The 60,863-nt window shown below is 36.3% G+C and overlaps 3 protein-coding genes across 4 annotated transcripts; 2 read left to right on the top strand and 1 right to left on the bottom strand.

The window, feature by feature from the left end:
• The first annotated feature begins 10,041 nt into the window (after positions 1 to 10,041).
• On the top strand, positions 10,042 to 16,478 carry LOC113051047 (feline leukemia virus subgroup C receptor-related protein 1). Its single transcript, XM_026214662.1, has 10 exons — positions 10,042 to 11,072; positions 11,968 to 12,112; positions 12,530 to 12,670; positions 13,104 to 13,171; positions 13,762 to 13,865; positions 14,302 to 14,412; positions 14,963 to 15,068; positions 15,357 to 15,468; positions 15,555 to 15,619; positions 16,299 to 16,478. The coding sequence occupies exons 1-10, from the start codon at positions 10,428 to 10,430 to the stop codon at positions 16,380 to 16,382; spliced, it is 1,581 nt and encodes a 526-aa protein (XP_026070447.1). The 5' UTR covers positions 10,042 to 10,427; the 3' UTR covers positions 16,383 to 16,478.
• A 4,078-nt stretch (positions 16,479 to 20,556) lies between these two features.
• On the top strand, positions 20,557 to 40,785 carry LOC113051046 (vasohibin-2-like). The gene is made up of 7 exons (XM_026214661.1): positions 20,557 to 21,362; positions 26,307 to 26,395; positions 27,246 to 27,302; positions 27,595 to 27,669; positions 31,662 to 32,043; positions 33,540 to 33,664; positions 38,440 to 40,785. Exons 1-7 carry the CDS (start codon positions 21,042 to 21,044, stop codon positions 38,507 to 38,509), a joined length of 1,119 nt encoding a protein of 372 aa, XP_026070446.1. The 5' UTR covers positions 20,557 to 21,041; the 3' UTR covers positions 38,510 to 40,785.
• A 1,448-nt stretch (positions 40,786 to 42,233) lies between these two features.
• Positions 42,234 to 48,123, bottom strand: LOC113051045 (protein angel homolog 2-like). Of its 2 annotated transcripts, none has more exons than XM_026214659.1 (9): positions 47,910 to 48,123; positions 46,987 to 47,471; positions 46,660 to 46,889; positions 46,460 to 46,529; positions 45,606 to 46,027; positions 45,410 to 45,518; positions 43,495 to 43,534; positions 43,003 to 43,169; positions 42,234 to 42,489 (listed from the first exon to the last, which is right to left on the bottom strand). In XM_026214659.1, the coding sequence occupies exons 1-9, from the start codon at positions 47,987 to 47,989 to the stop codon at positions 42,287 to 42,289; spliced, it is 1,806 nt and encodes a 601-aa protein (XP_026070444.1). In that variant the 5' UTR covers positions 47,990 to 48,123; the 3' UTR covers positions 42,234 to 42,286. The 2 variants fall into 2 exon arrangements, with proteins under 2 accessions (XP_026070444.1, XP_026070445.1); XM_026214660.1 differs by having other exon boundaries at positions 42,234 to 42,468; positions 47,910 to 48,122.
• Between the last annotated feature and the right edge of the window lie 12,740 nt (positions 48,124 to 60,863).

Raw genomic sequence — 60,863 nt, 5'->3', positions numbered from 1 at the left:
CCTCATGGCAAGAGGATTCCCAATTCTATTTTATAGCCCTTCCCCTACCCCTACCCCTCCGCCTACCCCTTGCCCTTATAAGTAATTAACTAATTTAGTCACTTGCATTTTCAGTTTCATTTATTATTATTATTATTATTATGGCTGTTTCATCACCTTATTTACATAAGTTATTTAAGCTAGTCCAGAAACATTTACCCCCCCCCCCCCCAAACCATTTCCAGAGAGCAGATGCAAAAAACAATTTCTATTACTTACTATGACTGATTTTTTTAAAAGACAGAAATTGTTGATAAAGACATACTGTTTCATTCACATTCTAACATTTTTGATCTGTCTCCCTTCAGAGACCGAAGCTCCTCTCAAAAGCAGGAGCAAGAAACACCAGGTAACACAGGCTCAAGGAGAGCCTTAGGAGAACGGGAGAAGCAGATGCTGTCTAAAGAGGTATCTGCATTCACTCCTGACCAATGATGTAGACATACTCAAGCGCTGGAACCAAGTGATAGAAAATCACAATCTCTATTTTTACAGTTAGATATAATAATGGATGGCAGTTGTTTTTTTTCTTCACCCATTATTTATCCATTATACTCACAAAGATACAGTATTCTATGGAGGACCAGGATAGTCATTGAAAAAGCACTACATCATTGTGATAAGTAATTAATTGTGAAATAAAAATAAAGATTGTGAAATATAATTTCAAATTCAACAATTAATACAAAAAGAAATCAAATTCGCAAAGCATTTTGTAATTGCACATTTTAAATTGAAATATTAAAGAGGAATTGCAAACTGTGTATTCGTTGAATGCTGCGCTTTTTTTTCAAATCCTGTTTCTAAAATGAGAATTAAATAACACAATTCATAAATTTGATTATAAATACCTTTCCATTTTATAAATTAAACAAAGTTATTCCATTTTCTTTCCCCCCTCGGATTTCCAAATCCTTCTCCAATCGCATTTCCTAAATGGTTTACCCTCTCTATTTCGCAATTGCGTGACCCTCCTGGTCCCTGAGCGCTTTTATAATTTTAACAGATCTGTGACACAATGGGCCATGCCAGAGACAGGTTTTCCAGTTTTCCTTCAACAGCCACCTTGTGAGTGCCGTGCTGCTAGAAAGAGGGTTGTTTAACCAGCACCAGCAAACTTTCCCTGAAGAGGCTCTGAATACCACCGTGAGGGCATACCCCATGCTAACCAAGGAGAAGCTCAGGACTGAACTTTCTCTGATCTATGAAAGTCCAGACTTCAGGGGCTGCTGTGGTGCACTGGCTCTGTACCAGGTTCTACAGAGCTACAACCTACAGGAAACCTTCTCTGAGACTGTGGTGCTGTTGAACATTCTCATAACCACTCCAATGACAACAGCTGAAGCTGAGAGGTGTTTCTCCACCGTAAAGATAATCAAAACGTTCCTGAGAAATACAATGGGACAGGAACATCTGAATGCATTGGCCATGCTTTCAATGGAGAGGGAACTTGTCAGGAACATGCCTGATTTTAATGAGAGGGTAATTGATCACTTTGCCTGCTTAAAAGAGAGGCGAGCCAATTTTAAGTACAAGTGATGTGTGTTATTAAATAGTGCATTGTTTATGTTATATGTTGTATTCTCCAAATGTCGCATTTTAAATAGTTGTATTGATTGCATATTGGCAGCCAAATTTATACTGAATATGTTCTAGAAAGATTTGATTAATTACAGTTTTAATATGAGAAATAAAAAGTCTTTAATCGTAAAGCAGTAAAGCAGTATTGCTTTTTTGTTGTTTTTTACTCTTAGAGGGCAAACTTGAGGCCAATGTGTCACCTGATGGCCAAGGTGGAAGTTTATTTCTCAGTGTATTTGAGACCATTGCGATACATTTAATATAGCTATTCAAAATACTGTACAGTTTGTACAATTCATGCCTGATGTTGCCATCCAGGAACAGGGAAACAAATCAAACAATGCAATGTAATGCTGTAAAGTCTGCTATATGAATTTTATCATAATTTTACCCATAAAAGCGGTTATCTTTGCCATCGGAACAGTTGCCCCCCCAGAGATATGTGTCAGGAGCCGCCACAGATATGCTGGTGTTGTGCATTAGAACCTTTAATTATCGTTCTGTATTAATGTGCTGCTTACAGACACATACCCTTGTCTGAAATCGCGCAGCTCACACATCCAGGAGAAAATAAACTTGTCAACGCTGCCCCACGACTTTATTAAATACTGTGTAAATACTGGATTGCTACATTACTGTATATTCTCCAGAGACGAGAGGATACAATCGCTGTTTTTAAGTAAACTCAAAAGATAAACGCACAGACGCGAATACACATATATACATAAACTTCCATCTCTCTCTCTCTCTCTCTCTCTCTCTCTCTCAATTTCAATTTCAATTTCAATTTAGGTGAGCTTTATTGGCATGACAAAAACTGTACATTTGTATTGCCAAAGCAGTTGCAGCTGGGCTGCTTACAAATAGTGCACATATGTATTTACAGAAAGAAAAAGAGTAATAGTAATAATACAAATATATAAAAAGTATTAACCATGTAGTGCAAAGTGAATTATTGTATGTGAATGTATAAGTTAGAAATAAAATAAAATAGAATATGGTATTAGATTTACAGTGGCAAAATATACATCTAAGTAATACAACACAGTAATATGGCATAACATAATCTACATGTGCTGGAAACATCAGGTCAGGGCAGGTTGAGTGTTTTCTCTAACATCATGACAGGCAGACACATACTGAGCAGCAAATACACAGCAGTTCTTGTGTTCTCCTAACAGATACGGCAGTTTCTCCTGGTACGGAAGAGTTTTAAATGTCTGATGGATCTGTTGTATTTTATCATAGAACCCTGTCCGTATGTCCGTGTATTTGGGGCATTCTGTTAAGAAGTGCAGTTCTGTTTCCATCTGATTCAGATCACAGTGTGAACACAGTCTCTGCTCCGCTGGCAGCCATGTTTTTCTGTGTCTGCCCGTCTTTATCATCAGCTTGTGTCCGCTGAGTCTGTATCTGGTCAGTGTGCTCCTCAGTTTCTGATCTGACACTGTGTACAGATACTCTGCCATACTGTACTCTCTCTTTAGAGTCAGATAGCATCGCATTTTACTCTGTTGATCTGTTTGGGTTTGCCAGTGAGTGATGTAGTTCTGTTTGATTTGTGCAGTAATCTGATTGATTCGGATGTGATTCAGAGCATCAGTAGATGTTAGTGGAGCATCAGTACTGAAGCTCTGGATCAGCTGAGGGAGGGGACTGGTTTCTTTGCTCATCTCTTGGTATTGAAGGGCTTTATAATGATATGATTGGGGGTCACTGAGTTTCAGATGTTTCCAGAATTTAATTGCCCTTTTTTGTATCTTTACGATTAGAGGATATTTGCCTAATTCTGCCCTGCATGCGTTATTTGTTGTGTGCCGGTGCTCTCTCTCTCTCTCTCTCTCTCGAATAGGCAATATTTGAGAAAATGGTTTAGTGATTTCTAAATATTGGGGGGGGGGGGGGGGATTAGCCCCCATCAAAGTCTACAGCAGTTATCGCCCTGATCAGACATGGCACTATCATTCAGTCTGATATGACGTTAGCAAATATTAGCGATTTTTTTTTATTTAAATTAAAACATTAATTCGAGCACATGACCGTTAACATGAACTCAGAAATGAATGTAACATAAAACAAATGATTAATTTTCGTTAAAAAAATCTTTATTTATGCCAAAAAATCACGAAACGGAGGGGTAGGGGAAAGGGGAAGGGCTAAGGGGTAGAATTTGGATTATAGAGCATCACAGTCCCGCCCACAGCCCGAGAGAGCTCTGGTGCCGTAAGTAAATTTCCCATTCATTTCTCCCATTGACTTTCGGGAAAATCCGTAGGCTATCTAAAGAGTTTTAGAGCATGTGTGAGGATAACCAGCTACGGCTGAACTCATAAGCATTTAACATATAATTTCGAGTGAAAAAATTTAGAGAAAATCCAAAAAAAGTCAAAGGTACAAATGACTCAAATGATTCGCGAACCCGCTCTGAAGTCGCGATCTGACTCAAATGACTCAAATGATTCGCGAACCCGCTCTGAAGTCGCGATCTGACTCAAATGACTCAAATGATTCGCGAACCCGCTCTTAAGTCGCGATGATTCGCGAACCCGCTCTTAAGTCGCGATCCGACTCAAATGATTCGCGAACCCGCTCTTAAGTCGCGATCCGACTCAAATGATTCGCGAACCCGCTCTTAAGTCGCGATCCGACTCAAATGATTCGCGAACCCGCTCTTAAGTCGCGATCCGACTCAAATGATTCGCGAACGCGCTCTTAAGTCGCGATCCGACTCAAATGATTCGCGAACACGCTCTGAAGTCGCGATCTGACTCAAATGACGCAAATGATTCAGATGACTCAAATGATTCGCGAACCCGCTCTGAAGTCGCGATATGACTCAAATGATTCGCGAACCCGCTCTGAAGTCGCGATATGACTCAAATGATTCGCGAATCCGCTCTGAAGTAGCGATCTGACTCAAATGATTCAAATGATCTCTGAAGTAGCGATCTGACTCAAATGATTCGCGAACCCCCTCTGAAGTCGCAATCTGACTCAAATGATTCACGAATGAGCTCTTAAGTCGGGATGTGGTATAGTTTCCACATACTTTTCCAAGTCCAATTTGAATAAAGAAAAAATTGTTTTTTAGCCAGTAAACTTTTGTTTATTAATGTGAAATTTAGCTAACAGGAAACATAAATTAATTATGTCATATTTTCCAGTATTCTCTTTTGAATGGTCAAACAATCCAAATGAAAACAAAAAGAGAAGTCACTTACAGAATAACACTGAATAAATGCCAAAGAGTCTGACCAAAATTTTTCAGTGTAGGAGCATTGCCAAAATGAATGAATGAAGACTTCTTCAGAAGAATGACAAAAACAGCAACTCACGTCAATGTCTAACTTTAGTTGGGTAACATTTGTGAATTAACTTAAATGTTATTTCTTTTACTTTGTTGGTAAGCAGATATCTATGAGGCAAGGTCCATACTTTCTCCCAAGGTATATTCTCCACAATGCTATTCCAATTAGGTATTATGTAAGGAATTGGTATTATCTCTCTCTGAAAGAGAGCTCTAATTTCATAGTAATTTTTTTCTTGATCTGCAGAAAAGCAAACATTTCCGATCATTGTGTCAGTTAAATTCAGAGTGTAAGTACATGGCCATGCGACACACTGCAACAAAAATCCATTGAACACTTCAACATGGATTTGACTATGCTTAAAATCACTTTGTTAGCTCAGTTTTGAAGCGTTTCATATTATCATGGTTTTGCGCACTGAAAGATTATTAAAAGGTTATTATATTTTTAGCCTGCACAATACATTTAAAATAAGCATAATTTAATTGTATATTATTTCTGTGTAGTGTAGTGTAAACATTATAAATATATACACTTCTGAATTCTTGAGATTCATAAATATTAAATTGTGAAATGTATGATTTTCGGATTGAATTTTAAAAGAGTACTAATAGTAATTTGTTTTTATTAACATGTTTAGATTGTGTAAAATTACTGTGTAGATTTTTTCAAGAACTACTTTTTGTATTTATTTGCATTACATTTAAATAAAATATGTTGCCATTTTTAATGTGCCCCTCTGGTTAAACACTGGCTCCTACTTGGCCCCCCTACTGAAATATGTGTAGAGCCGCCACTGGGTACAAGACTGTGTACGTATTTTCATTTTGAGCGCAGGAACTACTCATCCCATAAACCACCGCGCCTCATTGAATTCGACTGAAGCCACACAACCGCGAACCATATAACCGTGCAAACTTTTTCTCCAGTGGATTATATTTTATATAGTGAATGTAGTGAATTTACAATCATGTAAATAAATAGTGTTTTATATAGGTATTGTGTATTGATTTTTATATTTATCATCGTGTATTTTATATATTGTGTGCGTGTGTGAAAGTAACGTCAGCAACTTGGTGCAGTACTTTGTACCTGACTGCAATCACCACTCAGTCATCAACACATGTCGTTGGCTATTACACAAATGTTCAGTAAATGCACAAAAAGGTATGCCTAGGCTAAAAATTGTTTTGACAGTGGTATTATAAAATGCTTGATATGACTCATACCATATGAAGGCTACAATAGCCTAGCTAAATTACCAACCTCCCTGCAAAACTCAAATGGCAGCCAAGGAGATCATGATAAGACTGATAAGTCTACCGTGCAAAAACACAACGCAGGTTTTTATTTTATTTTATTTTTTTATTAATGATCTTCAGTCTTCACGGACCTTTGCGGGATTTAACCAGACGGTTACACGAGCTCCACCAATCAGATGCATCACTGTGGGATTGTGGGATTGTTCAGGATTTTGGGTAATGAAGTACTTAGCCAAGACATCGCTAATAAAATACATTTATATCAAAACAAGGTTAGTGCCCCATGATCCTTTTGCGTTCATATGAGCATATACTATCGCTTAGTACAGCCGTAGCTGGTTTTAAGTCTACCATGTACGGTTACATTTTTATGGCTTATACCCCAAATGTCAATGCAAAAATTGCATTGAATTTTTACTTCCGGCACCAGCTGTGGACGGGACTGTGATGCTCTCTCTCTCTCTCTCTCTCTCTCTCTCTCTCTCTCTCTCTCTCTCTCTCTCTCTCTCTCTCTCTCTCTCTCTCTCTCTCTCTCTCTCTCTCTCTATATATATATATATATATATATATATATATATATATATGCAGATAGGGTTTACTGTCACACCAAACAGAAAACACAGTGAATTGTTACATAACCTACAGTAGTATTTACATTCAATTATTTGCATGGTTTTCACTAAGACGTAGATTATGTACTTCTGAGGGCTAGCTTTGGCAAGCCTAAAAAAAAATCCGATAAACAATAAAAGTTGACTCACCCAGAGGTTGCAATGATGACCTCTTCTGTTTCATGAATGCAATTTTAGGCTGGAGTGAAATTTCTTGTGGCAGTTACTGAGGGATCCAGTTTGAGAAAGTTATTCAGCTGTCAAAAATGTAAGTTAAACATAACCTCTCATGTGTCAACAAAATCTTTGGATGAGAAAACTCGCTGCGTTTAGAATAACAGTATTCCAGTTGCACACGCACCACATATGCTTACACAGCAATGGACACATGCAGCTTTACTAATATTAAATGTTTTTGATATAGCTAGCATGGATTTGTGTTCTCTTGTTTTGACATTCATCCCCTTCAAGGATCAGGGCAAGACTTGCATAGTGTCAAGATTCAGGTGAATATAAAATAACAAAATATCTTTTTTGGACAATTTTCAACAGACACTGCTGGGGATTTTTACAATATTATATAATATTATGTAAAATGAAATGACCCAACACAAGTAGAGAAATAATTATAAGGAATGAGAAATGAATTAAACGAAGTGAGAAAACGTAAAGAAGTTCTTAGCAAATTCCCAAGGTAGCATTAGTTGCAACTGTGAAATTTTAAATTTTGAGTCTCACTTGTACTCTATTGTATTCATTTACTTGTTACATAATGTGATCTGTGCCTACAATTTTTTTTTTCTCTCCACAGATTAGTGTTGACTTTTATTTACTGGTTTGCAAATACTATTCAGGAGTGTGATGAACAGATAAAATTATTTATAAAACAACTTGGAATATCTAAAGATCTTAATTTGCCAGTGTGAGTTCTTACTTTTTTCTAGAAAGTTACAAGAAATCATACAAGCAGCTCAGAAATGGTTACATGGTTTGCAAATTAATTTGCATATCAGAATATATTGTACACTGAACTAACTGTTCTTTTTGTAGTTTCTTTTAAGCTCATAACTCAGTCTATTCTTTATCTTAAAGGAGTGTACATTCCCGTGTCAGCAGCCAAGATTGCCATAGCCACAATGAAAGAACTAGGTAAGAGCTAGCAAATCACTGTGTCTGTGTGACCTTTGCAGTCACAGCTGAATTTCTTGCATAATTCCTCTTTTATGTCTTTAGGGATACGACAAGTATTATTGCAAAATTTAGCTGGGAAGCCATCGGTTGCTATGGATGGGGTTCAAGCTTGATTCTACTTCTCCTCTCTGCCTGCTGTCAGCAAAAACGAGCAGGTTGGATAAGGATTCTCATTTAACCTTTGCAGTGTGTTCACAACAGATCATTATGTTTCCCAGGTCATTTATGAAGAAAAACACAGAATGAGCTTCAAAACATCTCAGTCATACAGGAAATCTTACATGTTATTTTCTTATATTATAATATTATAACAGGTTTGGACTTATATGTTTGTCAGTTCCCGAGGCTGGAGACTATGTCTCGAGGCAATTGAATCTGTCTGATTTATTTTGCTCTTTGCATTTAAAATACAGTATCATTATATTAATGAAAACAAAATATATGTTAAACTTCCATGTTTAAATAAAATTTTCAGTTCATTCATAAGTAAAGAATGTGCTAACATAAATGGCATGCGATGTGGAATAGGGTCATTGTCTGTATTACTTATAATTATTTATTACTTTATGATGATAATTAAAGGGATCGTTCACAGAAAATTTTTAAATTTTTGTTTATCTGCTTACCCCCAGGGCATCCAAGATGTAGGTGACTTTGTTTCTTCAGTAAAACACAAACCAAGATTTTTAGCTCAAACTGTTGCAGTCTATATTTTTTAATTGTATTTTTCATAAGACTGATAGACTGCAATGGTTTGAGCTAAAAATCTTGGTTTGTGTTCTACTGAAGAAACAAAGTCACCTACATCCTTGATGTCCTGGGGGTAAGCAGATAAACATAACATTTTCATTTTTGGGTGAACTATCCCTTTAACTATGACAGTGAGAGCACAAAAATATGAAATAATCCACTGTTCTATGGCCAGATTGGTTTATTACTCCACGTGACATCACAACTCTCTCTGCATATTCAACTTGTACAGTTGGTTTTGCTTTGATTTTGACATGTTACTAATCATATGTACCTCTTTAAGTCGAATTAGCATGTGGCCATTTCTGTCCTTAATGTTTAAAAAGCTGTAACTATGCTAACCACACATGTAGCCTGCCATTAATATATGTCACAGGAAGTTTATATAAACTGTAGGCTATATTGCAGGGTTGTCAGCTCTGTGTAACAAAACCATCCCAAAAGCCAATCAAAAATAGCCCATACAAACCCAGTGACCCTATCCAAAGATCAAAATTCAACATATGACACTTCAATACTTAAAATACATGTTTTACAGTCAATGTTCTGCATTATAGACAAATTCAACAAATAGTAGCAAAGTAGTCTTTGGTAGTAATCATAAACAGAAGCTCCAAGGCCGCTCCTTGACAAATGTTATAATTTAGCACAGTATTACCATTGGTAGAATATAAAATATTGACACTAGCCCTAAACAACATATCCTTGAACCATAACTCACATAACTTAAATCAATATCTTTTTTTTTTATGTTTAAACTAGGGTTGTCAGTAAAATTAATTCAAAGTAGGCCTAATTGATCTCACTCTAACACGTCTTTAAAATGTAGCTTTGCTGAAACAGCTTTGTCAATTTCAGTAAATGTGTTTACAAATTACATTAAACGTGTAATCTAGCCTCACATTATCACATTAACTCAGACATAGGATTTTGTAAAAGTCTCCAACATTTCCACCAAGCCCAGACTGAACATATCATACACTGATTTCACCCTGACATATATTATAATATTTTAATAATTTGGAATAAAGAAAAAAAAATATTCAAGAACATGAGTCAGCTACCAGAAAAAGAAAAAAAAAAAGACACATTTTAAGTTTTCAGTGCTTTTTTTGTTTTTAGATTGTTACACAATGTTTATCCTATATATAAAGTGTGTGTATAATTTATAAAATGAAAGATATTTGGTTAAAAAAATTTTTTATTAAAATCCTTTTTCTTATATATGGGGAAAAGAAAAAAAGTGACTGGAGCGCCATTCAACGCAGCTCGCATTGTTCCGAGTCTACTAAGCAGTGTAGACTATTGGAGATGTGCTGTACTGTAGGGCTCGCTCGCACACTTGCCCCGCCCCATCTGCAGTCTCATTGGTCCTTGCCAAGCCTATAAATCCACTTACAGTAGACCTCGACGTAGAGCGGAATAAGCAAATCCGAAGAGGATGTGCACATCACGCCATCATCACTCACATGCTGCTGAAGCCGGTAGTGATCGGGAAAGTGGCCTTAATTCAAACAGATAAATTGCAGTTACAGTGTCTTATTTGCGTTATTAGCCACTGGATCATCACCATCATCTCTTTGTATCATACGCTTACCGCAACCGGAAGAGAATTAGCCTACGCATCTAGTCCAATTTGAACTATTCTCGTATATGTCTAAGTGGCGGGTGTTAATTTAGTCGAAATGGTGGCAGGTGAGTTACTTCAAGAGCAGCATGTTCTGCCTGACAGCACACATGAAGGAAATACAAACGAGGACAGCGCCTACAAGGAGCTTACCAATGGATCGGTCCATATAACGCTGGATCCACAGGTGCTGGAAATGGAGCTTCCACCTCCGGACGAAAAAGATGCAATGTTGCCCGGTGAACAGAAGAACGAAACGCTGGAGACGAAGCTCTACTGGACGCGGTTTGCCGTTATCGCGGTGTTCAGCCTTTATTCGCTCGTCAACGCCTTTCAGTGGATCCAGTACAGCATCATCACCAACATCTTCATGGACTATTATAACGTATCAAGCAGCGATATTGACTGGCTCTCTATTGTCTATATGGTCGCGTATGTACCTTTAATCTTCCCCGCGACGTGGCTGTTGGATAAGAGGGGTCTGAGGATGACTGCGTTGTTGGGGGCCGGTCTGAATGCCCTGGGCGCGTGGGTAAAGTGCGCCAGTGTGGGACCCGGCCTGTTCTGGGTCACCATGACCGCGCAGGTCATATGCTCTGTGGCTCAGGTGTTCATCCTCGGCCTCCCCTCCAGAATCGCCTCGGTTTGGTTCGGCCCGAGAGAAGTTTCCACGGCCTGTGCCACAGCGGTGTTGGGCAACCAGGTGTGACCTGTAAATTACATGCCATTAGCGAAGAATTTGGTTAAATATTACTTTACGTTTGACATATTACGAATGTCACTTGCTTTTGTATTTAAAATTCCGTATAGCTGAAGTCAGGTCAGCATTATGAAATAATTTAACATTATTTTGTTAAGTAGCAATTCCCCTTCAAAAGAAGAAAAAATGCCATGCTTTCGCCATTATTTCATAAAAATATCATAGTTTCCACTAAAATAAAAGCTTGAAAATCCAACTGGATTCAAACAGGTCTTTTGCTCTAAACAGATCTTTTGAGCATTCAGCTGGTTCAAGTTGATAGTCTAGTCAACTATTTTTATTATCATTTATTATTATTTTATAACAAGATATTCTATCATCAATTTTATTAGCAAAATTTTTTTTATTTTAATATAAAATAATTTTATGAGACAGCCAAGATAATCTATCATTAATGTGTAGCATTACAAAATAATTGTATTACTGTAAGAGATAAAGAAGTCTATTAGGAGTTATTTCTTATAAAATAACATTATTATTTTAAAGATATAGCTTACCCAAAAATGCAAATTGCCATTCCAAACCTGTATGACTTTCTTTCATTCTTTTGTGGAACACAATAGAAGATATTTTGAAGAAATTTTGTTACAAAGCAATTTTGGTTTCCATTGACTTCTGTTGTATGTTAATATTTTGGCGGGAACTATGGTGACCATGGTACATTTTTGTAAGGGTGCTAAGCATTTGAATACACAGTAAAATGAACACTATAACTAAAAGTGTGGCCTGAAATTTTTAACAGTTTGCATTTATTATTCTTATAGGGTCTTGTGTTTTATTATTTTATATACTGATATGTTCATGAGACTTTGTGTAATATGGTCTTATTTCCCTTCAGCTTGGTGTAGCCATAGGTTTCCTGCTCCCACCTGTACTGGTTCCCAACACAGCTGGTGACAAAGACCTCATGGGCCACAACATCAGCATAATGTTCTATGGAACAGCTGGAGTTTCAACTCTGTTATTCCTTCTAACAATATTTGGTAATAACTAGTATTTACATTTCACATGGTTACAACTTTTTTTTTCAGCATTTGAAAGCAAGAGGCAGGCCATTAAGATTTAACTGCATCTAATGCATGCATTAATGCTTGGTCTAAACAAATCATCCAGTCTTGTCCATGTTTTAATGCCATTATAGTTCACAATACACAAACAAGTTGTACCAAACACCTTGCACATGATATTTACATTTAAAGATGTAATCGGTCATCAGAATATAGGAAAGAGCTGTTTTATAAACACAAGCAAGATAGTTGTATGCAACATTGATTAATATTTTTCAAAGAGTATCAAAATGAATACAAGTATGTAAATCCTCACAGCAGCAGTAGACATGTTCAGTAGTTTGATTATTAGAATTAGAAGTTCATGTATGTCTCTCTCATTCGTTTTCTCAGTCATCAAGGACAGACCTCCACTCCCACCCAGCAAAGCACAAGCTGTTCTCTCCACCGGTCCAGCTGAAGACTATTCATACAAGAAATCAATCATCAACCTCTTCAAGAACAAGCCCTTTGTTCTGCTCCTCATCAGCTATGGTCAGAAACACAATTATTTAATACAAAATTAAAATTTGGTCTCCTTTCACTCAAACATATGTCGTTGTTAAAATTACTGTGAAATTAAAATCAAAAGTGTTTTTGGACAACTAAAAGTAATTATTTGCATTAGCTTTTGGCAATAATTACAAACCAAATGAGTGATTATTAATATGTTGGGGTTAACTGTTACTTTAATCCAATCTTAATATGTTCCTGTGCTTTCACGCACCATACACTATTCATTATGAGATGATTATTTTGTAATGTATATGAGTTATTAACATTAACTTATCAACAGTGATAATGCAGTATAAACCCAGCTCTAATGCTACAATTTCAATTTTATTATGTAGAAAGTTCTGCACTTCAGCAAACACTGTCAAATCTTTTTTTTCAATATCGTTTATTAAATATTTGATATTGTTTTTAGGAATCATGACCGGATCATTTTACTCTGTATCTACACTTCTCAATCAAATGATGATTACTTATTATCCGGTAAGTGATTTTCGATAAACTTAGCATGAAAATGCCATGTGGATGTGTGTAGGAGTCTATCTCGGGCGCACTTGGGTAATGTTTGCCGGGAATGGACGGCCGGTCAGCGATTTATTGTCCAGACTCTTGCAGTTCATTAGCCGCTTTTCATGCATGCCTGCTACTCACAACAGTCCGAATGAAGAGACAAGCACTCTGTACATTCTCAACAAGTTTGATGTGTCGAATTTTCTGCAGGCTTTCCCACAAGGCTTAAGTTTAGTGATCACACACCATGTGATATTTCTTACCGTGCATAACACTTGTGAGATCCATTTGAAAGAGGTGTCCCTGACAAAAGAATGAACGTTAATCAAAAGTGTTGTAGAGCAAGGTCAGAACACATTCTGGGCTTGGTTGCAACAAATCCCTTATATGAATACCCTTAGTTGTAATTATAAACAAATGATCGCGAAGGGTTTTCTTGACGTTCTTTGAACTTGCTTTTGTGAGCTTTTAATCCTAAAATCCTGAAACCAAAGCTCACTTGAGGACAGCATTACTAGCATGTTTAAATATGACTGAAATGCTAATTTAAACTCTTTCTTTAGGGTGAGGAGCTAAACACAGGGAGAATCGGCTTGACTTTGGTGGTGGCTGGAATGTTTGGCTCCATACTGTGTGGAATCTGGTTGGATCGTACTAAAACCTATAAGTATGTATATCTGCCAAACCGTATACGTATATTATTATCCTCAAATATTTTGATTTTAATTTAATTGAAATGGCTTAAAAGTATTTAACTCCGGCAGTCATATTAGTGTCGGATTTTGATGATTAGCTGCTAATGAGGTTGAGTATATTTATTTTATTACCAAACACTTTCAAACCAAGCAGCTTTCTGTTGGTCAAACTGGTGAATTTGCGTGACCAGCTAGAACTCTTTGTGAAGTGCCCATCCTCCTGTGAAGTTCCAGATTCTTTTGGATTCTTATTGAAAGAACGACTGATAAATGTGACCAAACCTTTACTCAGATTTAATACGCTTGATTAACCCTTATCACTTAATTTGATTCATTTACTGTTTTTTATTGATCAGATCTGGGAAAAGCAGCTTGTAAAAGTTTAGCATTTTTCCTTGTATCATTTAGATTGACTACACTGATCGTCTACATCCTATCCTTCGTTGGAATGGTGGTGTTCACATTCACGCTGAACTTGAACAATCTGCTTGTTATCTTTTTTACTGCTGGTGCCCTAGGGTAAATATATATACTCACACACACACATTTTTCTGATTTTCTGAATATATTTAAAGTAATATATATAAATTAAATAAAAAATATATACATAAATTACATACACATTAAAGTTTTTTTTAATGAAATAAATACTTTTATTCAGCAATGATGCATTAATTTGATCAATTCAGTGACAGTAAAGACATTTATAATGTTAAAGTTACAAAACTTATATTTCAAGTACATTTAAAACAATCTATTTCAAATAAATCTCATTCTTTTGAATTTTCTGTTTATCAAGTATATACAAATGCACCCACACTTTTATTTACGCATATGTATTTATTTTGTATTGATCAAAAGCATGGGTTTTAAGACTCTTGTGAACAGCCCAATGGCACAGTTCTTTGTGTAAAAACAAAAGTGGTCACTGGTCAGGTTTTGCTTCTCCATTGTTGTTTGGTTCACTTAATCCTGTTTGTGCATGCCGTACATTAGCTCCACACATTAAAATAGTTTTCATTGCCAGGTAGGTGTATATGACTCATGTAACTACAATTCTTTTCGAAAGTTTTTTTATGACTGGTTACCTTCCCATTGGCTTCGAATTTGGTGTTGAAATCACATACCCTGAGTCGGAAGGCACGTCATCTGGTCTTCTGAATGCATTTGCACAGGTATGTATGACCTGCTCATTCCTGACTTGTTTCGTTGTTATAGCTGTCAGGTGAACATTTCCAAACAGCCTGCCTGGAAAGTTGAAATTGAAATTGAAAGCTGTGACATTTATCCCATACTCGGAATTGGTGCTCTGCATTTAACCAATCCAAGTGCACACACACAGCCTCTAACCATAATATTTTTTTCTCTATGTATCCAATATTTTGAAGAATAGGTTTAGATTTTTCTTGAAAAGTCATTGTTCCTTGCATATTTCTGTCTCACACTGCTGTCTTTAATCTTAGGTGTTCGGCATCATTTTTACTCTCATCCAAGGGCACCTTACCGCAGAATATAGCCCACTCAGTGGAAACATTTTCTTGTGTGCTTGGATCCTCATTGGCATCGTTCTAACAGGTTCATATTCCTATTTACAGGCATTTCTCTCATTAATCAGTATTGTTAGTGAAGAGCATTAAGAAACTTCTGTGTTGTTTCTACAGCTCTGATTAAATCAGACCTCAAAAGAAATGACGTCAATGTGAGCAATATAAACAAAGGACTAGCAGTAAGTCCACCTCATTTTTATTTCCAGAGTTGCTTTTCGTCACTTTTGTGAACTAAATATGCCAAACACAACGAGGCTCAACCATGCAAATCTTGATAATGTGAAGTAGAAGATTATCTCAGTGCAATTGTAATCAGTTTAGTGCAAGATCCAAGTCAAAAAGGACAAAAGTCATGCTGTGTGCCTGAGAAAACAGGCCAAAATAATCTGTTAAAAATGTGAACATTGGTACAGGAAAACTGGCATTTTGCCTTGCAATATTAAAATGTAATGTCAAGAATTTTGATTTCTTTCTGAAGGATTGTATGACACTGAAGACTGGAGTTTATAAAGGCTGCTTAAAAAAAAAATCAGCTTTATCGTCACAGGAATAAATGACCTTTTAAAATATATTACTATAGAAAACAGTTATATTAAATTATATTCCAAATTCCAAATATAATAGTTTTGATTATATTTTGCTCAAATAAATGCAGCCTCAGTGAGCACTGGAGACTTCTTTCAAAAACATTAATAAATCTCACCAACCCCAAACCTTTGAACGGTATTTTATTTGGATTTCGGTAGCCTGTTGTTCAAGATTATTGTTTTTGTCAATTTATTGCTGTCTTTAGGGAAACGCAAAAAGTTCCAGGTCTTAATGAGATCTTAACTGAACATGTGTTTGTCTCTCTTGAAGGTTCCCACTGAGCTGCCTTCTGAAAAAGTGTCCAGTAACGTCAAGTTAGAGTCTTCTAGCTTACATCGTGAGACTTCAATTTAAAGGGGTCATATGATGCTGCTAAAAAGAACATTATTTTGTGTATTTGGTGTAATGCAATGTGTTTATGCGGTTTAAGGTTAAAAAAAAAACCATTTGTTTCTATATTATGTACTGTACATTGTTGTTTCTCCTCTATGCCCTGCCTTCTAAAACGCTTTGATTTTACAAAGCTCATTATTCTAAAAAAATCAATGTGTGCTCTGATTGGCCAGCTATCCAGTGCATTGTGATTGGCCGAATGCCCCAAGCGTCTGACGGAAATGTTACGCCCCTTAACATACTGACATACTGACTTAACAGAATCAGTCCAGCTGCTATGATCGTACACATCCTATCATCGGTTCTCTTTTAGCAGTTCAATCAATGTACTGTCAGGAGTAACTGAATAACTTGGGATATTGGTATATTTCACGCCAGAGGGAGTGTAAGGCACGTTTATAAGACGAATATCTCATTAACTCGCGTTTGAATAATCATTCGTATTAATTTAAATATAAAATATGTGCTTACAGGCTGTGAATCGCCAACTTTATAGAAATAGCCTTTTTGCCACAGATGCATTGTAGGCTACTGGTTCAGGACACAGTCATTGTCCTCCATAAAATGCGCAGCACACATCTGATTTGAGCTGGATTGTTCTGTAACAGTGTTGAAATTCCACTCAACTGATTTCTAGTCTTGTCTTCTATTCGAAGGCCAAACAAAGTAGTTTCGCTTCCACAAGGAATCACACAGCGACATTTGGCCAGCGCTATGCATATCTTCCCACATAGAGATGTGGGGGCGTGTTAGAACAAGCCGTTTTAGGGGTGTGTGGACGAGCCTTTTAAAAATAATAACTCTTTGGATCTGACACTTTAGTCACAAGAGCTTTTTGACACAAGAGCTTGTGACACTCCAAAGAGAAAGGAAAAATTTAAATCGCATCATATGACACCTTTAAGACTTAAACATCTCCAAAAGCACAGCAGACGTCACAACATGATCACAGACTCTCCTGAGATGACTTGAAAACTCCTTATTTTGCTTTAATGATGTTATAAAAACAAATTCAGTGACAACTGATAATGATGTGTTCACAAATATGCTGTGAATTAATTTCTCCGAATGAAGGCTGAAACGTGTGCATACGTGTCTGTCTGTAAATTATACATGCATTGTACTTTTGTATTTATTTCAAGAATTGTGGACCAAATGTTAGGGCTTGTAGAGGCTTGTAATGCCCATATGCACAATCCTGTTAGTGTGATTGGAACAGCATGTTTGTTTGCTTTTTCTCAAAGGACCATTCTGTTTCAAAGGACCTTTCCGACTGTGTGCTATTGTGAAACATTGTTGTTCATTTCTCACATTGGCTGTTGCATTGCAGATCTTCAACATGCAATAATTCCACAAAGGCTATAAATTCCCATTTTATTAATTCACGTTGATTAGGATTATCCATGCATTAAATGAAGAGTGTTCTGTAAACTAAAATGGTCTATTATGAAAAATGCAGTGCATGGGTAAAACATAAGTGAGTGCTTCAGAAAAATCACTTACCCTGAAGAGAATGACGTCAGTTCAAGAGCTAATGCAGTCATTGGGAGTTAAAAACAAATGTGTAGTGCTTTTTTTGACCTGAAAAACATAAAATAACATTACATTTGTTTAGTCTTTTTCCAGAGAGCACAAATCAATCTGTCAGCATGTGTACCACTTTAAGAATGTTTCGTTCAAAAAGGAATGTGATACATTTACAAGAGTGTGTCGCTGACCGGTCTAGTGAGGTTTAATGAAAATATCACACCTCAGACGTGTGGTAGAAAGAAGCACTATTATTTTATAAGCCTAGGTTTGCCTTTTATGAATTATTTTTTTGTGCTTTAGAAGCATATTTATTGAAAAGATTGCTTTATCAGGATATTTTTTGTATTAAGTTTTGGTTTCGATTTGTACTGTTTCTACTTAGTATAATTGTTGGTTAAAGAAGACAGCTGTGCAAACTTGAGTTTTACATGATTGTCACATGATGCTGGGAAATTCACTGTAAAGTAAGAAGTAATGTGTCATGTTTTTTTTATCACTGCTGTCGTAAAATAAATAAAAAGATTCTTGCTCAAATTAAGTTATGCTGTTTGGTGATTAAAAAACAAACAACAACAAAAAAAAAACATGTTCAATAAAATGTGGAATAATACAGACGCAAATATATTGCAAGAGTTGTATGTGATCATTATGATCATTCTCATGCAGAGAACTTTCATCCTAAAATGTGCAATGGCACCTATGTAGTTTCTTATTTAGATAAATCATTTATACTGAGAAATTAATATCATGATTGCATAAAATATTCTGCCAATTTTTAGTTTTAGTATATAGATAGATAGATAGATAGATAGATAGATATAGATATATAGATAGATATATAGATATAGATTTTTTCTTTCTGAATTTTTCATTGGCCCACTACAACACTTTTGCGGGCACTTGAAAAACGGAATATATAATAAGATTTATTGAATGACGTTTTAGAAAGTAACTAAATATGTATTAAAATATCATGATGACGTCGAACATACAGTTTGTGATTAGTAGGCCTATAAAGTTTACACGAAAAACAACTATAGATAACTATAGCACACGTAAAGTTGAGGTTATCTACAAAACAGCATGGAATTTGCGAATGAAATCCCAAATACCTAGCCTTTGATGAAATGCAAACTTTTAGAAGGGTTGGAGTGCCCTCTAGTTATCATACATGACAGTTGTCATTTGTCACTCATGACTAAAAGGCCTTTCGGTTGGAAGTAAATGAGTTTTATCCACTGATCTATATAGATAAGTGGATAAAACTCATTTACTTCCAACCGAAAGGCGTTTTAGTCCTGATCTATATATATATATATATATATATATATATATATATATATATATATATATATATATACATATATATATATATATATATATATATATGTATATATATATATAGATCAGTGGATAAAATTCATTTAATTCCAAATGAAAGGTTTTATCTCGCTTGGGTCTTTTGAACTTCACCTTGAAGGGAGAGCAGAAGCTAGAAGCATTCCGAAATGGTTTGGTAAGAAATATCTTTTGCACAATCTCTTATTTCAGACACCTAGAGGATATAGAAATGACAGTTGAAATAAAATATAGAAATATACAAAATATATTTAAACAACAAAATGTTTTATCTATAAATAATAAAATATATGATCACAACTAATGGAATAAGCACAAATAACATTTCTTTAAAATATAAAATAATCATTTGTCAACCTAGTTCAAGCCTCGAAACCTCTACTAATGAACCAATGAATGGGTTCATGTGCTATAGGAGAAACATTCAAAATATACATTTAATGTTAATTTAATGTTATTTTATTATGAAATTGTAATTCATATTTAATTAAAAAGTTAATTGAATATAATTCCATTCCATCCATATGTTTTAGACACTGGTATTTCTTCTTGGTAGAAGACACTCTGAGTAGTAAGCTAAAACTAAAACCTTAAAAAATGCATTACTGCCAGAATGTTTATTTTAATAAAAACGAAATAAATAATAACATCTTTTTTTTAAGCTAGTTTTCAAGGGGAAATTTTTTTTTCATTTAGTATAACTTTAATATAGTAAAATTGCTAAAACTGAAGTAAAAATATCTAAAACCTTTATAGACATACAATAGCCTACTAAAATTTAAACTAAACTTTAAACTAAAAATTTAAAATAATAGTAAAAAAAGAGAAGCAAAAAACATAAACTAATTCAAAATAATAATAAAAACCAAAATAAAATAACACTCCTGTGAGTTTTCGCTTTCATCTGTTCTGGGTCATTTTTAACGGAAAGAATGAAAAGGTGCAGTACAATTTTTTATTTATTGAAAAAAGAAAACCGTAGCGACAGCTAAATGGTTAATGCCCTCAACGTACATTTTTTTTAAAATATTGTTTATATATATAAAATATATTTTTATGGTATGAAACTATGGTTAAAAACCTGCTGGATACCCAACGAAGGTTCACGCCCATTTCCGCCACTTTGGCCAATCACGTGCGGATCTATTCTCCTTATATGGAATTGAACCTGCCTCACTTTATTGCTTCATCCAATGAAAAGCCACTATAACGTGGTTGGCTGTAGCTTATGGTGACACAATAACAGTATCAAAAACGCTAGAGTGACCATTTGTTGAGACCGTCAGTGAAAGCAGTTACACGCCTACTCAGGAAATCAGATAATTCATTACTACTCTACAGTCAGATGTTAAATTATTCCACCGTGGATTATTTAGCCCGCGGACGCCTCATCAGTGTTTTTAGCGAAATGAAGTCGTTTGTGTGGCACCCTGAGATCCGGAGCTGATGGCCAACTACAGTATGCGGTTTACTGGGAACATATATGACCATTTCTGATCGGAGGCACACTCAGCCATAGTTTGCTCCAGATATGGTATCGTTGACCATTTTTTCTGCCTCTGGATCTTTGTCAAACCTTCTGAATTTTTACACTTGAGCAGGACCGAGTGGGTTTTGGCACATTAGTATGCGTGCTCGAGGCGCAACATGTCTTTGTGCATGAGTGCTGGGCATTCATAACTGATCTGGGGGAAAACAAGGGGAAACTCCCCCTCTGAAGACTTCTGAACAATGACCGGACCAAACACCACCAGCAGCGGCTCAACGGCCAAGATCAGCAGACACGGTCGGTCCAAGAGCACCAGTACTCACTGTCACAATAACGTTACCGGTCCGGCTGCTGAATCCTCCTCATCCACTGCCGCGAACAACACCGGTAGATCCTCCGGTGAGGAGGACGAGAAAGACGGCGGTGTCCCGTTTTTCGTGAACAGGACGGGCTTTCCCATAGACACCATCACCTGGGAGAGAATGTGGTCACACGTCACTAGAGTTCATCCTGATGGAAAGGACATGGTGGATAGAATAAGAAATGCAACACACATCCCTAAAGTAAGTCGAAAGTAGTGGATTATTTAGGTCGACAGAACCCAATGAACTGCATGCCTAGACAATATTGTGGGTGTCATAAAGATGTCAAAAATGCTGTCTAGATAAATATGATAATTTCCCAAAAAATGTAGTACCGCAAAATATCTGAAAATGCGGTCTATCTATGGCAACGTATTTATATATAATGTCCAAAAAAGCTGTTATGTTTGTAAAGTTACTAGGTTTTGTTTAACAGCCACCATGTGTGTGTTTGTACAGATGTACAGTTAAAAACATGGATGGAATGGATAAAAAAAGTACAATTGTCATACAATCGTTTTAAATATTTCTAGACATCTTTGAAATACAATGGTACATGAATATAATATTTTTTTTAAACTTGGTATATATTAAAGTTTTCAGACATAATAACATTTGATACATTCAAAGTAATATTTCACATAGTAACGTCCAAAAGTTTGGGGTCAGTATTAATTTTTTTTTTTTTTTTGAAAGCAAATTTAATACTTTTATTCAGCAAGGATGCGTATAATCGATTGTAAGTGTCACTAAAGGCATTTGGGATGAAAAAAGTATCACATTTACCACAAAATATTAATAATAAGAAGAAATGTTTGTTGCACACCAAATCAGCATATTAGAATGATTTCTGAAGGATCATCTGACACTGAAGACTGAAGTAATGGCTGCTTAATATTTAGCTTTTCCATCACAGGAATAAATGACATTTTAAAATATACTGAAATAGAAAATTGATGTTTTAAATTGTTATAACATTTCAAAACATTACTGTATTTTCAAATAAATGCAAGCTGTGTTGAAATGTGTCACTGTGTTCAAATAAATGCATAAGATATTGCTTTCAAAACCACACAACAGTTTGACCTCAAAACCGGCCTATATATGAAACCTTGGAATCATTTACCAGAACAGTGTTATTATATATAAATAGCATCTCACAAACTGCCATTTGTGTGACCCAGTTTCCACCAAGAGGAAGTGCAGACTATGTGACATGTGAGTGGATTTACTCATCCCTGTGTTTTCCAACACTGTGCCACATTGTCTCTTTTTTATAATTACATTACAAACCAGACAAATGAGAGATCTGATCCAACCAATGACATCTATTCAGAAACATTCCTCTATTAATGCACATCAAATGAGGAATGATGCCATGTGACATAGGACTTTTACTAGGATTAAGGTTGCTGCCATGTCCCTTTGTCACAGTGTTGTTTTAACCTCCAAACATAAACCGATCGGACTTGATCAGGATTCATAGAGCATGCAGATCAAGGGCCTCGGAGGGGATAAAGTGAGTCTTAATCACAGACTAAGTAATGCTCATTGCTCAGACGAACAGCATTTACAGGGTCAAACAGTGTTTTTATTCTAGCGCTTTTGTTTTAATTAACATTATTGTGCATTCTTGCATGCCCTTATATGCTGATGTGTGCAGAGCAAAGGCGTCTGATTGGTCAAAAGTGTTAGAGTTAGAGTCAGATCCCTTGATGTTAATGTGATTTGTTAAGGGACATTCCCCACCAGCAAGTGTTAAACAGGTGTGTGGAGTGAATCCATCAGATCAGCCAGATTAAGAGTCACTTGAACGGCTGTGACACTAGCCAGACATGTTCGAGCCATTACACAGAGAGTGATAGTCCTTGGGAAAGAGGGGAAGAACTCACGTGAACCTGTGAATGATCACACTGATGGAGAATCAGAGTCTCCAGGACCTTGGATCCAAGGACACTGCAGTTATTCTGTAAACAAACCACATACCGGTACAGCGGTGTCCATGCTGGTGCAGTTTAACAATATTCAAAAGCTAAATAGAGGATTAATTATTATTTATAGCACAGATGCATTCCTAAAACCATCTTTTGGGTTTGGTTTTTGATACAGTCCATTTGCTAGAGTGCCATTACAGATAATCCACATAATTTCTGTTGTTTTGTCTTGGTAAATATGTATCACATCTTCCACAGAATTATAAAACATGCGGCACAGCAGTTTTCAACATTGATATTAATAAGAAATGTTTCTTGACCACCAAATCAGCAAATGAGAATAATTTATAATGGACTGTGTGACCCTGAATGCTGGAGTAATTGCTGCTGTAAATCGAGCTTTGCTATCGCATGAATATATTTAATTCTAAAAGATATTAAAACTGTTATTTTAAATTGTTATAATATTTCACAGTATTACAGTTCTTGATTGCATTCTTGGTGAGCATATGCAGCTTCTTTCAAAAACATTAAATCATTTTGGCTACCAAGACCTACCTATGATCCTATTTAAATGGTAGTGTATGCATGTCGAAATGTAGCCAGTCCTCTGGCTTTGGTTTTTGGATGCAATCCATTTGCTAGAGTGTTATTAGGGATAATCTGCATAATTCCTGTTGTTTTGTCTAGCAGTTGGGTCTTTATCACATTGTTTTTGGGTAATTTCTTGACATCTCAACCAAAGGTCCCCAGCTAAAAAATCTTTCTGTATAGTGAAAGAAATACATACATGAAATATTAATACTTACTAATCCAACATTTCTAAGGCCCTATATGATTCTGTCAAAAAGCATGTGTGGGTCACTTTGCATACAGCTGGTACATCTGTTAAAGAGAAATGTCTGAAGATCAAATAATATTGAAAATATCTTGTTTCCCTTTATTTCCCAAACCCAAAAATATTATTTTTCCAAAATTTGCATGACTGTAACTCGGAATGAACCATTTGTTTTTCTGAAATGACTCCGTTACAGTAGCCACTGAGAAGTGTGTTCTGAAATCTGTTCTCTTTTTTTGATGGGCGGCTTGTGTTGTCACCTACAGTATGTGAGTCTCAAGTTTCGCCACAGTCCCACGGGTGGGCAGAGGTCAGCTAACAGCCCTGCGAGTGTAAATTGTGGCCTATTTATTGCTGACCTCCTTTCAGGGAAGGGGAGACCCAGTTGAGCCATTGGAGTAGAGCCTAGATGTAAACGAAACCTCTCTTTGAGAATTCAGACTGTCAGAATCAATATTCAGATTGTCATTTGTATGCAGATACACTTTTTGGAAATCTACTGAACTGAAAGCCTGAACATAAATTAAAATGATGACTGAGCAGTGGTTCTCAGCTGCGGGGTTTATGTTCTACATGGACCAGGATGATAAATGTAAACTACCTGAGAAAGGTTTATTCGAAAGAAGTCTCTTATATTCACCGGCTGCATTTATTTGATCAGAAATACAGTAAAAAACAGTATATTGCTGACTTTTTTAGTATTGTTGGTACTATGTTCAATTTCCTTTTGAGTCTTGAAGCAAAACCAGTTGATGCACTGTGTTCAAAAACACCATTTTAATTAGGCTATAAGTTCTTGTGATGTTTGTTACACCTCAGGTTTCTAAACACCTCTATTTAAGTGCTGAGAAAGTAGGTGTGTATTCGCACCTCTGCCTTTCAAAAGTTATTCTACTCAGAACATCAGCATTGTTATTCTGCCATCATAACATTGGCACAACATTTAAGAACAAATGCAAAATGTATTTCTGTGCTTCTGTATCATGCATTCAACGGCTTTAGAAGTCAGCACAGACAAACAAGACTGTATTACACTGCCTTTCTACAGTCTCTCATTCTCTTGCACTGGGCAGAGAGAGATAAAGAGCAACAGGAGATGATACCCTTTCTTGTTTCCTCCTGTGACCCACGCCTCCAACACATATGGTGCCCTTATTGAAAGTAAAAACCAATGGTTAATCCTGACTGCATTCATGTGACAAGCTTTGGTCTAATGCTGTTAACGTGTTGTAATAAATAGATAGTTTCAGATAGAGGACAGCCTTTTTTCTATTAATTGCTTCTTTTCTTCTAATGAATGGAGGCTTGTGTGCGAGAGGATGCCCTTTGTTCATTGCTAATTCTCTTCACAGTTAGAAGTGTCATTGTAGGGGTTGCAAATGATCAATGAAGCACTGTTTCTATAGATGGTAAGGACTTTTCATGCCATTGAGACACCAGAATCAGATTGATGGATCTCCTTGTGGTTACAAAAGTTACCTTGTGACTAGGTTGCCAACTTCAGGATAAAAACAAGTGACAGCCTCCCTTTCTTAATACTACATTTCATTTAAGATTTAAAAGGATAGTTCAACCTAAAATATCATAACTTACTTGCTCTCAAATAGCTTCAGAAATCTTTGACTGCCTTTTTACTGCAGAATATGAAGGAATATAACTGTTCTTGTTCATATACAGGGAAAGTCACTGGTGTCCGAAACAACACTAGTCTTCATTGACTTTCATTATATGGACAAAAACACTGAGACATGAGCAGAAATAAAATGCTGCACGATCACAGTATATGCCTGCAGCTGTGTACTTTGAATCTGTACCATCTTGTAATGTCATACTGAAGTATCAAGCATTATTACACAAATTAATTTAAATTTTGCCAAGGTGGATTTTAACACTAGAGAATTATAATTCAAAATGACACTTGTTCAACTTGATGTTTTTAATAAAGCAACAAATCCGGAGAAAATCTGAACCACTGAAACCCAGCAAATAAAAGTTAGCTAAAAGTATCTAACATCAATGACTTGACAATAGAATAAAGATATGCACTAAGAGATATTGAGCAAACCTGAATTTACTTCAGTCTTTGGTATCACTTTGGTGATCTTTCTTAAGTCACTCTAATATACTGATTTGGTGATCTAGAAACATTTCTTATTATTATCAATGTCAAAAACAGTTGTGCTGATTAATATTTTTTTAGAAACCACGATACATTTATGCAGGATTCTTTGACGATTAGAATGTTCAAAAGAGCATTATTTATTTGAGATAGAAATCCTTTGTAAGATAATAAATGTCTGTCACTTTTGATCAATTTAATGTTGAATAATAATTTTAGGATACAGTTTTCTAATTCTCTCTCTGTTTTCCCAGCATCCCGTGCCATCGGTTCCAAACTTTAAGCCATCGATGTCTGTGCCTGATTGGCTCCATGCTGTCCAGAACTACATGAGAAACTTGCAGTATCCTTTACCCTCCACAAACCGTTTGCTCTGGAAGAGTTTAACTGATATATTCTAAACCTCTGCTTCTTCTGGATGCATTATGGATTCATGGGCAATCATTCTTTTGGAGTGTCAGTTAGGCTTTTCGCTCAGTGTAATTTATTCAGTCATCTTGAGTTACTCAAAGTGTCTTTTTGGTTGGAGTGTCAGTCACTTAAATGTAGAGACATTAGCATGTGTCTGCATTCTTCTGGTACTCTGACGTTTACAGTTTTCTGCCTCATGCTTTAAAGGCTGCCAGTGACAATGTGTGGCTTTGAGATAGATTGAAGGTATAGTTCTCCCAAAATAAAAAATGTATAAAGGTTAACTCACCCTCAGGCTGTCCAATGTGTAGATGAGTTTGTTTCTTCATTTAAACATGGATCTTCAGCTGTTTGGACTCTCACTCTGATGGCACCCATTCACTACAGAGGATCCACTAATGAGCAAGTGCTGAATTTTTCCAAATCTGTTTGATGAAGAAACAAACCTCTCTACATCAAGGATGGCCTGAGGTTGAATACATTTTCAGAAAATTTTCATCTTTGGCTGAAATATTCCTTAACGTTTGCTATTGCATTGTCTATGCTACTTGATGGTTATATGACTTAAGCTTCTGTGTGTATTTATATTTATCATTGTGTGCAATTAATATATCAGCATCTGAATTTCCTTCCACAAATACAGCAATATCTGTGAGGGAAATGAGTATGTAGGGTTTAACAGCTGTGCATTTTGACATGCATGAGTCACAATGAAAAAACAGGAAAACAAGGCTTCTTAAATGAGCCGTACAGACTTCACGTAGCTCCTTAACTGCTGACAGATACAACCATACGGGAACGCAGTTCTTTGAGGTTAAGAAAACCAGACCTCTGAGTGGGTAAGTGGTACCACTACTGAGGCATTTCATCATCCTGTCTGTCTACCCCCCTTTCCTGTTTTTAGTCTTTTTTTTCCCCTCCGTTCCTTATTTTACACTTATTTTCCACTCTTGGAGGAAAATCCTTTTTTAAAAAGATATTTTGGAAGTGTGATATTAGTTTAGAAAAGTGCAGAAATGCCCTTTTACAAAATACATGTCTTAAAACTTGACATAAAAACAAGTTTTAGTTTCATTTTAGATTGAAAAGAAGTCACTGACCCTATATTGCATCAATCTAATCTCTTTCCAGGTTGATGGAGACCGCCAGAGAGATGATACGAGAATCCCTTCCCATCAAATGCCTTGAAGCAGTTATCCTTGGAATGTATCCTTTAGCTTTACAGACAACAGTGTTGATATTGTTAACAAAAACTATTTAAAATTGTTTTTTTTTTATTGATTAAAAAAAGAAAATGAAACAAATATTATATGAGAAACTTTTGAGATAAGTACCAAAATGAATGATGTGAGTTGCACTCACACTTTCTCCTGAAAATTTAGAAATCTAGTGTATTTTTTGTCTGAACACCCCTCAGTCCCTAACATCTAAATCAGTTTTAATAAAAACTAATTATTACCATTGGGAACATAGAGCAAAGTTAAGTTGTCTTGGGAAAGCCCCATTTCTCCCTTACTTTTATTTTTAATGTTGATTTCTCAATTGCTGAAATTGGGATGGAGGACTAGGCAGAGATCTCTATCAAAGGCAATGTGCTTCAAATCACTGTCTTCCCTCATGATCCCCCACCCCTTCAACTCAGCCGTTAGCTTTTAGGCTCAGCTGTTGCTAGGAAACTGTCGTAGTAGATTCTCCTGACGGGAGGCACAGCTTCCTGTCCATGCAGTCGATGCAGCTGTGCCATTCAGTGCCACTGGGAGGGTTAGTTCTTTCAGGAACTATCAGTGTCAGTTTTCCATCCGTGCAAATGCCAAGTGCAGCAGAGAAATGTTGCGGCGATCTTCTTTGCAGATTACGGTATTCGCGAGAGCCGCAGTGTGACTTTGAGTCAAGCACCTCATGGGTCATTAGTCGCAAACAGATGCTTTCGCTGCATGTAGATTTGAGGTGGGGAGCGGGAGAATGAAGGATTCCAGTTTACATCACTTTTGAGATTTTTCACTTAGGTCTTTTTTTTTTTAAATACTGCACTTAAAATGTTCGTACTGGACAAATATATAAATGAAAAAAACAATCATTTTCAACCCTCATTCTGAGTTTTTAGTCATATGCAGATGTATTTATTTTCGCTTGTAACATCACAAATCCCACAATATATGAAATATATATTTTTGGACTGATATAGACCTTTGTTTATCTGTTTTTGACCCTCACTGCATGGTATTGATACTCGACTAGTATTGGCTCATCTGTGTTTCGAGGGGAGGGGCTTACCGATAGGTCAATTGTGTGAGCTTGGGGGCGGGGCTATATCTAGTCCAACTTGAATAACTTTTCAGTTGGGTCTGAACATCAAAAAGAAGAAATCCTGAAAATACTTTTCTCAAATGTGTACATGATGGATTTACCCCCAAAAATAGGATGTAAAACTAGTTTAGCCAATATATTTTTCACTTTTTAAATATGCAAGGTTAGAATTTGTTTAGCTGTTACATCCAAAGGACAACCCAAGGAGAAGTGTTTGGTCTTCACCAATGTTTCAGACAAAATTTTAGAAATGAAGTCTTCAAAAGACTGCCTGTATGTTTAAATAATGACAAAATGAACAAATGAAAACACTGTGTTCTTGGAACCTATAGCAGAAGCAATCCCCGCAGGTTTGGATATGCATGCATTGCAGATAAGAATATTGAAATTCTCGGCACTGCTGCTGAGAGGATCACATGGCCCTGCTGATGGGTAATGTGATCCCCTGGTGTCTTCTCATTACAACACTTGGGGGTGGGGGGTTGTGGGTGTGGGTGTGTGTGTTTGTGTACACACAGAGAGAAGGAAACTCAAAAGAGCTGCACACAATCAAAACTTACTGAATGAGCCTGTATTTACTTCAAATAACAACAAAGCTTTGTCTTCAAAATGCTACAAAAGAATAATGGGCTTGAGTTAACAATTCTCCTGTTATTTAAAAAAGGAAAATCTAAATGAAACTTTGCTTTCTCACTGTCTTTTGTCATATTGTGATAATTCGCCAGTACAAAACTTGTTTTACTTTTTAGATTTGATTCTCACTAATTTGTAACAACCTTGCTTCTGATGATACCAAGCCTCAGTTAATATTATCCAATTTGCAGCCCACCATTCATGAGCCAAATCCCACCCTGTATACCCTTATAAACAGAATCAGCAGACATGCTGAATGAGATTGCAGATTCACTCTCTTACAGCAGGCGGCGCTTATGGAACAGCAGCGATACAATTTTTCCTTTGTTACTGCTGTAAACAATGCAGCGATGCGCTTATGAACACTAATGTGTATTGTACAGAGGAACGATGAAAAGAACATACCATCTAAACTCTCCTAAAGACAGTCAGGTACATCCATTTGAAGTACAACTCCCTGATCAACCGATTTGAATCATCACATATGGTACATCGTTACATCCCTACTGAGGAACATCCTATCTGTTTGTGGAACAATGGAGTTTTCGATTTATAGATGAGAGTACTTTTGTAATGGAATACCAGCATATTGTGTTAGTGATTGTCTTTGAAAGGCAGATGGCAAAGCAGTGAAGCCATTCCAGGACTGCGTTGCGTTGTGTTGTTGGACACACATGGCTCAACAGATCTGTTTTATGTGCTCTTGGCTGACTTGGCAGCTTGAGCAGTACCCAACAGCAAAAAGGCACAGCCCGCCGGTTACTGACAAGTGGGATGATAATGATTCATTTAAACGGTGATTGCAAAGAATAAAGCATCACTTCCTCATTTTAGCAACCTAAAGGCAATATGAATTCAAATTTAACATCAGTAAGGAGAACATCAGTCGTGCTAATCTCATTTTGTTTGGTTTGTACTGTACTTCTTAAATTACATCATGGACACCCTAATAGAAGTTTACTGATGTGATTGATGGCATTAAGGTCAAAAAGGAGTCTTTTTTTGTCCATAGTTGCAGATGGGTCCTGGTGTGAACCCTGCTGATACACTCACAGCCTGGTGACTCCTCAAGCAGTAACTGCTGCATCGTGTGTTGCCATGCCGCAGTGAGCACAGATTACTTACATAAGACTACAGAAGAGATCAGGCAGAGACAAGGACAAGCCCAAGGGGATGGCCAGTCTAGCCGAGTGTCTGTTGACCAACTTCAGAATCGGAAAGAGCTTTAATGCCAGGTAAATACGAGGTACATATTTTGGTGACAGAAGCTTCCAAAGTACAAACAGATTATAGTGACAATACACAGTGAAATATTGGTTGGTGTGTACAGCCGAATGTTCAGCAAATCATTCCTGGTGAAACTGACTGTGGGAAAATAGCTAAAAACGGGACAAACTAACCAATTTAGGAGGGGTGGGACAATGGACAAGTTCATATTGCTTGTCTCCGAGTATTTATGTCTTTACCAAATGGAATTGCCAGACCACCATATTATTATTATTATTATTATTATTATTATTATTATGAAAAATAAGGCTAGGAGAAACATTTCATTCACAATGCGTGTGCCATATTACTTCAGCGGATGTTCCATTTCACAGTAACCACAGCGTCTCAACAGAAAGAAACGCTGCGCTCTTAAGCACTCACAGCTGGGTGTTTTCAGCAGAGCTCCTGGCATTTTCAGCTGGCTAAAAATGTTTTGGTGGACACGCAGCCCTAAAAGAGTTTTTATGTGTGTGTCATGTGGTTTTTAGGGAGTTCTGGTAACTTGTTAGGTTAATGCGTGTTTTTTTGGGGGGGATGATTTTCCATGCAAGATTCTGAGTCCCTTCGATATACTGGTCTCAAGTTCTTCTTTAGAAATATTTGGCATTGTTTCTTATATTTCACCTGATTTTTTAGAGAGGAAAACCACATACATAAAGTGAGTGGTCATTTATTTAATTCATGTAGCACAAATTGTTACATGCTGATTTTTCAAAGTTGAGTAAGGAAGAACCACTTAATGTAGATTCTTTTTATTTTAAGAGAATAAAATGAAACAATTAAGCTTTCATTCAAAGTGTCAGTTCTGAGAATATACTCACAAATGTTAACTGTCATATATCTTAATAGAGTGTGAATTGAAAAAGTGGTTGTTAAGGGCAGCTTAAAACTTCATGATCGAGCAGCTGCTTTTTTAATTTCACCAAACCTGTTGTGTTTAAACCAATCACATATGAGCATTAGCAAAATCCTTGACCCTGTGTTGCCAGCTACCTAACCAACGGTCTGACCTCCGTGGAACGGTTCCCCATCAGCTTTAAGACCCAGTTCTCTGGCCACCACTTCCATCACGTGGTGCTGGGCGTTTACTGTAATGGCCGATATGGCACCCTGGGTATGAGTCGACGTGCTGACCTCATGGACCGATCTTTGAGCTTCCGTACTCTCAGCGAGTTGGTGTTCGACTTTGAGGACTCGTACCGCCGCTACCAGCACACCATGAAGAAGATCAAAATTGGCCTGTACGTGCCCCACAATCCACACGTTTTCCAGCCTATTGAGTGGAACTATCTGGTGATCAACGCCTGCAAGCAGGGCTGTGAAGACATGCGCAAAGAGCTGGAGAAGCATGGCCGTGACATGAGGATGAAGGTGAGTCCATAGCCTTCTAAGAGACAGTCTTATATTAAGTATTATTCAAATAATATGGTATTTTTGTTAATATTAAAAAAAATATATATTTTAGTAATTTTAGTACTCTGTGTGTGTGTGTGTGTGTGTGTGTGTGTGTGTATATATATATATATATATATATATATATATATAAATATAAAATTTCAGTTAATGTTTATTTTACATTCTGGCAATAAGAATTGTTTTATGGTTAACATCTGTTTTCGTAATACATTATTGCATTTGCGTTATTTATCTTATTGTGAAAAAAACTATTTTTATTAAATAAATTTTTGATTAAATAAAATTGTAATCAATATCATTACTATATTAGTGATATCTCTTATTAATATATTTTTGGTAAATTATAAATATTTTACTGATATTTTATATTTCTATTTTTTGTTGCCTTTATTATATTACTAAAATTACATATAATTTTGGAACCAAGATCTAATGTCCCTCTCAAAAACTAAGCTAGGTCAGTATGAACTAGATAAGGTCCTGTGGAAGGCAGAGCCACATTACAAGGATCACACTTTTTATACTCTGTGTTATTTTAAAGTAAACACTTATGTTTTTCCCTGGTTAAATTATGACTGAACCAGGTTCAGGAGAATCTTTATTTGTCCTTGGCCGTTTATGAAGAGCTAGACCAGCATACTAGCTTGACATCATCTGTATGACAGTAACATGTGACATGTTTATCATCTAGACTGTAAAAAGTAGGTTATGTGCTCCCAGTTTCTCAGATGCAGCCTTGACTTGTATGGATGACCGCAGTCAGCTGTGACATAGTTTCCATGAACCACATGAGCAGACAGTGGAAACTGTGCTCTGGATGTTTAAAAGTAATGTAGGCGTCTTTTTATGGATATTGAGGAATTTGGGACTCACTCTTCAAAACATTGCATTTGTGATCTTATTGTGAACGATTCACCCTTTTCATGCTTTATTTTTATTATTATTTTATTTTTATTTTTTACTTTGTTATCAAAATGCCATAAATATAATATATTATTTTTATAAATATGTTATTTATATGTATTTAAATAAAGAGAATGTAATTCCAGAGAGTGGAAATTGCACTCTAGATATTTGAGTGGAATGTAGGCGTCTTTTTATGGATGCTGAGGAATTTGAGACTCGCTCTTCTAAACCTAAATGTTTTTGCAACTTGTCTTTTATGTTTTGGCTATATGAACATTTCAGAGCATGTGACCGGAATATATATGTATATAATATATGCACATTTTCTGGAACAAAGCATTTTGACTAACCACTAATTAAAACAGTCATCTTTGAGTCAAGGACTTTTACAATTGTATGAGTAATGAGTTTGCAGAAATAAAATCTAAATTTATTATTAGAGTCGACCTTGAAGAGCTTTCAGTCCACCCAGCATCTCTATATATCAAATAATAGAAAATATATGAAACGTATGAATGTTTTAAAACAACAGATTTTAATTGCAGATCCTCAAGTCTTCCAGTGCTCAGTCTCCAATCAAAGAACGAACCCGAGGCAAGTCTTTATCACCGCGCCGCCGAGCAGGCAGCAGTCCCCAAAGACGCCAACATGTCCACAGAAGAGACAAATCGTAAGTATGGACACTTTGATGTTGGGGAAACTCAGTTGTGAGAAATAAGCTGTGGAGAATATCCACTTGTGTGCAAGTAACTTGGTAGAAAGGTTTCTGTCAAGAAAATAAGTATAAATGCAGTCTGAAGCTGTCAGTGGTTTATTGGTGGCTGTGATTCATCATGACTTGAAGCAGACCATGAAAGTAATTACTTGGGGTGCATTAATTTAATGTTGACATGTTTTAGTGATATTCATATTTTGGGTGATTATGCTCTTGGAATGTAATTAAACAGCTTTTATTAATAATCCTCTGAAAATGAGCCATTCAAAGAGTGTTTACAAGGACAGCTTTTAAATCTGAGGCCACCAAGATGCTGTACTGATAAAATATATTTATAGGTTATATATACCGTATTTTTCAGACTATAAGTTGCACCTGAGTATAAGTCGCATCAGTCCAAAAATAGGTCATGATGAGGAAAAAAACACATATAAGTCGCACTGGACTATGTCGCATTTATTTAGAACCAAGAACCAAAAGAAAACATTACCATCTCCAGCCGCGAGAGGGCGCTCTATGCTGCTCAGTGTAGACTACAGGAGCAATGAGCAGCATAGAGCGCCCTCTCGCGGCTTTAGACGGTAATGTTTTCTATTGGTTCATTTCTCTTGGTTCATTTCAAATTAATTTTGATAAATAAGTCGCACCTGACTATAAGTCGCAGGACCAGCCAAACTATGAAAAAAAGTGTGACTTATAGTCCGGAAAATACGGTATATATGTATGTTGTTCTGCAGCTTAGCATTTTGTGAATGTTTTGGTAATATTATAAATGAAAGTCTTTACCATCACTTTTGATCAATTTAATGCATCCTTTCTGAATAAAATAATTACTGTTTAAAACAAAGATTTTGAATGGTAGTGTTTACATGTATTTATTTATATATTAAGTTCTGTTTTACTATACAATACACTACTGTTCAAAAGTATTTTTAAGCTCATTAAGACTGCATTTATTTGGTCAAAAATATGTCAAAAGTATAATATTGTGAAAATCTATTACGTTTCAGTTTTTTTTTTTTTTTTGAAAGAAATTAATACTTTTATTCAGCAAGGATATGTTAAATTCATTAAAAAAGTGATAATGAAGACTTGTCTTTTTGATGTCTTGCTTTTGCAAAATATTTTTATTTTGAATTTTATATTTATATTTTTTATATATTTAATATTCATTCAGTGAAATCATAGCCTTTTCAAGATTTATAAAAACATAAGGCTGTTTTACAATTCCTGTTTTTTTCCATTGTCAAATTTAAGACCTATTTAAATCAGAATTAAGACATTTGTTATTAATACTTAGGCTTTTTATGAGCTAAAAATTTATAAAACTGCGGGACATTTTTGACACTTTTCACATAAGGGTCTTTTTTTATTTGATGTTTGTTTTTTTTAGGATAGGACAATATTAGGTCGAGATACAACTATTTGAAAATCTGAGGGTGCAAAAAAATCTAAATATTGTGAAAATTGCCTTTGTTGTCCAAATGAATTCCTGAGCAATGTATATTACTAATGATAATACATGTTTGACATTTACTGTAGGAAATTTACTAAATATCTTCATGGAACATGATCTTTACTTAATATCATAAGAATTTTTGGCATTAAAAAATATATATAATCTTGACCCATACAATATATTGTTGGCTATTGGTACAAATATACCTATGTGACTGGTTTTGTGATCCAGGGTCACATTTTTTTAATTAGCACACTGTTCCTATCTATTTTTAGTTGCAAATACCCGTGGAATGCTCACACTGTCATGCCCAGATGTCGAGCAGTGGTCACTAAGGTTAATGAAGAAGACACACATTGTCTGCTCATGTTTTGCGTCCATGCAGTGGCTTTAACCCAGTGCATTCTCATTAGAGCTGTGATGGTGACACTGTGCAGCAGGTGCTGGAAATCCATTGATTAATCTTTCCTAACAGCACACGGTTGGCCGCTTCTCGTGTTACTGAAGCACAACCCTGTTCCCCTCGTCCAGGTGCTTGACTTATAGATTCGAGTGGAGCAGATAGCTCCTTTTAGCACTGCTGATCACTTTACAAGTGAGACTTCAGGCTGCTTTTGTCTGCGGTGTTGAGGAAATAAGGTTGTTTCTTTTTAGTGCCGCCCCTGGGAAATATAGGCAGTGCACTGTATCTACTAAAAACAGAGGCATAAAAAATGACACAGTGATAGATAGCCAAGCTTCCTCTATGAAAGAAGTGGTCATTTTAGAAAGACATATATACATAGGGATCCCGAAACTGTGGGGGGAGAAAAAAAACTAGAGCAGGGAGTTAGGGATAACTAGTTAAGCAAACTGGGGTTTGAAACACTTGCAGCTGATGTGAGACTCCTCTGCTGTCAGTACAAGCTGCCCTCGGGCACTACACTGGGTTGGCATTCACTCTAATAGGACTTGAGTCCAATGCAACAGCTGTGGTGGATGCGGGCTTCATTGACATGTTACGCTGAAATCAACCAGTGAATAATCCTTCCACATTATCATACAGTGATAATCAGAAAGTCCTTTTTATGTTTTAGCATTTCAGAGCTCAGTGTCTGATGATGTAACTAAATCCTCTGAAGTACCAGATCATATTAAAGCTGGTGTGCTTTAGTTTGCATGTGTGTTTGCCAGTGCTCTGCGGATTTTAGCTGATGGAATGAATACATATGATTGTGAATGTCATGTAGGAGCTAAAGATTTCTCCATATAGAAGTTGCCATGGGTTCAGGTTGGTTGCTCGTTCACAGAAAGCTGCTCGATATGAAAGTGTCTTGGAAGTTACTTTGTTTTCTAATTTATTCACTGACAGCTCTCCAGTCCCTGTGTCGAAAGAAATAATTATCACTTCTGGGTTTTTTGCTGTTAGAGATAAATAAGCAAGCCCAGCTCAGGTGACAAAAAGTACTCTAAAAGTAACGTAATGCATTACTTTCCATAAAAAGTAACTAGTTTGCTTGATATGAAAGTAATTTAATAAGATCTTTAACTCACGTTTACAAAATAGATGAAAATGTTCACTTGAAGATCCGCAGTCCCATTCCCCACTGTTTTTCTCACCACAATTTTCTGTCAGTCATTAAAGACCATGAACACCCAGAAGATCAAATGAAAATATGCATCTGATTCTCTCCATACTTTACAGATCAAAACAGGCTCACCCCCCCCGCCTCCTCTGTCTTTTTTGTACATCTTGTACCTACAGAGTTTGCAATATTCTTCCTGAAGGTTGTTCTTCAGCTGTCAAAAAAGTGCATTTTTTCTAATATCGGCCTAAGTAGACTCATAATAAAAAAAAGTCACAATATTACTGTTTTTTCTGTATTTTTAATCAGTGAAACCTTGGTGAGCATAAGAGACTTCTATAAGTTGAGTAAAAAATATTTGATCAGTTATTTGTTTTGTTTTGACTAATCCTAAGACTGCTGCTGTTGTGGTTTCCTGCATTTGTTGGTAATGTTTGCCTGAGAAACTTTCACTCTTAGTCTTTTATGAAGGAAGGAATTGTAAAAGGCAGAGCTGGAGAGCACATGCTTCAAATAGCCAACACCAGTCAAAAGAACATGGAGGCCTGTTGATCTGTTCACAAGAGCAGTAGCATAAAAGTAAACGGTGGAAGGGAAAATGTGCCAGACCTTTGAAGGCAACAGTTACGTCTGTTCTGGAGGTGTGTGATGGAGCGCTTCGTTCTTCAGCAGCTCTGTGTGATCTCAGCAGGACTGAAAGTGGTGGTTGAACATTAATGCGATTTATCTCAGCAAATAAACCCTGTGGGATAATAAAAATTCAAATTAGTGATAGACTAAAACAGCAGTTAGGTCTTGTCTACAGACTGTGTTTATCTAACAGCACTTGAAAATTTTTAATGTTTGTATCAATCCACTTTTCTGTGTTAACTAAAAGTAAAAGAAATTAGGTGGCCGTATTTTGTCTAAATTGTAATTTGCTCAAACTAGGTAGGTTTATCTGTCAGGGACTATATTGTCTAGTGGAAGAATGAATTAGCTTAAAATCATTTAAATGTAAGATTGTGTTCTTAATATTTTTTATTTTTTTGTGTTTTATACTGTTCAAACGTTTTGGGCTCAGTGAGACCCTTTTTTTTTACTTTTATAAAGCAAGGATGCATTACATTTATCAAAGGTTCATAATTTCTTTTTCAAATAAATGCTGCTTTTTTCACTTTATATTCATCAAAGAATCCTGAAAAAACTCTTCCACAAAAATTTTAAGCAGCTCAACTGTTTTTAAATAATAATAATTTTCAACTGTTCAATAGTAATAAGACATGTTTCTCAGCATTTTAGAAGGATTTCAGATTTTCTGAATTCTGCATTGCATCACAGGAATAAATTACATTTTAAATATATATCAAAATAGAAACAGCTATTTTAAATTATAATGATAATATTACAGTTTTTACTGTATTTTTGATCAAATTAAATCCAGCCTTGGTGAGACTACTTTCAAAAACAATAAAAAAAGCCCAAACTTTTGAATAGTTATGTATATCAATAGATTGTTCATTATATCATTTATTAAAAACATATTAATATAATTATATATATACACACACATACATTTTTTGTTTTGGTCTTTTTATATACTTCTACTGATGTGGTTAATTCTGCTCTAAATCATTTAATCCATGAATGACCCAAAAGGTCCAGCATATTTGTCGTTGTGCAACAGTAATCTCTAAAATGAAGCTAACATAAACGTGTCTTTGCAGGCCAGCAGCACTGGACAGGAAGCCAGCAGAGCTCAGCACCCTCGGTGATGGCTACCAGATCCGCATCTAAGACACTAAACGTACCAGCTTTATCCTCCACACGTCCTCCCTCAGTCAGATCCACACCAGATGGTTTTAAACACTATTTAATGCACATTGTAAAATGTACAGCATATTGAACATATTTATAGTTGTACTTTCATGTCACTTCTTAAAATCAAGAGCAAAAGTTAAAAGCAATTTAAAAAAAAAAGTTTTTAAGAGAATATGATGTTCCTTTTCCAGCCATAACTTTTTTTTTAATAGTGGAACTTTTAAGAGTGAAGGATATCAACTTTGCTTTAAAATAGTTTTTACCCTAGTAATTGTCAAGCATTTTAGAAGACAAAAAAAGTGAACTGACTGGAATAATTCAGGCAAATATGGAAAATGTGGGGAAAAGGCTCTATTTTTGGACAGAATCTCTTCAAGCAGTGAGAGCTGGAGTGTGAATGGATTGTGCTTGGCAGAGAGATGTTAACCTCAGTGCCTCGTGCTGTGCTGCTGGTAGTTTTGGAGGCTGACTGGCCTGAAGGAGAGAAGACGTACGCTTTTTTGCCAGAGGTGCAAGGACACAAGGGACCTAAGCTTCAGAGAGCTGCTCATTCTGCCCACAAGAACTGTATTCAATCCACTTTACTTCTTTTTTTGTTACCTGCATACATATCCTGTGAAATGCAAGGAATGGACATGATTTATTGATTAAGGTTTGACGTCAGCTTACATTGAAGGCTTTGTACTGTTCTTATTTGAGATTGAGCATCTCTGTCCTAAAAGGACATGGTGATGGGGGCGACCTTGAATTCTCCTGAGAAACAAAAGTTTTGCGAGGGAGTGCAAAAGCAAATATAATTTTTTTATATGAAGTGAAAGAGAAAACTATATTTCAGTGATCACCCACTCAGTTTCTCAGCAAAACTTACAAGAGAGTTTCTTGAGAGAATGCTAAAGTTTTGCTGGAGAATGAAAAATCTTTGACATGTAGATTTTACTCCCAGTGTCATATTTCTCATATTTTTTTCCATCACTATGTCCCTGTCCCCAAAGGACTTCATGGGTTCTAGCAACATTAGAAGCACAACTATCATCATTCAAGCATATACAAAATAGCATCTCTTTATCAAAAGCATATCACTTTGAATTTTCTCACCTCATGAGATTAAGCTGTCTGCATGGGGTAAGTATGCCTATCCATCTTTGACGGCAGACCTATCTTTAAAACTGTTGCAGTGACATTTTTACCAATTCTTAATGAGTTGTATGTGCGGTTCCTCTCTGAACGATGTTTATTGGGTGCTACTGACTAAACTACCACATTATAGCTCTTTCTGCCTTGTAATTGGTACCAGCTTTCTATCAAAAGCTACTGAACCACACAAGTGCCAGAACATTGAATATGTCCAAATCATCCATAGGACTGAAGGTTTCATCCCAGTCACATGAAGATGAAAGCGCATGAGTTTCAATGACATATTTAATGTACCGTGTTGAATTGCTCAGACCCTTTCTGGGAGAGAAGGGTTCTGCTGCTGAAGAACACCACATTATTATTTCTATCATTTATATTTTGGTTGGTTTAACTAGTCAGATGTGTGAAATTGTGTGAAACTTAATGGCAGACAAAAAAGGTTTAGTTTGAAAATGGCTTTCTGGTTTTAAAGTAATGCAGTGATCTCCCCTCAAAGGTGCTAAGATGAGACATTTTACCCATCATTATAAAACTTTATTATTTTAACACTGACTGTTTTTTTCTTTTTTAATGATTAAAGAGCACATCAAATTTATGTTTCTGTAGCACAATGATTAGAAACTGAGTTTATCTCAGTTACAAGATACTTTTAATGGTATGCATTACCAAAAAGCAATTCATAAGTGAAATTAATATTCATGAGATTATAGATGGAAATTTGGTTTCCATGTCTTAAATGGAGTCTTGCCTGAAAATACAATCAATTTTGATAAATGACAAATAATCACAATTTTAAAGGAAATGTTCTAAGAATGTTAAAGATGTGACTTTCTCAATATGAAGATCTCATCTTGTCCTCTGTTTTCTGTTCATATTTGTCGTATTATAAATGTATTCGCCTAAATAAGGACTTTACAAAATTCATTTAACCTTCAACTGTCTTGCACTTTTACACATTTTTCGTAAGCCTTACCACTACTTGTCATCAGTCCTCTTTTCTGTCCAAAAAATAAATAAATTTGTTTTTGGGTCACCTCAGTTCCCCTATGATGAAGCATTAAGGCAATTTGTTAATTCCTCTGTAGCATGTTTTAATAAAAACTATTGTTTTTCTGTAAGTCTCTGGAATACTTGATTCTGATCTGGACAATCCGGTGTAACGCAACCGATGCCATTTTGCGTCTCAATTATCTAATTTATTGAAACTTGTTTGCAGACTTAAGATTATAAGTATTAATACTTTTCATAGCGAAAATGTATGTTAACGTATTAATTTATTTTCCATTAAATAAACTCGTTTATGTTGCGACACTGACCGGCTGACTGTATTTTACCTCATAACGTTACCTTAGCGGTGAAGATTGGTTTTTAAAAACTCAACAAAAGCACTCCTCTCTGTGGGCCAAAGAGCTGCTCTTGCAAAAGTAAATCTCACAGCCACAGTATCTCACAGCTACAGAATACAGCCTGAGTGAAGTCTCTCTGAGGGAATATCCCCGCATTATAATCTTTTTACAAAGACAGCATCACACACACGAATACAGCCCCGGCTGATTTACCAAAAATCCTTCATTTTTCATCTCTACTCCCAAGATAAAAGGCCTCCTAACATCCACTACTGTCTCGCGCCTAGAGAAAATATCCCGGGTCGGTCAAAGAACACCCTAGAATTTCAGCGTCTTATCTGGATTTTAATAATCCAGAAATACCGCTGAATTCTTTAAAAATACTTAGGAAACGACCTCAGAAAGTAACTGTCGCCGTCAGCAAGTTTTCCCTTCACTTTCAGATTATATTCGAGCTGCAATGTTCATGTCAGTTGCAAAGTCTAGTTGTGGGAAAAGGCTAGAAACTTAATTAATTCAATTTATTTCAACTAGCTGTCAAAGTTTCACATTTTTCTTGGTTGAACTTGTAGTACAAGAACTAAAACGGAAATAAATATTCATTAAAACATCAATAAAAATGACAAAAAAAAAAAACGAAATTACTAAAGCTTTAAAATCAAAATGAAAACAGAGATAAAATAAAAATTACTTTAAAATGATAAAAAGATAATAAAATCAGATACTAAAATAACACTGCATTACCATTAGTAAAATGCTCCTATCTTACTTTTCAAACTTGCATAAGAATTTGGAAAGACATGAATTTCAGAATTTCGCTGTATTCAGCATGTTGCCCTTTTGCTTTAATGACCTCACTGTACATTTTTTGCTAAATAAAGAGCAACACAATAAAATACTACACAAATAACTGCTTGAAGATAAAATAATTTATTTTTTTCACCTTCTTAAAATAATCTTTAAAATTAAAAAAAAAATAATAATAAAAAAAAAGCCTGGAAAGAAAATTAAAATCTTCAAATGACATGCCATTTTTCATAATACAAAAACCCTAATTTATTGATTACAGTTTGTATGTCTGGTACATAAGTTATAACTTTCGGACAAGTTAATCCACTTCTGCTTCAAGTGCGTTATAGACCATCTCAAAAGAATCTGTGAGTCATGTCATTTTTTGCTGGTGTGAAACAAACATGAGAACTTTTTTTTTTTTTTTTGAGTTTGAGTTTGTTAGAAAAATATTCCATCTCTGGCTACAAACATATAAAAGGCTTTATGATACTCGCAAATGCTTTTGTTCTGTTTGAGGGTGCAGACGGAAACGTGTCAAAAGCGGCAGGTGGTCAGAAGAGTTGTGCTGGTTGGGAAGACCATTAACCTTCTGAAGTTCATCTTCTCCTACCAAGGATAACCTGCCCAGGAGCTGCAGACCCTTCTCTGGTGGCACACTGCATTCTGGGTAAACGAAGAAAAAAACTGTGCCATGGTAACCAGCAGCAGCAGTAATTTTGCTGTTGAATGTACTGCACTGCAGCAAACTGCAGAATCACAAGTCACATTTTTACAGGAGCAGTGATGTAACACATACATTGATAGTCTAGCGGCATCAGCTTCTACTTTGAGGGTACTTAAAGGAATAGTTCACCCAAAAATTAAAATCTGAAGAAAATGTACTCACCCTCAGACCATCAAAGATGTAGATGAGTTTACCATATCTGAATAAATGAAGTAATGCTACATTTCTGATGATGAAACAAACTCATATACATCTTGGATGGGCTGCAGGTGAAGTACTTTTTCATCAAATTTCCATTTTTAAGGAACTGTTTCTTTTATGCAAATACGTGTTTATGTGTTGACAGCAACCACAATAGCTGCAGAAAGAAATAATCAGAATTTTTTTATTTTTATGAAATGCTACATTACACAACAACTCTTCCAGAGTATTTTCAAGAAATTTAAAAGAGACTAGTAATGTAATGGTCGAACCTGCTTGAACCATCACATCCCCCAGAGCTGCGGAGTAGAAGATGTAATCAACTGTGATGGCTGTCCGCGAGTGACATGTGGTGATCTCAGGTTGACCGCTCTCTTTCAGGTAGTGGGAGTACGCAGAGGTCAGGTTCAAACAGTGCTCAATGCTGGCCTTGGTAAAACTACAGACAGATCGCATGAGAGACGAATAACACTGTTAGAATTAAAGGAAACCTGGGGTATTAAGATTTGTATGGCTCAATATAATGTCAGTGAATGAGTGTGTGAAGTGAGTGACCTGTGGCCAAGTATGGTTACCCACACTGAATTTGTGCTCTGTTTTGAACTCATCCCAGTGCACACACAAACACACACACTTTTAAATAAATGTAAAAACAAGGAACACAAAAGATCTACAGAAACTTTACTTAATACTTTTATCAATGTGGTGGTGTTATACAAAAATTAAGACACTATAGAGACATGGATTATTTATCATATATTTACCCATCTGGTTTTGGCTGCTCCAAATCCCTCAAATCAGAATCTGTGGAAAGATTTCAAATCAAATGTTAGTAGTTGCATACAATTTTCAAATTTGTTCCAGAATTACATTTAAACTTGTACTGTCCCTGTTGAAATTAATATTACTACATTTCAAGATGAAATTTCGTAAAATGACTAAATACGAAATAAATTGAGAAAAGGACTGTATTTTCAGATGCCACTTGGTTTGAGATTTTAAATCTAATGGCATTCATAAATTTCAAAGTTGCTGTAACTGTTTATAGCAGAGGAGGCAAAAAGAAAAAGTTTCCATAATGGTTAACATGCACAACTATTCAAAAGTTTGAGCCACTAAGATTTTTTTTTTTTTTTAATTCAGCAAGGATGCATTAAATTGATCAAAAGTGAGCATTTATAAAACTACTTAATATTTCAACATAGTTAAAGTTTATAAATGTTCCTGTCCATTTATTATCCAATTTATTATCTAAATACCCCCCCCCCCCTAAAATAAACACATTTTGTTTCCTTGCTGCCTGAATTGAAGATGGACAAAGTTCTTGTTTTATCCAGCTGTATTTACTCTGCGGAATTTAAAACATTTAAGTGAAAAGGACCACCTTTTATTTTAATTGTAGCCTTCAGTCTGTTGGGATTTGTCTCTACTAACTTTGCATCTCTAGACTTTACAATATTTGCCCACTCTTCTTTGCAGAGCTGCTCAAGTTCATTTACATTTGATGGTGATCATTTGTGGACTGCAGTCTCCAAGTCATTCCACAGATTTCCAGGGGGCTCTGACTATAGGACATGCAATAACATTCGCCTTTTTCTCCTTTAACCACTGTGTGGTCAGTTTGGCTGTTTGCTTTGGGTCATTGCAATGTAAACCTTCTTCCCACTGAAAACTTTCTGGCAGCAGATTTTTCTCCAGAATTTGACAGTATTTTGCCATCCATTTTTCCTTCTATCCTGACTAGTGCTCCAGTTGCTGCTACAGAGAAACATCCAATAACAGGTTATTACAACCTCCATGCTTTACTGTAGGAATGCTGCTATCTGGATGGTGAGCTGTATTGAATTTCCATCAGACATCATTTGGAGTTGAAGCCTTTTGAAGTGTTCAAAGTGCGTTTTGGCAGAGCTCAGTCATGACTGCATGTGGCCTTTCTTGAGGAGTGGCTTTTTCCTTTGCAACCCTCCCATACAAGCCACATTTAAGGAGAATTTGTGATATTGTTTTCACATGCACACAATGACCACTCATTGTCGTGAATTCCTGCAACTGCTTCAGAGTTACTATAGGCAATTTCATCCAGTTTGGAGTGTGACATTTGCCAAGTATGGTAACTGGGGGTTCAGTGCCTTGCTCAAGGGCACTTCAGCCATGGGTATTAAGGGTGGAATAATAGACTTCACTGTGCTTCTAGGCATTGATAAAGTGTTTGAGTTTTTTTTTTAATCCAAATCCTGATTTGTGCCTTTTCACTAATTTATCCCGGAGATCATTTGATGGGGCGACTCATAACTGATTGTTTGCTTCAGTTGCACTACCAAGGACTGAAATGCTGGTAGATTTCATGTTGAGATAATCAAAATGACCACAGCTGATTACAGCTGAAAGTCAAATGGCTTTGTGTGCCATTGAGAAGGTGATTAGCTACACCTGATTGAGTTCACAAATAATTTTTAGGAGGGGGTGATCCTTTTTCCAACTTAGTGATTCGTTGTTTTTATTTATTTATTTCTGACATGTTGGTGGTATATCTTTCACTTGACTGTTGTAAGCACTGATTAAAACAGCTGGATAAAACAAAAACGGTCTTCATTTCAGGCTGCAGAGCAACAACATGTGATTATTTTAAATGGGGGTGATTCTTTTCTATACCCACTGTAATTAGGGCTGAAAAGTGACCTGTTGTTTGACTTTCATACTGGCACTGCTGAGAGATGCCCAGACTTCTGGGCCAAACTGGCACACTTAGAATGCGCTGCCCCCTTGGGTTCTCCTCCTGTCCGGACACCTGCAAAGTCAACAAGCCAGACAATTTAAAAGAGGCCAAAACTGTCAGAAATAAATTTGAGCGAGGAAATGTTGCAAAATTCTCTACCTTCCCAATAGTTAAGCCATCATATTCCAGTCTGCTGTCCCTAATAAACTGATACAGGGGTGACCAAGGAACAGAGTTAAAATCCCCACAGAGCAGAACAGGACAAACTTTGCTGTCAGCTAACTGGGCCACCCGGCTTATCTCTGCCAGCAGCATAGCTAGCTGGGCCAGTTTAATGTCCCCTCGTCTAGGGTTGTACAGTAAATGTGTGTTGGCCACACAGATGTTGGTGAGGGAGCAATGGGGGTCAATGGGTTGCAGCAGCACAATCAGGCCCACATTATCACGGTCCAGTAGAGGGATGCCACGCTGGAAATACTCTACAGGGTGACAGGAGACTAAAGAGAAGCGCTCACGTCTAAAGACCACAGCACATCCATCAGGCTTCAGTCCCGTTCGCCGTTTGTATTCACAATGGTAGCCTGTTTTAAGGGCAAAAGATCACCACATTAAAAATTAAGTGCTATTTATTGTTTCATAAATACAGTATGTTTTAAATGTCCAACTGTGAAAATGCTTTTATATTGAATTTTATTTTACAATCTAATGATTTTTTTCCCATTACAATAAAGTCATATTTATTTTTTAATTTATAAATTATTTTATTCAGCAAGGAAGCATTACATTTCTAAAAAAAATCAGCTTCACCATCATTGGACTAAATTACATTAAAACAATTTTTTAAATTGTAATATTTCACAATATTTTCAGTTTTACTGTATTTTTTATCAAATAAAAAACAAACTTTTGTACAGTAGTGTATATTTAAAAAAAATATTCTGAATAATATATATAACATCGGACAAAACTTAAAACACCTAAAGAGAGTAAGAGACATCAAGGAAGTAAAGTACCTAAAGATTCTAGTGAGGGTTTGATTTGTTGCGTATAGTGGTCCTCTTGCACCTCCTGCAGGCACATTATCTAATGACAAAATTATACTGCAGATATTTAAGGAAATCATCCATTCCTGTCCACTGAACATAACCGATAAATAACAAACCTAAAATGAATGCTGTTATGCAATTAATTCACAAATGGTTCATTCACTTACATCAGCACTGTGCTGTTCCAGCTCTTTGATGATGTTTGGATACCTATGGCGCCAATCCAGAACTGGAGGATGACAATGTCTGTAAAGGTACGTGTTATCACAGAGCAGATCTTGTGATAGGATATTGTAGGACATCACGGAAAAGTCAAATGGCCATTTTTGTCTCCCTCCATTCACATATGGTACAGCAGTACAAAGGTGAGAAAGATCCTCCCAATGTCTCTTTAACTCTGTGGAAGTGAAAAGATTTGGCTTTTTATGGACAACTACATTAGCAACAATAACAATACATCGATATAAATTCAAATTAGATTTTAATTCATTCACCTGGCGTAGATGGATACTCCTTTGGGCTTGATGGAAATTTTCCTGGAGGAACTGGAGTGCAGGTTTCATTGTGAAGCCATTGAGGACTTCCTTTTGGAATCCTGCTGCCTTTTGGAGGTGAACGCTCAGGTGAGTACTGATATTCTTTCCCTGCCTGCCTCCTGTCTGAGCTCCTCTTTCTTTTTTTTGGTGGCTCACTATTAGAGTGGTCCATCCGACCTGCAGAAAGTTGAAGGCCTCGTCTGGGTTGAGTGTGTGCCATTATTCCAGTTTGCCTCCAGGAGCTCCAGCTGTATGGATCCGGAGGTCGCGGGGTCCTACTGGAGAGATGTCTAACAGTGCTGAAGGAGGACAAGCGATGCTGCAGGTGTGATGGTTGTGTCCACCTTAAATGACCAGGCTGATAACAGTGTCTCCAGTTGTAATAAACGGTCTGAGCTGGCGGAAAGCCCACTGTGCTCAGGTAACGGCCGAACATGGGATGACTGAAAGAGTAAAGAGTAAATATCAGTAATCATGAACTATAGTGAACTGAAATACTGTACAATCATTGGAAATGTCCATTTAGACTTTTTTATGTTTAAATCGCAGTTAGAGTTTATAAATGTATATATGCAACTATTTTCCCCCATATGCTACTGTTATTTAGAAACTAAGTATGGAAGTGATGAGTAATTAATGCGTTTATCAGTGGTTTCTATAGTAATATTATTAAATGTAAAAAAAAATATATATATAGAAATGATTAAATACATCAGAATGTTTCAATAAAATAAGTAACAATGAATTTTTTTTGTATTAAAATCCTCCTTAATTGTGTTGTAGGATAATAAACAAATATTAAAACAGATAATATTATCATGTTGTTTTCTTTAATACAGTCAGCAGCACAAGCAAATCTCACAATTCAAACATGAACTTACTTTGGAGAAACTCCTAATCTGACATTGTTACCATTCGTGTGTCGACCATGGTGTCGACGCATGTAGCGTCCTCTTATCATTACACGACACTTTCTAGCACCATCTCAGCTCACAACTATTGTGAAAACACGTCTACTGTTAGCTGTTACTGTTAAACGCTAGCAAAACAGACTCATATGTGATGGCGTTTGAATATGACGTCACTAGACATGCCCGATTCCAATTCTTCTTCTTGTACGATTTAATGGCGGTTAACAAGCCAATTTATGGTGTATCACCGCCACCAACTGGACTGGAGTGTGAAGCAGAATTTTGTACGAAACGATACATAGTGGTTTTAGTCACGCACGTTTGACCAATTCAAAAATATATTAATTCATTAATTTTTTATTCGTACAGTATGTCAAATAAAATATTATTTTATCATATATAGACAAAAAGAAATATTAAAGGGACAAATGTCAATTGTTATGTATCGTGTAAATATATGATGTAACCACTAGAGGTCACTCGTGTATTGTGGATTTACTCTTCTCAACATACACAGGGCCTGTTTACAAGTTTATTCTTTAATCTACAGGATCTTGGGTTATCCTGTTTGGTTTGTGTCTTGTCACAATGTTCATATTTTATTGGGTCAGTAATTAATTAGCAAGATCAAGTTCATCTAGGTACTCCAACTCATACCTGTCAAGTTTTGGATTTGAAAATAAGGGAAATTTTCCGGCGCCCACTGCAAGCAGTCCCACCACCCCAACAAAGCTCCAGTATCCCTTACATTTTAAGACAGGTGTTATTGCCCAAATGAAAACACAAAAGGGTATATATGAAGAGCATTTATTTAAAGGCTTATTTGCATATTTTCTGTTAATTTTACATTGTTGTACAAATTTGTTGCAGACTTTGCATTCTTTAAAAAAGTAAATTGGCTGTCCCATTTATCACGGTATTTACACATGGGTTTTGGTTTTTTGGCAGGTGTGCCTTCACTCTCTATCGTAGCATCCATCATCCGTTTCAGTTTTTTATTTTGTTGTTGTTGTTTTTCCTGCGTTATAACTCATGTCATCTGACCTCACACACCCCTTGCGTTATCGCGAGACTAGTGACAGAGCTCAGATTGCGAATGTTTTTTTTTGTAATTATTATTTTATTAATAACGCAGGTTAAAATAAAAATTAAAATTAAAATACGGGAGATTTACGGGAAAATACTAATACGGGAGGACGGCGGGAAAGAAGGGTAAAATACGTGATTTTCCCGGCCAAAACGGGACCCTTGACATGATCACGACACCATATTCATTTTAGCAACGGTGTCTGTGGAAAAAGTTTTAGCAGCTCCAGCTCTTTCATGGATGTTGGCTTTGTGAAGTTCTCTTGTGGTCGGTTTTCATGGGAACAGAGTATCCAGGATAAAAAAAAAAAGAGGTTTGCTGTCCCTTTTGCTGCGATAATTATTTTGTATGGACACAGTCCTTCTAAGTTTTTGATTGTCCCTATCATTCACTTTCAGTTTTCGCCGCCACCTTCAATGAATTCTTGCCATACTTTATGAATGTGATCATAATCAAAAAGACTGTTGTTCTTAAATCACCAACAAACTGGGCTGTTAGACGATCATGATTTGGCCTTTTTAGAAGTCTGACAAGCTAACCGTTTCACTGAGAGCTTGTACTAAAACAATACTAAACACAACTTATACTACTCTACACCGATATACAACCTTGGTGGGTTTTTTTTTTTTTTTTTTTTGCTGCACAAATTAAATTAACCCCTGTAACAGTAGGTGCTCCTATACATTTTTCTAATCCCCTCACATACCTATGGATTAACTTGTGATCATGTTATCCAATATATGTTCCATGATATTGTTGGCTATGTGAACTTATGAATTTGCCATCAACAGTTGTCCAGTCGCACAAATCCAAACATTTTGTTATTTTTGATAAGGCGGCTGATCAATGCTGTCTAGCCGTCTGTCTGTCAGCTTGACCCACCGACACGGTCCATTAGCTCATAATGCTGTGCATTTGCTGCATAGATACCAATTTTAGAGGACATTTTTGTTTAAGCATTATTTTGAGAGGCTGTGAAACCGATAATTAAATAAACAAATAAATATGCTGAAATGTCCTCATTTACTTAATATAATTTGGTTGGATGGTGGGTGTAATTTGGTGTAAAAATGTTTTAGATCAGGTTGAGAGTGACACAGCAAGGGACATTATGCTGTAATTGGAGAACACTGAGAGAAAGACTATAATTAGGAGACAGTGAACTGCAATATTTTGTTGAAATGAGCTGGGTGTTTTTTTTATTATGTTTTTATGAAAAAGACGTCTCATAAAGGATTCATTATTTGTAGTTCTGCTTTACAATTTCCGTGCAGACCCCTTCAAAAATTATCATGCAGAGAACACAGGGATGAATCATTAACCACTTCTTTTATAACACTTGTCCGCCTCAGCAGTTCTGAGGTTCACTAGATATTAACATCTAGAGATAACCATGAGGCAGGCCAGGTTAAAAAAGTGTCACGGCAAAAGGGTCAAATTAGACGAAGGTCTTGCATTTAGTTTGATGTGTGAGATGCATTTTTCACTTGTTTCCTTCCCCAAGGACTGTATGAGGAAAAGGTCATTGAGAAATGAGACATTATGAAAAAAAGTGATTCTCAATACAGATACTGCACAACTGTTTAGGAACAGTTTTTAATATTTTAAAAACCCATGAACCCAATCATCTAATTTTCAACCAATAAATGCAGAAGTCACAAATGATTGACAGCCAGTTTATTTAATAGTGCTTACTCATCATTCTCTCATTATAGAGTTGTTATGATGAAATTCATTTCAGCTTGTCATGTGTAAAGTAATAGAAACACTTGTTGGTGTTACTCTCTTTTGTTGTGTGGTGTTGAAGACCCATAGTTTTATCACAAGTCAGTCTTTACATGAAACATCAGGTGGTAGGCGTAGAAGTAGATTAGTAGTTTAGCGAGCAAAGGCCATTCCCATCTCACTCTTTAATAGGATCAAGCTGGAGTGTAAAATGTGACTTGAATTAAAATATAATTACCTTACAGCAAAGACAGGCCACCAGTGGCTCAGATCTATTGATTTAATAGTGATTCAAGCGTGACTCTTGACTACAATTCAGAGAGAACTCTAAAATGACATAATCTGAGACATAATGAGACTGTTGCCTTTGAAATGTATTCCATATAAAAGTGTAGTATTTCATTTAGAAAATGCTGTTTAACATTAACATAATCGCAAATTAGATGCATGAACAGAGCAATTCCAAGGAAAACAGGCAACTTCAATTTGTAATTGAAAAATGTAACTGTATTTTTCAGTCCTATTTGCTTCTAAGTAATTTTGTAAGTTATTTATTTCCCTAAATATAAAAATATCTGAAAATTGTAGGATAAATCTAACAAGAATATACTAAACATCCCCGGGGACCGGATTTTGTAACCATTTGCAAAGGATAGACTTTATTTTTCTTCTGTGGAACCAAAAATGAGTTATTTTAAAGAATGTTGGTGACCGTTGACTTCTATTGTTGAAATCTAATTTTATGTTCCCCAGAAGAAAGAAATTCTTAAGGTTTTGGAAAGATGAGGGCAAGTAAATAATACTTTTTTTTTCCTTTTGGGTGAACTATCCTTTTAACACCGAGCAAATGTGTTATCTAATTAAAAGTTCTTTCTTTGCGATGTTAGCTGTTTGTTTTGAAGAGATGCATGTTTGAAGGATGTTGGCAGTCCTGCTACAGGAACTTTCTAGATTGGGAAACAACCTAGATTTGAGGCCATTTGTTGCGGTTTTGTGTTGGCTCCAACTTTTCCCTGGGCACTGTAGCAAAAAAAAAAAAAAAAAAAAAAAAAACCTGCTCCAGGTGTGTGTGTGTTACTTACTGCTGTGTGCATTTTAAGAGGTTACATCAATTCTGTGTATGTGTCACCATACCAAGCCACACATCACTTTCATATTTTTGTATTTATTATAATTATTATTTTTTATTTTATCCTGTCAAGCCTCCATAAATTTTGTATGTCTACAAAACATTTACAGCAATGTATAATGTGCCACAAAATGTCAAAATCTGTGAGTACACGTGAAATCAAATGATGCCAAGAGTAGGAAGTTCATTTTGTGACTAAGCTTCTCACATTTAGAACCCCGCTGTTATGCTAGCCCTGACTACACTGTGTGTCAGAGATGTGAGAGGAGGATATCAACACATCCGCTACAATCCAGTCTCTGCATAATTTACAGCTCTGAGAACTTAAAATAGAGCCGAATGCAACTGCAAGACATGCTCCTGCATAACATTTGTCATACATCCTAAAGAGGCTGTGGATATAATGTATAAAGGAAATATAACATTAAATTAAGCAGGGGCTAGATTATAGCTCCTGCGTTTGCTGCCGTTACTTTTCCTAAGATTTTAAAATGATTGCTTTAGATGTTGCTATGGATAAAACGGTCTGCTAAATGTATAAATGTAAGCCTGCATGATTACTTGACTGATAGATTTATTCAAATTAAAGACTAGCAGATTTGCTGCTCATTGAGGATGGAATAAAATTGCAAGTCTGACTCTCTAACCATTAGGCCACAACTGCCCAGGATCAATTGTCAAAAGACAAACAGCCTCGTACAACATCGTAATGCATCTTGATAATTGTGCATTTGCTCTGTATCTTGGTTTACTTGGGGTCGATAAGCAATATGCTTACAGATGGATGTATTTATTTTGGAGACACTGATGGATGAGAGCAGAGGAGAAGTCAATCTCTCTTTCCTTTCAGGTATTGATCACTTGTTCAGGAGAGTTCCCTGTATTGGGACATGCATTAGAGGCCAGGATGTGAGGAAGTGTAAAGATGTTTAAATCAGTGTTTTTAAACGTCTGGGTTTTATAGAGTTAGTAGACAGATAATAGAGTTAGTAATGTATAAAAAAAAAAGCAAAATGTGTGTGACTTTGTTTAAAGCCTTTAAATTTCATTATAAAATGACCTATACATTTTTATTAGGAGTTATTATTTTACAAAGTTAAATATGGAACCATTGAAATGTAAAAAAAAAAAAAAAACTTTAACATGTATTAAACATATTAAGCTTTCAAAAACAACTACTTCGTGAAATTAAAAACAATAGTGTAGTCATTCTGAAACAATGCATTTAAAAAAAAGCAAAAACAAATCATCTGTATTCAATGGTTTTCTTTATTGATATTTTCTTGGAAACACACTATAAAATCTTTCCCAGAATGTTTAAATCTCTACCCCTATCCCTACTTGGTTTAGCACAGAAGTGGACTCTGCCTCACTTGTATTTTCCCATCAGTGGTCTTGGAGCATTTCTGAGCACTCCATTCTGTTGAGTTTGAACCTCAAGTAGAAGCCCACAGGACTGCCAGCGTGTAGCGGTGGTTTCAGTCAGTGCACCATAATCATCTTCACAGCCTGTTGTTATCTCCACAAAACAAAATCCAACCTGCTGTTAAATTACTCACCGTTGAACAGCTGCTCCTGAGAGCCACAATGGCATTACAGCCAGGCATGTTGCCAGCCTCTGACCAAAACACAGATTTTTAAGAGAGCGCACATGCTTTGGTCTTCTTTTAAATACACTCCAATAGAACCAGCTTGTTATTTCATTGACATGGATGGAGTTGTAATTAATGCTTGGTGCATGAACTGAATAAATTTTATAGATTGTCTCACTTAGTTTGTATTCTGTTTAGATTTGTTCAGTGCTTTTAGCACTCTGCCTTTAAAGCCCGCATCCACAACATAGAGAAACAGTCTTATTCTGACAACCTGTTTCTCCTTGCAAAATCCGATCAGCCCTTTATCTACGAGGAATTCATTAAGAAGAGTTCACCTCAAATTCTCTACATAGTAAGTCTTGTAGCCTTCTGCAATGTCTGAATCCCAATTCACACAGCTCCATGACTGTATTTACACTGCAAGTCCGAATGCACGGATCCAGTATTCTGACACGTATTCAATTTTGAAAGGTTTTTACTGTTTATTTGCCAAAACGAGTATTTGTTCAGACGTCCAGCTTCAAATACCTTGAATCTCTTCTACCTTTCCACAGAGGTCAGCTTTACTCAGCCAGCTGGAACAGCTGTCCCTGCATTTGTTTCACCAGAGAAACACTGATCGCCTCAGATGTACCTTGCAGGTCCTGTCAGCTCTGTGGCACTTCCCGGTGAGAAACATGCTGAGTGAGCGCATGCACAGGGAGGTTGTTTTACATTCCCAATACTGCACTGCAGCACCTAATATTTATACTTACCCAATTTCTGCAATATTTTCTTATTGTTGAGGGCTAGTTTTGTTAAATGTCTCTAGATTTTGTACACATCATATTTCATCACAGTTGTGCTGCTTAATATTAGCGAAAACCATCATACAATTTCAGGAATCTTTGATGAATAGAAAGTTATATATATATATATATATATATATATATATATATATATATATATATATATATATATATATATGAAATTTTTTTTAACATTATAATATGTAGCATTATCATATGATGTAGCATTATGTATTTACTTTGTCTTTTGATCAGTTTAATGCATCCTTGCTGAATAGAAGTATTAAAATCTAAATAAATAAATAAAAAACAAAGCCTATGGGGACTCATTTAAAAGTCCACCACACATTTCTGGTCCAGCCTGAGAGCATCTATTAACACTTGATAACCTTGAATTATAGGTTTATGGCATACTGTTTCTTCACAGTGAGCTACTGTACACAGTTTTGCGTAAAACCACTAAAGAAAATTTGTGATGAAATGTTAATTTTAGTATTAGAAATGTTCAGAATTACATGCAAGATCCAATATTAACAATGACTAAGTGGAAAAGGCTTGTAAAAATTGGCTTTAGCGACCAAATAATACTGTTTGGTCAGTAACTTTATTAGGAATTGCAATATAATACATAATTAAATTTGAATTGTACAGTTAGACCGATAGTTACTGTTGACATGACTTGAGCATTTTAAATCAAGACATAGAATTCACACACTAAATGCTTACACATCTTCTACTTAATGCTTTTTGTTCCGTTCAGAAGGCTGCTAATATTAAACAACCAAAGTTAAAATATGAGAAACTGAATCATGTTTCTTTAAACGATGCGGTTTAATAGATTACAGACTGGCTAAAGATGTTTTATGTTGCTGCTAGTGACATAGTGATCTGCACTGTCCTCTACAAAATCACATTGACATAGGGGCAAAATATAAATAAATTGCAAGTTATTGTGCCATACAGTGTTTTGGCCATTAGGGGACATTTATGACTGGTACATTTTCTCAATTCACCTATCGGCAGAAGTGGCAGAAAATTAATTTACGACTCTCAAATTGAATAAACAGCCAGGAATCAAGCTGGTCAAACTGAATGCCCACTATCCTGCTGTCCATGATTGTCAGTGTGAAGGCGTCTGTTGAAAAATGTATTCTGACAGCTATTAGAAATCACTTCTGCACATCTGTAAGCTTTAATCAATGTTATATTTGGCTTCCAGTCAGCTCTTATCCTCAGACAGATGTCTGTAGTCCAGTATGTTCTGGACAAAAGGAAGTCAAAGCAAATTCACTTGCTTGCATAAAAAAACACTTGAGTGCTGGAATAAATTAACACTGTTACACTAAAGTTAAGGGTCACATTAAAGACGGCACAAGTTCATTAGAACCTAATCAATTGTCTCTAAGGGATCATTAAGAGCCTCTTATTTAATTCTGTAAATCTGTTTTACAATTTCTTATATATACTGAGCATTTAGGATCATTGTGATATGTTCTTTATTCATTATTATTATATGGCTCTTTGCAGTACTGGATTCGAATTGGTCAATCAGCAGGCATTTTCATATTTTAGATGATATACAGAAAAGATAATAAAATAAAATCTATTCAACTCAGTATTTCATATTTATTGTTATTTATTTCATGTTTTTTTTGGTGAGCCATGTAAAAAGTGGGGTCATTTACAGTCTCCGTTTCATATTGCTTTCATAGACTGTATAAACATGTAAACATGTAATCATTCTTTATTAATAATTTCTTTATCTGCTATTGATAAATGGCTGGATTCTAAATTGGTCAATCACATCAGCATTTTTTTTATGTATTTTAGTCTTTACCTTGACTGAAATCATTATTAGTATTACTGTAATATTATTGCAGTGTTCATCTGGTTACTAGGCAGATTGTGTTGTAGATTGTACTGGACTATTTTTTATTATCATTATTTATTGTTTATGATAAAACAGGTAACATTATGAAATAATCTCAACTCAGATCAGTCCTTCATATTTTTTTGTTATACTTTTCATGTTTTTTGTTGAGTATAGCCACATAGAAAGGGGGATCATGGATGATCTTTTATCACACTGAATTTTTATATATTATTTTATGTACAGTATAATGTATATATATATATATATATATATATATATAGTCACGGGAGGAGCACAAGACAGACACAGTGGGCGTGGCGTCAGGCCTCGGAGAGGCTTTTATTAACAGAAATCATAAAACAAAGGGAATAAAAGTGGCCAAAGGGGGGAAAGTGTCCAAAATAACAGGGAATCTGGTGTCCTCGTCGTGCTGCGGGATTTGTGTAGGTCGGGCAGTGTTCTTCAAAGGAAGGGTCCAGGCAAGGGGCGGAGTCCGGCGGCCGCACGCGCTCCCCTCCTTGGTCCGGGGCGCGAGGGGCGGCGGCTTCTCCTAGCGGCCGCGTCTCTCTCGTTGGCCGCGGCGCTGGTAGGGGATGGACGGCCCGGCATCCTGGCCCGTCGGCCGTGTATACGGGTGCGGTTCCCATCCGGATCGCGGGTCCGGCAGCTCACGTTTTGGTGGCGCGGGAGTCCCTCAACGCACCCTTCCTGGACCCACGAGGACACCAGTGTGCATGCACGGGGAAAAGACCGGTCTCCTGAGGAGAGGCGCGTTGGGCTTTTAAACAGCGGCGGTAATGAGGCTCCACTTCCTTCAGGTGTGCCCCATCACACGCCGCCAGCCCTGACTCGTCCAGCGCCCCTCCTCTCACACACCCACTCCAGTCGGGAGCCTGGTGAAGGGCGGCGATTTAGGATTCAATTCAATTCAATTCAAGTTTATTTGTATAGCGCTTTTTACAAAACAAATCGTTACAAAGCAACTTTACAGAAAATTATGTTTCTACAATATTTAGTAGTAGCTAGTAGTTTGTGCACATTTGACAGGATTTTAGAAAAACTAAAAAATAATAATAATACAAGACGTAGTCAGCTAGACGATGAACTATCAATATTATTAGTTAAGTTATTATATGATTAAGTCACACATTTAGGAATAATTGTTAGTTCTGTTTGTTCATTCAGGGTTAGCATCATCTGAGGTCCTCTGAGGGTCAGCATCATCTCTTCTCAGGTGTTCTGGATCCAGACTGGAGCTTGTGTAAATCCTAGTTACCACGGGATGTGAATCCCGTGGCAAAACATAGAAACAAAATACAGACATCATTAGCATAGCTGCTGATCCAACAAAGTAAAATTAGTTTAACCCAAGCTAATGAATAAAAATGCACCTTTGATCAGATGCAACTACACTCACAATTAAAAAGATACATTATTCGAATGCTTGGCGAAAGAGATGTGTTTTTAATCTAGATTTAAACAAAGAGAGTGTGTCTGAACCCCGAACATTATCAGGAAGGCTATTCCAGAGTTTGGGAGCCAAATGTGAGAAGGCTCTACCTCCTTTAGTGGACTTTGCTATCCTAGGAACTACCAAAAGTCCAGCGTTTTGTGACCTTAGGGTGCGTGATGGGTTGTAACGTGGTAGAAGGCTAGTTAGGTACGCAGGAGCTAAACCATTTAGGGCCTTATAGGTAAGTAATGATAATTTGTAACTGATGCGGAACTTAATAGGTAGCCAGTGCAGAGACTGTAAAATTGGGGTAATATGATCATATTTTCTTGACCTCGTAAGGACTCTAGCTGCTGCATTTTGGACGACCTGTAGCTTGTTTATTGAAGAAGCAGGACAACCACCTAGAAGTGCATTACAATAGTCCAGTCTAGAGGTCATGAATGCATGAACTAGCTTTTCTGCATCAGAAACAGATAACATGTTTCGTAGCTTGGCAATGTTTCTAAGATGGAAGAATGCAATTTTTGTAACATTGGAAATATGATTTTCAAAAGACAAATTGCTGTCTAATATAACACCCAGATTTCTGACTGTAGAGGAAGTTACAGTACATCCGTCTAGTTGCAGATTGTAATCTACAAGATTCTGTGTAGTGTTTTTTGGTCCAATAATTAATATCTCCGTCTTATCCGAATTTAATTGGAGAAAATTCTTTGTCATCCAATCTTTTACATTTTTAACACAATCTGTTAGCTTAGATAATTGGGAAGTTTCATCTGGTCTCGTTGATATATATAGCTGAGTATCATCAGCATAACAGTGGAAGCTAATTCCGTATTTTCTAATAATATTACCAAGAGGCAACATGTATATTGAAAATAGAAGGGGACCTAGGACGGATCCTTGTGGCACTCCATATTTTACTGATGATAAATGAGATGACTCCCCATTTAAGTAAACAAAATGGTAGCGATCGGACAGGTAGGATCTAAACCATCTTAGAGCCTGCCCTTGAATACCTGTATAGTTTTGTAATCGATCTATGAGTATGTCATGATCTATGGTGTCGAACGCAGCACTAAGATCAAGTAAGACTAGAAATGAGATGCAGCCTTGGTCTGACGCAAGGAGCAGGTCATTTGTAATTTTAACAAGTGCAGTTTCTGTGCTATGGTGGGGCCTAAAACCTGACTGAAATTCTTCATACAGATCATTTTTATGCAGGAAGGTGCTCAATTGAGCAGACACAACTTTTTCTAAAATTTTAGACATAAATGGAAGATTTGAAATAGGCCTATAATTTGCCAGTACACTAGGATCTAGTTTTGGTTTCTTAATAAGAGGCTTGATAACCGCCAGCTTGAATGGTTTTGGGACGTGTCCTAAAGATAACGACGAGTTAATGATATTGAGAAGCGGTTCTTCGGCTACAGGTAACAGCTCTTTCAGTAATTTAGTGGGTACAGGATCTAATAAACATGTTGTTGGTTTAGATACAGTGATAAGTTTATTTAGCTCTTCCTGTCCTATGGTTGTAAAGCACTGCAGTTTATGTTTGGGTGCGATGGATGAAACTGAAGTGTTAGATGCTGTAGAATCTACATTCGCTATTGTATTTCTAATGTTATCTATTTTATCAGTGAAGAAATTCATAAAGTCATTACTATTTAACGTTGGTGGAATATTTGAATCAGGTGGCATCTGGTAATTTGTTAACTTAGCCACTGTGTTAAATAAAAACCTTGGATTGTTTTGGTTATTTTCAATGAGTTTGTGTATATGCTCTGCCCTAGCAGTTTTTAGAGCCTGTCTATAGCTGGACATACTGTTTTTCCATGCAATTCTAAAAACTTCTAAGTTAGTTTTTCTCCATTTGCGTTCAAGACTACGAGTTACTTTCTTGAGAGAGTGAGTATTACTGTTATACCATGGTACAGTACGTTTTTCTCTAACTTTTTTCAATTTGATTGGGGCAACAGCTTCTAATGTATTAGAGAAAATAGTGCCCATGTTGTCAGTAATTTTGTCTAATTCATGTGTATTTTTGGGTACAAATAGCAGTTGAGATAGATCAGGCAGGTTATTTGCGAATCTGTCTTTGGTGGCTGGAACAATAGTTCTGCCCAGACGGTATCGCTGCGACATATAGTTAATATCAGTTATACGCAGCATGCACGATACGAGGAAATGGTCTGTAATATCATCACTTTGAGGTACAATATCTATAGCAGTAAGATCGATGCCATGCGATATAATTAAATCTAGTGTATGATTAAAACGATGAGTGGGCCCGGTGACATTTTGCTTGACTCCAAAGGAGTTTATTAGGTCAGTAAACGCAAGTCCTAATGTATCATTTGTATTATCAACGTGAATATTAAATTTAGGACGGGGTGCCGGTGATAATCAGGGAGGAGGCAGCTGACTCGTCACAATATATATATATATATATATATAAACAATCAGTGCATGCTCTATTTGACCTTCTAAAGCTGCAATCTTTCTCCTTATGATTTCCCTATGATCATCTGTGGGATGTTTCCTATCAAAGCTAGCTAGTCATCAAACAAGTCTTATATCCTCAATTTGAAGCTGTTTCACATTTTGGCAGTATGTGTGTGCGTGTGCGTGTGTGTGTCACTGCTCACGAAAGAAATGACATGAGCAGCAATCCCTGTTGCTTCATCTGTTTCATCGTCTCTGTTAATGTCAGGTTCAGATATTTCTTTTATATAAGTGGATTCCACCCAATAGAGCGGCCATATCTTTAAAACCAGGATTTTTCTGGATCTTTTGAAATATAAAAGTTTGATGAGCCATGTAGACATGCTCTGACATTCATAAAGCAAAGCTTTCTCCTAGTCCATGAGACTGTTTATGGAGATTTATGCAGCAAATATGGCTATTGATGTCATACCCATGTGCAGATTTGCATACGACCACCTACGTTTACATATCAGCTCCTGTTTGGTATTCAGAAGATTTGTTGGAGTGTTGCTACTGTTTTCATATCCGAAAAGGTTAGCCAATTATTAGGTTAGCCAGTTCATTTCTTTCACACTACTATAAGCAAGTTGGAGGTCAGTATAGATGTTTTAATATTTGAATAATGATCTCTTATGTTCACCCTGGCTGCATTTATTTGAGAAAAACATACAATATAAACAGTGATACTGTGAGATATCATAACAATATAAAATATTTTAAGTTATGGATCCGGCGACCCGTAAGTAACCAGTTTCTTTCAACATGTTTCATCAGAGAAGGGTAT

The sequence above is a fragment of the Carassius auratus genome, chromosome 31 (genome assembly GCF_003368295.1).
Source record: "Carassius auratus strain Wakin chromosome 31, ASM336829v1, whole genome shotgun sequence".
NCBI classification, from domain to species: domain Eukaryota; kingdom Metazoa; phylum Chordata; class Actinopteri; order Cypriniformes; family Cyprinidae; genus Carassius; species Carassius auratus.
The sequence above is the reverse complement of the archived record's forward strand: the minus strand, read 5'-3'. Positions and strand labels throughout refer to the sequence as shown.

Bases quoted from the DNA above. Each gene is read 5' to 3' on its own strand.
- LOC113051045 (XM_026214659.1), bottom strand. From the start codon at position 47,989: ATGATAAGAGGACGCTACATGCGTCGACACCATGGTCGACACACGAAT. The intron at 46,530-46,659 runs GTAAGTGAATGA...TTTTGTCATTAG, and splicing joins TGGAACAGCACAGTGCTGAT to ATAATGTGCCTGCAGGAGGT. The intron at 43,535-45,409 runs GTCACTTTTCAG...ATCTTTCCACAG, and splicing joins GTATGAAAGTCAAACAACAG to ATTCTGATTTGAGGGATTTG.
- LOC113051047 (XM_026214662.1), top strand. From the start codon at position 10,428: ATGGTGGCAGGTGAGTTACTTCAAGAGCAGCATGTTCTGCCTGACAGC. The intron at 12,113-12,529 runs GTAATAACTAGT...TCGTTTTCTCAG, and splicing joins ATTCCTTCTAACAATATTTG to TCATCAAGGACAGACCTCCA. The intron at 15,469-15,554 runs GTTCATATTCCT...TTGTTTCTACAG, and splicing joins CATTGGCATCGTTCTAACAG to CTCTGATTAAATCAGACCTC.
- LOC113051046 (XM_026214661.1), top strand. From the start codon at position 21,042: ATGACCGGACCAAACACCACCAGCAGCGGCTCAACGGCCAAGATCAGC. The intron at 26,396-27,245 runs GTATCCTTTACC...AACTGCTGACAG, and splicing joins AACTACATGAGAAACTTGCA to ATACAACCATACGGGAACGC. The intron at 27,303-27,594 runs GTAAGTGGTACC...ATCTCTTTCCAG, and splicing joins AAAACCAGACCTCTGAGTGG to GTTGATGGAGACCGCCAGAG.